Source organism: Lactuca serriola, chromosome 9 (genome assembly GCF_051521515.1).
Source record: "Lactuca serriola cultivar US96UC23 chromosome 9, Lser_US96UC23_V15, whole genome shotgun sequence".
Taxonomy (NCBI): domain Eukaryota; kingdom Viridiplantae; phylum Streptophyta; class Magnoliopsida; order Asterales; family Asteraceae; genus Lactuca; species Lactuca serriola.
Window position 1 is genome coordinate 140607626 of NC_136416.1, and position 72089 is coordinate 140679714.

The window sequence follows — 72089 nt, forward strand, 5'->3', positions numbered from 1 at the left end:
GTCAGATTTATGTGACGTATCTAGAGGGTTTTGCGGTCAACTATGTGTATCTCAAGGTGTACTAGACGTTTTTGCTAATAAACATGTGCATTGCTTGATAATCTTCTTCTTCTTCTTCTTCTTTATTCTTGTTTGTGTTTGTTTTGATCACTTGTTGGGATCATTGGATTGAGACTCTACAATTGGTATCAGAGCCAGTCCCGTGTCAAAACAGATTCGAGTGTCAAAACTGTTTCAAGTATCAATTGCGATTAAAATAATTTATTGGTGTTCTTCATTGTTCAAGCTTGTTTCTGCATCTGATCCTGTTTTGAAAGCTAAGGGAATCAAAATCTGATCAAAAACAATAATTTTTATCAAAATCTGGGAGTTTACAGTTAGGTGTGTTAAAGAGTGTACGACCATAAACGCTTAGCTCAGCCGTAAACCATTCAAAATCAAGAACCGTAAACTGTTTCTAGCCGCATTCAATTGTTTGACCGTGAACCACTCATCAAGTGTTGACCGTAAACACATTTTGAGCGTATTCAGTTCAACCATGAAAGAGTGTACGACCGTAAACTATTTCCAGCCGTAAACTGTTTCTGGCCGTAAACTCTATTATTGTTCTAATTTTTTTGGTACATTCAGTTAATCAAGAAAAATTTTAAAAAAGTGGATTCACAAAACTCTTACCAAGAACTTGATTCCGTTATGGGTCCAACCACACGCATCCCACGTTTGTTATTTGCTGAGGGTTTCCCGGAATGGAAGTATCGTATGGAAAAATATATCAAGATGAAAGATTTCAAGATTTGGAAATGCGTTTTGAAAGGACCTATCAGAATCACCACAACACTCCTGGATAAAGCGATTGTTGACAAGGATGTTGAAGAATATACCGATGAAGAATTTGATAAAGTTGAACAACAAGAGAAAGCACTTGCTACACTTACTATGGCTTTGTCACCAGAGATTGCTTGCTCAGGGTTTCTGTGAATACAATTCTGTGAAGGCGCTATGGAGGCATTGAAGTTTATGAAGGAAATTAAGTAACAACTTTCCCGATTTATTCACTAAAGCACTTCCTACATCCAAATTTGAAAAGATGGTACAAAACATTGTTATGTGGCGCTTTAATGAAATCAAGTGATGTGCTGATCAGGGGGAGTTGGAAACATATTGTACTTTTTTCCTTAGTTATGTTTTTCCCACTGGGTTTTCTTAGCAAAGTTTTTAACGAGGCAATTGTTTCCAATATCTATTATTAATCATGTACTCTTTTTCCTAAATAAAGGGTTTTTCCCATGAGGTTTTACTATTAAGGTTTTAACGAGGCATGTTACAATCGTCATTCAAGGGGGAGTGTTATGAAATATTAGTTTGTGAATGACCATTGGATTCCTCATTTCTACCATAACTCTCTATTATTATTTAGCATTAGTACAACCATTTCAATGTGTTTTCTGAGTGTAATAATGCACCATCATAATGTATATTCATTTTTCATCTTATTTAGGTTGTATAAATAGTTAGTCATATATATTAGAAAATTGATGATTTTATCATAAGTACTGGAATAAAAGTTCTATCCACTTTCTTGTCTTTCTTTACTTTATAATTTATCTTGTTATTTGATCACATTTTATAAAATAAGACAATTTATTAATAAATACAGACTTCATTAAGAGTGATTCATAAGTTTTTTTTTCATACGCAAACTTTGATCTTCAATCATATAGTAATATAATAATTTTTTTTGCCTTTTGAAAATGTAACTAAACTTAAAGACCAAATAAAATTAAAAAAAAAAAATCACGCCAAAAGGCAAAAAAAAAAAAAAAAAAAAAAAACAGTCACATACAAAATATAAAAATATATATATCGAAGGATGATATTAGGGACTTTAGGGATTGAAAGGATAATATATTTTTCAATGTATATATATTCGGTTACGAAGTTTTTTTCCGTCTATATTTACCCTTTTAAATTGTTAAACTGTACACATTTAGTCATTATGACTGACTACTCCAGGTTAGCCTGAAAAAATAACTTAATAGGGTAATATATTTATCATTTTGTACACATTTATTCTTTAATATACTTTTGCACATTTAGTCCTTAATATTTTTTTTGTTGCAAAATAAGTCTTTGTCGTTTTTGTACACATTCAGTACTTAATATTTTTTGTTGCAAAAAAGTCATTGTCGTTTTTGTATACATTCAATACTTATAACCGATTTTTTTAGGTTTTCCTCATGACATATTAGTAGTACAATCATTAATGAGGTGTTTGTGGTTGTTGATTTTTATGTCCATGGTGGCCTCGACTGTTTGGTTGCTTAGGTCTTATGATTTTGGCTTAGGTCTTATGTTATGAACATCATAACTTCTTCATTCGATATTGGATATGAACGATCTTTATATCTATGCATGTATATTTGAGTCTACTACAAATTCATTTAGATTACTCATATTAAAAAGTAATATATTTTTATTTAGGATCTTTATATCTGTACATTTTTTATGAATCTATATATGAATGTTTTTTAATCGTAAATAAAAACATATTATATTTTAACGGGAGTAATCTTAACGAAAGTTGTAGTAGACTAAAAAACGAACACGTGTATATAAATATTGTTAAATTTTGAGATTGTATAAAAAGTTACGACATTAAGAATAAAAGACCTAAGTCAAACCACAAGACCTAAAAAAAACTAATCAGTCTAGGTCACGATGAACATAAGAATCCATAGCCCCAAACACCTCATTAATGATTATCCCACTTAAGATGTTGTGAGAGAAATCTAAAAAACCAGTCATAAGTACTGAATATGTATAAAAAACAAAGACTTATTTTGCAACAAAACATTACAAATGACTAAATGTGCAAAAAAAATATTGAAAACTAAATGTGTAAAAAGTGGAATAATATTATTATATTAAGTCATTTTTTCTGACTAACCTGAAATAGCCGGTCATAAGGACTAAATATATACAATTTAATAAGTAGAAGAGGTAAATGTAACAATTGATAAAAATTGATCAAAGTCGGCGGTCAAACTACTGCAAATAGTTATGTGTTAAGGATCAATTATATGTAAAATTTATGTTTATACTATATATTAAAGATATTATGTTCATGATTACCTTTAAAATACCTCAAACTGCTCAAAACACCTATCGTCGAAAATAGAATTGAAAATTTCCAAAAATTAAATTTATTTGGAACGTTAAAAAATAAATTTTTTGCATTAAGTATATTTGGGAGTAATAAATAAGAAATTTGAATATATTGCGTTCTTTTGATTCCGTGGATATAAAGAGCGTCTGGACGAAGATCGTATGAGGAAGTTATGCCTCTTTAAAGTTATAAAAATCAATATTTATTTGATTTTCCTGAAACGGACTTTACATTGCTTCGTTTGGAATAGCTACGAGTCTTATAAATTATTTCTCAGCATGTTTTTAACAACTTCAGACTACGATCTATTATGTTATTATATTTTTATAATATTTTTAATCTCGACCAAAAATCCGATTCTTAAATTTTATCGAATCCGATCCTATTAATCGTGGAATTTTCAACATTTATTCACGGAGTTTATTATATCGGAATTGAATTTCATCCGCATTTCTGAAATTACAACAATATATACAATAAACAAGCACTTCTCGAAAATTTTCATGAGCGAGTATAATGGCATGAGAATGGAGAAACGAGGTTTCATATAAAAATAATACAATAATAAAAAAAATAAATTAAAATAAATAGCGTTTGATTATTGGCAAAAATATCTTTCAAAAGTCGATCATTGAGTTCAAACGTGCAGCAAAAGTTTTGCTTTAACTTGAAGCAACCCTCTCTAACTTTTCCATCTCTCTATTCTCTCCCTCTCGTTTTTGACCTCCGGCGGTGAAGAGGAAGAAAGAACCAGCGAGATCACTGATTTCCTTGCTCCTCCTTCCGAGTAACACCATTACAAACATACCCTACGACTGTTGCTACCCTTCTAAATCTCCACAGCCCCGATTGGAGACTTGATTGTCAGAAAACTGATCCAAAGGGAGGGGGGTTGTTGCCTCCGTTCCATCCCCTCTCCTCTACATCGTCTTCTTCTCCGATCGAATGGGAACCGGAAAACCCACTCCTTCTTCCTCCTTCATGTGTTGCCATCGGATCAGGAAAGGAATAAACAACAAAAGAGATACTGGAACAACCTCCTTCACCACCACCGACGACTGCCGCCTCTGTTTCCGCCTCCTGGTTACCTTCGCAAATCGCCACCGGAAAAATCCTCGTCATCCTTATTTTCAGTCAGTCGGAGCTACCCAACACCCCTAAACGTCGACTGATGCTATTGTTTCGTTCCTCTACCCTTGCTGCCGCCGGCTATGCAGATTAAACCCATAGAGGCTCGTCGGAGATCGATGTCTCCGCCCCTCCTCGTGATTTGATCAACCACTGCCAGGCCCCCTTGATTTTTGCCTTCGTTCATCCTCAGCTTTCACCCATTCCGTACCCGATCAGTTGAAGAGACGAAGACGCGACCCCTTTCCCCTTATTTGACCTACTTGACAAGACTAGTCCCTCCAGTTTTTTTTTTTTTTTTTTAACATAAATTAAATTTCATTAACGAAAATTGTCATACGAGTGAGATATGAGTGCCGAGTGAGAGTGAGATATGAGTGCCGAGTGAGATATGAGTGAGATGGCAAACCGGCAACAAACTGTACCGCTAAGCCTTTTTGAATGGTAAAGCTAATTCTTTTAAAGATTATATCCGAAAATCTAGGGGATATAACATTACTATGCATGATTCGTTGTATTCTTTTAAAAAGCTCTACCGCATCTGGTGCGAGAAAACCAAACGTATCAAATGCAAATGGTATAAACACGTGTTGATTTTCCATGCACGATCTCTCATGTTTGGTGACTTTGCTTGTGGCTGGTTTTAAAGCAGCATGTCCCGCTGTGAAACTCCCAGCCCTCAGGCCCACGAGAGGGGATACCCCTATAAGATCGACACATGCGTGTTTCCCTCTGACCCATCCAAAAATCAAAATGTCAGCCGGTCTGAGGGTTGACCTTCCTTCTGTCGGATCAGTCAAGAAATTAACAGGTGCTTATTTCTTAGCAGAAACCCCGACACGCTTAAATATGTCAAACAAAACATCCCTAACCATATTGTGCCTGTATTTGAACCCTGGGAGTTCTTTACAGTGAACTGCATGCTCTCCAAAAGAGTCCAAACATGTCTTGCGACACACAGGATATAACTCGTCAGCTGGGAAAATGGGAATCATGAGTCGATATTTGAGAATAGTACGATACTCCATGAGAGACAAGTGTTGGCCAAGCCCATCTATAGGGATAGCCAGAAGAAAATCTTGAGCATGTGGTGCACGTAAGCACTGAAAAAACACTTTCTGCCGAGCCGTCATGTCGAAATACATTTCCATATCTTTGATAATTTTATAAAAAATGGCACTCGACAGTGTATTCTGGGATTTAGGGGGGGCGGTGTCTTTAGTAGTAAAATTGTTAAGGTCAAAATCTGGAAGCTTGTTGCGAAGGGAAGCCAAGGCACAATCATAATCAGAATCCATACGATGTATACCGCTATCCCGTAAGATATGGTCTTGCAATACTCAAGATTGGGTCCGTGAGGCAACAAAAGCATAGGAGGTAGCCTCTACTGCCGAGTATAAACCCAAACCCCCAAACCTAATGGGTAAGGAAGCAATACGCCATTGTATGTCACCAAAGAAAGGACCCCCACAAACCACAAGGTCCTCAATCGCCCCGCGCAATCAATTGTCAAAGAATATTGCCGCCTCTTCCATGTGAACGGGTTGGCACGCCCTCAACCCAAAGAAAAGCTTAGCAAGACCGAAGTAGAAGGAGCTCACTCTGGGGGTCAGACAATTGTGTAAGAAGGCGCATCAAATTCACAGCGTTTTCGGCTCTCTTTATGGCTAGACTGCGAATGAAACTAGCATCTCTACTAACAGCTCCCCCAAGAAGTTTCACCCACAAAGGTGGCCTCCCAATGTCTGCCGGAAATAGCCCCTCCCGTAACTTCCTACCATCACACGAGGGTCAAAAGAGTTCGGTTTTCTTGATATTCAGCTGAAGGCCCAATTTTGGGTCAGTCACCATAATGATGTCCAATGCTTTGGCCATCTCCTCCGAATCTCCGATAAGTGTGTCATCATCCGAATCTCCGATAAATCAGCCCTTTGACATAAATCTTTACAAGTCGGGTCTTGTTTGACTTAGTTATTACAAAAATGGTCCCTAAACTATTTTAAAAGATCAAAATTGTTAGTTTATCACAAAAACAATCATTGTGTTAGATAAATTAGAAAACAACACTTTTTAAATGTAAAATATTTCAAAACAAGTCCCCTGGGCTAAAATATTACTAAAAATAGTCATGGACTTTGTTTTAACTCAAAAAGACATCAAGATGCGGTTTTTCACGTGAAGCTTCACCAAAACTAAGACTAGATCGAGATCACGTGTTGAATATGAGTTTCTACGACCCCTTTTTTACAGTTTTAACATGTGGGGGAGAATACACGAGTGTTGATTTAAGTTTTGATGATTTCTACGTTTTATACTCAAATTAGCATCATACTTTGTTATTGGTCAAATTTTATAAAATAGCAATCTAAAATGTATAAATCATCAATAAATCATATCAATTATAACAGAATGCCATAAATGATGTAAGTACACATTGTTGTGATATATTAATTAATATTAATAAAATCATAAGATTTTAAGTAGATTACTATAAAGATATAAGTTATTTTGACGAATCATGAATTGTAATACTCGTTGTATATATATGCATGAAAATGTGAGAAAACAGGAAAAGACATCACACATATGACCAAATATGCAATTCAACATAATTATGTACAAAAAGAATGTAATTGCCTTAAACGGTTGATAAATGAAGATTTGGCAAATACATAATAATTAATTGAAAATATACCAAAAATCAATTAGTATTATTATACTCTTGATCATCATGTAGAAATGATTTTTAAATAAACGATATATATTATTTTTATAATTAACATAAAAATATAAATCATTTTAGTCGTATTACGAAATTCGTCATATATGATAACATAATTGATTCTCGGATTCTAAGAATTGTTACCTAATAAATTATACATCATATCAATTATGCAACTTATCGCATATTATGGAAATCGTTGGTTTTCGTGTTAGTTGAAAACTGGAAAATGTTATAAAAATAGTTGTTAGGCTGCCCAAATTTCGTCATGACAGACAATAGGATTTGAAAATATATTAAGTATTACGAATCTCAAATACTAAAAGTCTTAAATCAAAATCATTCCTAAGGACGAAAGAATTATAAGTATTCTAATGTCTTATATCGGAGAGTTTAGGATTGTGATTCCTAGGCATATTGTTAGGTTCCATCACTCCTACGGGACGCTCTATGTGAGCTATGTTGTTTCTAAAAGCCTTATGAGCTAGGATCATTTCCTAAGCTATGGGTCTTAGTGTTTGGGGGTTAGATCTCATGTGTGCGTGTGTGAGAAAATTTCTAAAAGGGGTGAAAGAGGGAGTTTTATGATGGGGTGTTTTTCATTATTTTGGATCAAAATACTCTGAGTTATAACTGTTAATACATGAGGGGTCTCATATTGTAAATCTGTACACACGACATAGATTTATAATAAAGAACTTTGGTGTACATCTATATGGTAACGATTTATGCGAGTCGATATTCCTTGTTTGTGGTTGTCAGCTACAACTTTGTTTGATGAGACTAAATAGGCGTAAAATGTTTCTTTCTTTGTTACTACACGACTATTCAAAATGTTAGTAGTGATCCAGATACCTCCAATGTATTGTGCTCTTACGGGACAAGAACGCCTATAGTGTCGGTTAAAGGCTCATCTTAGATCCCATATTTGTTTTGTTACCGTATAAAATTTGCATTAAGTTTATGCGCGGTCTTTGTTCAGTTATACTAGTTGGATGAGACTTTTTCTAGTGGGATAGTTTGTGACTTAAAACGATAAGTGTCAATACCAGAAATTAAACTATATATCACTTAATTAACAACATGACATGATTGGTTAAGGTTTATTAACATACATTTAGTAAGTTATTTATATAAACCCTTTGTTTTCATATGTAAACACAATAGGTAGTTGACGAGGACTACATAAGTTCATGAAATCAACAGTCTATCTGACGAAGACGGTGCAACGAAGATGGCATTCCGGTTATGGTGGGCGAGGATGGTCAATCTAACTATGGTGTTTGTCCCCAGAATCTGGGGTTTTCAAAAATAAAAGAGAAATAGAAATGGAGAAGAGAAAGAATAATAAAAAATGGATATGACGATTACATGGACGATGTTAATGGTTGGGAACCAGATGAAGTCTATCAAATACGTTTTTCGGCAAGAATGATCACCGCCAGGCAGATGAAGGTTATGCCAGTGGCAGAAAAGGTAGTGTTGGACAGTGGTCGGAGAAGACTGTAGAAACCAGAGGTTCTAGTGAGTGGCTTTTCTTTGGTAGGCCATACCTTTTCATCGGAGGGACATGTTTCGGCAGGTGGAAGAGTAGGGCGGAAGGAGGTGGTGACTGTAAAGAAAAGTCGAAGGGGATCTAGGGATGAAGGGTTCGGAGATAAAAGGGTGAGGGGTGGGATCCAACTTTTTATTAATAAATCAAATATCATAACAATTATAAAAATTGAAACAAAAAATATTATAAGGGCATAAATGTTATTTTAAGTGTGCAGGGACCAAAATCACTAAAAAGATCCGAAATTAGACCACTTTTGCATCACAAAACATTTTTGGACCAAAACCATATAATTTTGACAACCACATGGATATTTTTGCAAATTTGTCATATAATATTGGTTAATGTGCGTTTGTTTTGGTAATGTGTGTCCGTTTTTGGCTTTTAATTTTGTATTGAAGGACCATGTTGGTAAACTAGTAATAGATTATCTATTGTTAATAATAGATAATAGTATATTGTAAACATGTCGACTTAGCCTGACGCCTAAGGAATATTAATGGTTGTAATGAACTACCTTTTATAAAGAAGAATATGTCAAAACACATACTAGTACTACCGCTAAACATTAATAATAACAAAAGTTTATGTTAATGTCTCCACAAGGATTGCCAACTTCTTATGTTTGTTGCCACCGAAAATAAAGAAACCTGATATCTAGATCTACCAGGTAGATCAAACAAGTTAACAAACAAAAAATATAAAGACGAACATGTCTTTGTTTATTTAAAAGGTAGACCCATATATCTTTCTTTGTTTATTTTAAAGGCAGACCTTTATATATCTTTTATGGGAAAATCTGACTATGACCCAATGAACTAACACATTCTATTGTAAAAGGTCTCGTATCTTTATTATTATTATTATTATTATTATTATTATTTGCATCTTAATGGTGTATACTTGATTCTTAAGTTTTAAAAGGTCCATATTTTTGAATTTCTTAACCTGTTACCGCTAAGAAGTCCCGTCAACAAGTATAGTATCCATTTCATTAAATGATTTCTCCATCACTGTCCATGGCCACTAAAGCCACCATATACAACCACCCGAAGCTAACAACGATGAAGAAAACATTAATGGTAGTAGAGACATTGCAACTTGGTAATTCCAACTATCCAGAATCAATCAACAGCAAAATCCTAATCAATATGCAGCAAAATCCTGAATCATAAATGATTCTATGTGAAGGACATTAAAGATTTGTAGCGGGATCAATCTACACCTACATGAAAGATTTCAGGTCACCACCACCACCACCATCAGACACCTACCTATCCACCATCAGATACCTACCTCTCCCACCACTGTCCCCTAATCACCGTGAACACATATTGAAAATCTAATAAACCCAGAACACTAAAAAGCCCAATTTTTTTTTTTCAGATCATCTGCAATCAAACATTAATCCAAACCAACACCGTATCTAATAAAAATCAAACCAATAATCCTGTTGTTTGGAAGTGAAGGGGTGAAACAAAAACCATCCTTTCAGTACTTGTCCCATGATCATGACTAGGTTCTTAGCGACCACCATATGTGGCGGATTAACAACCATCGCCACTGTCGTTTGTAGCAGATCAAAAATCATTGCTACTGTCTGTGGCGAATCAACTGTGGACGAGAGCATATATCGGACATTTATTCTAGAATCATGAAAAATTGTTATATAGAATAGTTTCCTATACTAGATAGAATAGTTTCCATGTATTGTCCCGTAATTGGTGGTAGGTTGTTGTTGTATTCTCTATATATTGTAATCCTCCTTGAAAGTTATTATATATGAAAAATCCCAGAATTCCAATTGGAAGTATAGGTGTGTACATGGTATCAGAGCGCCTATAAACCAACCTCTAAAAATCTGAAAGCCAAATGGACGGAAAAGAAACCTCTTCCACCGAAACTCGAATCATTGTTCAGGATGTCCCTTTCCCTACAGGGATTACCCTGGACGACTCGAACTATCAACTGTGGTCACAGTTGATGGAAATGCGTATCTCTGCTCGAAACAAACTAGGGTTCCTCACCGGAACCACTACGCTTCCTAAAACTGGAGAAAAAGAGATCGAAAACTGGCTCATGGAAAACAATAAGGTTAAAAGTTGGCTTATTGATTCCATGAGCCCCTCACTGATTCCTCGATTCATCCGATTAAAGACCGCCAAAGAGATTTGGGAGGCTGTGGCAAGGACCTTCTACGACGGGTCGGATGAGACTCAACTTTTCGAGTTGAATCGGCGGTCCTTTAACACGAAGCAGAACGGTAGGTCTCTCGCCACCTACTACAACGAACTCTTGGGAATTTTCCAAGAGATAGACTCTCGCCTTTCCGTACATGAAGAAAACATGGAGAACATTGTCTCTCTTCACAAAATACTTGGACGCCTCCGGGTCCACATATTTCTTGCTGGCCTTGATTTCAAATTTAACCAAGCTCGAGGGGAAATCTTGAGGAAAGATCCACCCCTCGACCTTGAAGCATGCTACGCATACGTACGAAAAGATCAGAACCAACGTATGACAATGGATGACGCGAAGAACGAGCCGGACAGTATAGTCCATCTTGCATCAAGAAATCAGAACGGAAAAGGGAAAGGATCGAACAAAGGTAATACTTTCGTGTGTACTCATTGTGGTGAAGCAGGTCATTCAAAACAAAAGTGTTACGAGATCATTGGATATCACGAGTGGTGGGATTTTACCAAGAAACCTTGGCGGAAACCAAGCCAGCCCGCGACGTCGAATGTGAAAACAGAAGACTCAACTCCGGTAGCTGCACATACAGAATCATCAAGCATTAACGGTATGTACAATAACCCTAATTCTCAAAATAACGCATGGATTATCGACACCGGAGCCACCGATCATATGACAAATGATCAAACTAAACTTCTGTTTAAAAACCCACCAAAACAAATCGCCGTCAAAACAGCCAATGGCGGTATAGCTCCGGTTACATGCAAGGGTTCGGCAAAACTATCAGACTCATTAAGTCTGGATAAGATTCTGGTGGTTCCGTCATTATCATCCAACCTTTTGTCTGTCAGTCAAATAGTTGATGAATTAAATTGCTATGTGTCGTTTTGGCCTAAAAAATGTTATTTTCAGGACATAGAAACGAACAGGATGCTTGGCTCTGGTACTAGGAGAGGACGTTTGTACTATCTTGAAGAGGAAGAAGAACAAGCACAGGCTCACGCAATTGTTCAAGATCATGAAAAGAAAGGGCTGCCATGGCTTTGGCATCGTAGGCTGGGACACTTGTCATTTGGTTACCTTAAGAAACTTAAACCTGAACTTTTTTTGAATAAGGATATTGAATTTAATTGTGATATTTGTGAATTGGCCAAGAACCACCGTATCTCGTATGCTCCTAGTACTAACAAGTCTTCAATTCCTTTTATGGTTATGCACTCGGATGTTTGGGGGCCAGCAAAGATATCCACACCTAACGGGGCACGATATTTCGTAACATTTATAGATGAGTGCACTCGGATGGTGTGGATCTCACTTCTTAATCATAAAAGGGAAGTATGTAAGGTCTTCCAAGAATTTTACAAACTAGTAAAAACGCAATATAAATGTGATATAAAAGTTTTACAGTCGGATAACGGAGGGGAATACATAAATAACGAAATGCAAATGTTTTGTAAAAATAATTCCATAAGACATCAAACCTCGTGTGCAAATACCCCGGAACAAAATGGCGTGGCGGAAAGGCGAAATCGACAAATCCTGGAAATAGTTCAGGCATCATTGTTCGACATGAAGGTGCCCTGACAGTTTTGGGGTGAAGCTGTTCGTACAGCAGCATATGTCATGAATCGAACTCCCTCACGAGTGATTGATTTTCAAACTCCGCTTCAATATCTACAGAAATTGGTAGAGGTGCCTATGGGGCCAAACTTGGAACCAAAAATATTTGGGTGTACAGCATATGTCTTTCCGAATATCGGTAAACTTGAACCTCGTGCAATCCGATGTATGTTCATTGGATACGCTGAATTCAAAAAAGGATATAGATGTTATGATCCTACAACAAGAAAAATACATGTTACACGAGATGTTAAGTTTCATGAAACAACTCCCTTCAATCACGATGTTTCCCCTCAGGGGGAGATGTTGAGTAATTTTGAGGGTAACATGCGTGAGATGACGGGAGAGCTTCTAGACGATGAATCTGACGAGGCCCATCCAGAAAGCGGGTCTGACGAGGCCCATCCAAAATGCGGGTCTAATGAAGCTCATCACCCACAAACACCGGCGGCCCATCCAGAAAATCAAGAAACTCAACCAGTGATTCAGGATAGTACAAACGAACCCACTCCGACAGTCCACGAACCGGATCCGACACAAGGTACGTCTTCTGGTCCTGAAACTTTTATGCCTAATGACGACAACATAGTGCAGGATAGCAATGAAACGCATGTACACGACCAGGAAACACGATATCCGGTAAGAAGTAATCGGGGGGTCCCAAAGAAACAGTACGTACCAAAACTTACCTCGAAGTCCAAATACCCGATAAACCACTATGTATCAACTCATAAGTTGGGAAAAACACAAAGAACACTCGTTGAGGAATTGGCATCCGTGACCATTCCAAAGACAATTGAGGAAGCTCTTAAAGAACCGAGGTGGCGGAAGGCAATTGATGAGGAAATGCTTGCACTACAGTTGAATGGCACGTGGGACATTGTAACACGACCTGAAAAAAAAACAGTCGGGTGTCGTTGGATTTTCACCGTGAAACTAGATGCAAACGGTAAGATCGATAGATATAAAGTGCGTCTCGTAGCAAAAGGGTATACCCAGAAGTATGGGATTGATTATGGGGACACCTTTGCCCCTGTCGCGAAGATCAATACGATTCGGGTTTTGGTGTCAATAGCAGCTGCACAAGATTGGCCACTTAAGCAATTTGACGTGAAAAATGCGTTCTTGAATGGGCACTTGGAAGAAGAGGTATACATGGACCCTCCACCGGGGATAAGTTGTGGGGATAAAGTGTGCAAGTTGAAAAAGGCGTTGTATGGCCTAAAACAATCACCGAGGGCTTGGTTTGGAAGGTTCTCAAACTTCATGAAGAAGGCATGATATAAACAAAGTGACGCCAATCACACTTTGTTTGTGAAAAACCATGGAAAAAAGGTGACAGCCCTCATTGTATACGTAGACGACATGGTGGTTACCAGTAATGATGAAGATGAAATTAAGAGGTTACAAAAACTATTAGCCACAGAATTTGAACTTAAGGATTTGGGAGATCTTAAGTATTTCCTCGGTATCGAGGTGGCTCGATCTAAAACCGGCATCACCATGTGTCAACGGAAATATGTACTCGATTTATTAGCCGAAACCGGGATGCTAGAATGTCAACCCATTGATACTCCCATTGAAGTTAACCACGGTTTGACCTTGTTGTCCGACCAAGTACCTGCTAATAAGGAGAGATACCAAAAACTTGTAGGAAAATTGATCTACCTTTCGCACACTCGACCCGACATAGCTTACGCGGTAAGCGTGGTAAGCCGATTCATGCACTCGCCGAGTGAGAGTCACATGAAGGTTGTGTTTCGCATTCTTAGATACCTCAAATCAGCCCCTGGTAATGGACTATTTTTTGGAAAAAACGAAGAATTGAAAGTAGAAGGGTATTCAGAAGCTGATTGGGCAGGTGACAAGAATGATGGGAAGTCAACGGCTGGGTACTTCACCTTTGTGTATGGGAATCTTGTCACCTGGAGAAGCAAAAAGCAGAAAGTGGTAGCTCGATCAAGTGCAGAGGCTGAGTTTAGGGGTATGGTGCATGGGGTATGTGAGATGATATGGATCAAACGAGTCCTTAGGGACCTTGGCATAGAACAAAAGACTCCTATGAAACTATATTGTGATAATCAAGCAGCAGTTAAGATTGCAAACAATCCAGTGCAACACGATCGTACTAAACATGTAGAGGTGGACCGTCATTTTATCAAAGATCACTTGGAAAGGAAGACAATCGAACTACCGTATGTCTCTTCAAAGGACCAGTTAGCTGACATGTTAACGAATGCAGTTTGCAGTAAAGTATTTAACCGCTCTCTAGACAAGCTGGGAATGCTCGACATACATTCTCCAGCTTGAGGGGGAGTGTGGACGAGAGCATATATCGGACATTTATTCTAGAATCATGAAAAATTGTTATATAGAATAGTTTCCTATACTAGATAGAATAGTTTCCATGTATTGTCCCGTAATTGGTGGTAGGTTGTTGTTGTATTCTCTATATATTGTAATCCTCCTTGAAAGTTGTTATATATGAAAAATCCCAGAATTCCAATTGGAAGTATAGGTGTGTACATCAACAACCAGCGCCGCTATCGTTTTCGTCTCTGGTGGATCACAACCATCGTCGTCTTCGTTTTGTAGCGAATCAACAACCATGACCGTCGTCTGTGACTAATCAATAAGCACTGGCGCCATCATTTACGTCCTTCAGATCTGGTAAAACTAGGGCTAGAATTGAAGTCTTCCCCGAATCATAAACGATTATGTGTAATAGATGCATAATCAAAGGTATCGATTTGTCAGTGTTTGATAAGTTGGTTGGGGGCAGAAGCATATTACATGTGGTGGCGATTGGATGGTTAAGGAGAGTTCCAGAGATGAAGGTGAATAGAGGAGTCTAGTAAACATAGGTGATGGTTGAATTTTGAAGTGATTTAAAATGTGGATCCTAATGTCCGCAAGAAAAAGGAATCCGCAGTGGAAATAAGTAAGCCACATCATTTGATATTATTTATATATGGAATGGGAAACCGGTAGTAGGAGGTAAGTTACCTAAATTAAAAGGATAAAATCAAGTTTACACCCCTAAGAGGCAAAAAAAAAAAAAAGAGCAGGGACCTTTTAAAACAAAAGATGTTAGTTTGTTGGGTCATAATGATATTTTCCGTATCTTTTATTCCAATAGCTTCTTCAAAAACCAAATGGGGTCAAAGTTACGTTGGAGTAATTCAGAATATGGGAGAGATCCACCAATTTTGGGAAATGTTTAATTATTTTAAGGACTAAATTATTGAAATTGTTTTTATCGATCGATCAAAATTACATGTTTGGTCTGTAATATATATATATATATATATATATATATATATATATCTCATTACCTATATGTTAAAGGCTTCAAATTATGTCCGGGTCAATGAGCTGATTCCTCCGCCAATTAGGAGTCTACGAGTTTTTAACCAAATTGGTGTTTTTGAAAAAATTATTTACCCAATAGGTATACTTTTAAACTTATTTACCAAAATAGGTTATTTATCTTATAAAAATATTCCATGTTCCCTTTCTTTATTTATTTCACATGACGAGAAGAACAAAAAAACATCCATATTCATAGTACACAAATATCTCATTGTAACTTATTTTTTATTTTTTTAATATATATTTTTTTTGTTTTTTTAGTTTTTACTATTAATGTTTATTAATTTTTTCTACAAACATCATTATAAATAACAAAGCTTCTTACACAAACTAATAAAAAGGAAGCTTAAAACACATACTAAAGCAGAATACTTAGAATCTTCAGTTTAGAGATAATAATTCCATTTCAAAGTGTTCAAACATTTTACGATCAAATTGATTAGAACAAAAGATACAGTCAATATGCCATTTAGAAAAGACATTAAAAAAAAATCTATTTCCAAGTTATATCAAACAAAAGATAATTCTAATATGCATTTATCAAATTAAACAAATGCAAATGCAGTGCATGGTGATATTATTTTGACTTTACTACTATCTGTTGACGTATAACATAATTTAACTATTGACATATAACATAATTTAACTTTTGCTGTAATGCCATTTTTTTTATTATTTCAATTATGAACAAATTAATAGAACTCTCAATCAGATTATCAAAAATCTTCAACAACTTTGTGCTTCAATTTGCTGTTTGCTGTGTTTTTCAAGTATTCACAGCTTCAACAGTTTTGTGCTTCTCTCTTGGCATTTCAATATTGGATGCTACAATCATAACGGGGAAATTCAAGCAATCAAAAATAGAACTCAAACTGAAACATTCATCTACTTGTTATAATCATCACCTTTGTTATATTCAAGTTATCAAAAATCAAACATTATTTCATTCAAATCTCAAAAATGAGTAAACAGAAATCGTTTTCAGAAATCTAACATATGTGAGGTGGTATCAACCTTATAACCTTGTTGCAAAAGAAAGAGAACAAACCAGGAAGGAAATACTGCACAGTGAAGAACAAGAACAGGGGCGATAACAGGGGACAAAAAAATTCTGGAAATTTTACTTGTTCACCGAGTATCTTATTCAAACAAACCTAGAAACTTATAAAACTTAACTTGAAAACGTCATACATTATCACCCTATTTATACTAAACTAATTGGAATCCTAATCTAACACAAAAACGTAAAATATGAAGGTTTTTCCCAAACTACCCCTGAGATTTATTTTGTCCCAGTTTTCTGGATTTTATTCCAACAACATAAACAATCTAATCTAAGAAAAATTCTACACCAAAATTCGAAATCAGAATCATCTTCTTGCTATAACCAACACTTATTCCATTCAGAAAACAAAGATGAAAGTATTTAAATCGAAGGATGGAGTTCAATTTCGAAACCGAGATGGAATCGTAAGTTGGAGGATTGACGGAGGTGTAGTCTGGTAGAGCCGTAGGTTGAGTGATGACAGACTGGAGCTATGGCCGGCGACGAACGTGCGGCCGGAGAGAGAGACAAATCAGAGATGATGTTTTGCGTCTTCCATCGACCCTCTAGTAAACATATGTTTTAGGGCACCGTTGTTTTTTTATTTTTACTAAATGACAAAAATCACCTTATCCGGTAAATATTTTCAAAACTATACCCATTGAGTAAAGACAAAACTGCACAAATGGTCCTTGTGGTATGTCGAAAATTGATACTTCGGTCCAAAAAAGTTTGGACTAGCACCAGAGGTCCAAAGTTTTCATTTTATTGCAAGTTTGGTCCACTTTACTCTAAACTTTTTTATAATGACGATTTTACCCTTGTTTTTTGCTTTTTAATATTTTTATTTATTTAAATACTTTTATCATTAAAAGAAAAATAAAAAAGAAAATACTTCTTTTCTCTCTCTCTCTCTCTCTCTCTCACACACACACACACACACACACACTGGAAACCACCAGTGCCACCGACGGAAATCGTTGCTATCATCGGAAATCGCCGCCATCGCTTGATATTCAGAACGCCACGACCACCAAGGTCTGGAAAACGCATTTAGAGAGGCGGTCATCTTCCTCAATAAACCCTAGATCACCGCCCCTATCTTCCTTAGCAAACCATTCTTCGGAGTATAGGCGATCTTCACCATCTTCACGTCACCTTCTCATGAGAGTTCCTTAGCAAACTGTCAGTAAGTTCTGAAACCATTTACAGTGGCGACGATGGCTTCCAGATCTGTAAGTCGACATAAAGATTTCTGCTCCTCTCTAGATCTACCTCCGCCTGCCATGGAAGTTTTCGATTTGAAGAAATTGCCCCTGGTGACGAACATGTTTGAGCCCTTGAATGGCAACAACAGATGGTCCACGCCCTTGATTTTCCGGAAAAAATAGCCGGTCTGAGCCCTTTCGTCGGAGGTGATGGTTCATAGCAGACAATGGTGCCATTTCGGTGTAGATCTGAAGCATTCTGGCGACGCTGTAACTCGAGGGTCGTAGATATGTGTAGGGTTTTCACGAAGAAGGTTAGAGAGATAGATCTGGCTAGGGTTTTCACTAAGCTAGACGGCGGCGAAACCCTAATCTAGTCGGAAAAGAAGGAGGACGATAGCGGTGGGGAACTGGAGCCCTAGAGGTGTTAGTTGTTGTTGGTACAAAGAACAAGGACGACGATGTAACCCCGATCTGTTTCTTTGTGGCTGAAGAGATGGTCGGCGGAGTTTCCGGCGAGAATGACATGGTGGTCGGTCGTGTTCTCCGACGAGAATGGTAGGTGGCAGTGGGTGTCATCAGCTAGTAATGGTGGTGGTGGTGTTTTCTCTATGTTAACTAAAATCAGGTAAAATAGGTGAGAGAGAGAGAGAGAGAGAGAAAGAGAGAGAGAAATAGGTGTAGTGGTGGCTGAAGAGAGGGAGAGAGAAAAGAAGTATTTTCTTTTTTATTTTTCTTTTAATGATAAAAGTATTTAAATAAATAAAAAAAATTAAAAAAGCAAAAAAAAACAAGGGTAAAATCGTCATTTTAAAAAAGTTTAGAGTAAAGTGGACCAAGCTTGCAATAAAATGAAAACTTTGGACCTCTGGTGCTAGTCCAAACTTTTTTGGACAAAAGTAGCAATTTTCGACATACCACAGGGACCATTTGTGCAGTTTTGTCTTGAGTAAATAAGTTTTTTAAAAACACCCATCTTGTCAAAAACTCGAAGTCTACTATTGGAGTCTACTGAGCGGTGTTTTTAACGAAGACAAAATTGCAAAAATGGTCCCTATGGTATGCATTTTTTGGGGTTTCAGTCCAAACCTCGACTTTTTTGGATTGGTGGTCCTTTTGGGCTGGTTTCTATGCGTATTTGGTCCCTCGCGAAACTGAAAAGACTATTATGCCCTTCTGATATATTTTGTTATGCTTTTTCTATTTAATTTAAATGAAAAATAAAATAATTACCTAATTTGGGGCCCACATCTCTCTCTCTCTCTCCAGCACCCACCTTTGACTATTGTTTTTCTCCCCGATCAAACCTGGAAACCACCATTTTCTGATGAAAATGGAAGCTGTAAACGAAAATAAGAACCTAAATCAACAACCCAAATCTTGAACCCATTTCTCCTTCTTCACATCCAAAGCTTTGATGAGATAAACCAGCTCCAAACACCTTTCTTTTAATTCAATTTTGTTGTTGCCATCAAGAAGAAGAACAGGAGGCAGCTGCATCTTCGACTTCGTGTAACACCCAAGAATTTTAAAAATAATTTTTCGCATTTAATAAAGACAACTTCATTTAATATTCGTAACACATCATGTTTGTAATTCATTTCATAACATATATAAATTCCCCAAGATCACATAATATAAAAATCCCGCGTGTGTGCACTGATCAGGCCGACGCCTTCCCGCGATCCTCACTAGTACCTGAAACAAATAACACCAACACTGTAAGCATAAAGCTTAGTGAGTTCCCCAAAATACCATATAACACATATTAGCCACTCGAGGCTATAACTCTGTGGGTCCGTGCACCCATACTCTGTGAACCCTCAGGTTCTAACTCTGTACACAAGCATAGCATAAATCACATAGAAGAATGCAGTGCAACACATAACATACATAGCATACAAATACTCTATCGTATAACTCTGGTTACCTACTCAAGGTAAAGTATAGTGAGAAGACTCACCTCGCGTGTCTCGATATCTCACAACCTGGGAATCCCTCGTGCCCGATTCTCCGAGCTCTAATCCTCCTATAACATCATAATGTCCCTAGTTAACACTTTATATCTCTAATGTTGACTATCCCTAAGAAGTCAACACAGGTCCACTCTGGTCAACGGTCAACGATCAACGGTCAACTTTGACCGGACTCGGCGAGTGCTAGGGCGACTCGGCGAGTCTAGACGTCCTCACCAATTCTCTAAAATTCCCTTTCTACTCGTCGAGTATCTCCCCTGACTCGACGAGTTCCTCCTGGAAGAATCGCGGGGCCACCCCGACTCAACTCGTCGAGTCTGAAGAACAACTCGACAAGTCCCAGTTAATCTTCAAGCTACTCGCCGAGTCTGTTCATTGGACTCGGCGAGTCCATGCCATGCAACCGCTCAAACTGCTTTCTAAGGTCAGAACTGCTCCGACCATTCATAGGTCTGGCCTTCCTAGACTGATTCATCACGTAAGGTCTTCATTTCGGTGCTCATAATACACCCATGACTCATAATTTACATTTTGACCTAAGGCATAAGGATTCCAATCCAAAACCTCCATTGATTTACAAAATGCTCAAGCATGGGACATTCTGGACTTCCAAAGATCCCAATACAGGGTTCCAATCGTTTGGGGGACTAAGGTAACACTCAATCTAGCCACAAAAGGGTTCAATAAACCCTAAATCCATATACACATCAATCATAGAAGGATGCAATTCGAAATATTACCTGTATAATGTGCTCTCTGTGTCCCCAATTCTCAGAACGTGGCTTCCCTTGTTGTTCCCTTAGCCAATCCTCCTCTTCCTTGCAAAACAACACTTCCAAAATTAACAATGGTCTTCTACCTTGCTCCAGATGCTCACAAACGAATTTGGGTTTCTCTCAGAGGACTAGGGTGAACAATGACGGCCATAAAGTCCCTCATATACGTCCCAAACCTGAACGGTTAGGGTTTTCGCTAAACAGCACGGACTCGCCGAGTCCATATCCGGACTCGTCGAGTCCAGTCGCGAACCCGCGGCCAGATCCGCGATCCTACTCGGCGAGTCTGAGCTCCAACTCGCCGAGTCCCCTCTTAAAACACCCAAAAATCATAAATATAACGATACCTGGAATTCTGGGCTGTTACAACTCTCCCCCACTAGGACTAGACTTCGCCCCCGAAGTCTCACTCTGAAAATAGCTCCGGATGCTGCTCCCGCATCTCACGCTCCGGCTCCCAGGTCATTTCCGATCCCTTCCGGTGCTGCCACTGAACTAACACCAGAGGTATCTCCTTATTTCTCAGAACCTTGATCTTCCGATCTCTGATGGCCACTGGTCTCTCGGCATAATTCAGGCTCGCATCCACCTGAATATCCTCTAATGGAACCACTGCCGACTCATCGGCTATACACTTTCTCAATTGCGACACATGAAAAGTGTCGTGGATCTGACTCAGTTCCGCTGGCAACTCCAAACGGTAGGCCACCCGGCCTACCCTCGCAGTCACACGAAAAGGCCCAATATACCGAGGCCCCAACTTGCCCCTCTTCCTGAATCGAATCACTCCTTTCCAAGGAGAGACCTTCAGGAGTACGAAGTCGCCGACTTGAAACTCAAGCTCGGACCGGCGTCTGTCTGCATAACTTTTCTGTCGGCTCTGGGCGGTCAATAACCTCTGTCTAACCTGCTGAATCTGCTCTGTCGTCTGAAGCACGATCTCTATACTGCTCATCACTCTCTGTCCCACTTCTCCCCAACAAATGGGGGTCCGACATCTCCTACCATACAACAGCTCAAAGGGTGGCATACCGATGCTCGAATGATGGTTGTTGTTGTAGGAAAACTCCGCCAAGGGTAAATACGCATCCCAACTACCCCCAAAATCCAACACACACGCCCAAAGCATGTCCTCGAGCGTCTGAATCGTCCGCTCACTCTGACTGTGACAACCCGAAATTTTCCATTCAAATCAAACCATTTCAATCCAATAGAAGTAGAGCAGTTACAGTGAGAATTCAAACTTTTGGAGTAAGTTTGGCAGTTTTAGGGTTTTACACCTAAGGAGTTATTAGGAGAGTGGGTGCATTAGGATTTTGTGCAACACTGTAATTCCATTACTCTAGGTCATTAGAATCCACTCCGAGAATAGAAATATTTTCTGCCAAAAATCTCTGGACTATAAATAGAATTCTGAACCAAATTGGTTCATTATTTGATTTCCATTTAGAGAAAAGCCAAATACTCTCTCACGGATCTTTGGGTTTTCATCCCAGATTGTGAGTCTACTTCCCTAAATGTGTTTTAATACTTGTTATATGCTTTATAACATTGTTTACATGTCCAAAACACTAGATCCGGGAGTTTACCGCCCAAGAACGTTCTTGGGGAGTAAACTCCAAAATCAAGCCTAAAGGCCACATAGTCCCATTTCCGTGTTAGGCAACTAACTAAGGACCTAGTGTATGATCATTGGAGGCTAGAAACAAATCAAAATCACTTAGTTTGAGGAGTTTACGGCCAAGGAACCACCTCTTGGGCCGTAAACTCCAAGTAAAGGGCACAAATGAGTGCCTTGTGATCCCTAGCCTTAGAACAAACACCTAGAAGCTTTACACTCATGATTTATGCCATCAAAACCCTTAGAAATCATTTCTATAAGGGAGTTTACGGCCAAGAAACTCCTTGGGCCGTAAACTCCAAGTTTTAGGTTCCAAAATGCCTTTAAACTCTTCCTAAGGCTTAGTATTCATTTTTGGCATGTACCTTAATGTGTTTAAGACCTAGAAAACACATAAAAAGCATAAGTGTTTGAGAGTTTACGGCCAAGAGTATTTCTTGGGCCGTAAACTCCTTAAATGGGGTCAAAGGGCACCCTAAACACTTCCATAGGCCAAGAAACTTTTAGGGCAAGTACCTAGATGAGATATGGACTAGTTAAAATTCTTAGGACCTCATGTGTGAGGGAGTTTACGGCCCAAAGAGTTCTATGGCCGTAAACTCCATCAAATGGTCCCATTTAGTGCCTTAAACCTTCCCTAACCAAATGGTTGAAGCCTAGACTTGTTCCTAGAATTGTTAGACACTTGAAAGGACAATAAGAACCCTCCCAAGGGAGTTTACGGCCGTAAACTCCAAGGGAAAAGGGTCTTTGGGCCGTAAACTCCCCAAAGGAGTCAATGTGGTGCCCAAACACTTGTATAGGCCTTGAAACAATTCCCACTAGAGTTGTAGTAATTCAAAGTACCATTCCAAGCCTTGTTTGAGAGTTTACGGCCAGGAGCTTACTCCCCTGGGCCGTAAACTCTAATGAATATGGTCTTTTGACCTTAAACTTCCATTAGGGGCATTGCACTCCTTTGTTGCAACCCATTAGCCTCCTAGCACTTGACCAAAAGCGTTGTCCTCGCGCTTAAATGTTATTACTTGTATAATTAGTGATTTAATCTCTAATTATTTATATACATATGTCTTCATATGTAATTAGGATCATTGTGTGTGTCTAAGTCTCCACTTGACACCAAGCACTTGTCCGATCCTTCCATACGATAACAGCCGTTCACTTCCAGTCACATACTGCAGGTGAGTTCATACCCCTTAACTAATGTTTTAAACTGTTTTAAATGTTTTATGGGGGGGGGGATACAAGTAGAATCATGCTACTTTTTATGACAATCACATGTGATTAGTAAGTAGGATTATATTACTTATTACATCAATCACATGTGATTAATATACAACATTCAAAAGATTTGGCTACTCATTAGCCGTTTTACCAAATAGTTTCCTTCAAATGATTTTTATAAACATTTTGTATGTTTTAAACTACTTCTTACACTGTACTTCTTACTCGGTTTATCATACTTCAAACTTATTTACAACTGTGTTTCAAACAAAGGTTTCTTTATACTCAAAACTGTTTTATTATACTTATGCCTTCAAATTGTTTTATAAATTGACAACAAGTCGATCTTCTCTTAAAATAATATTTCTGTTTCAAATGTTTTACAAAACTTACTTATGCTTTTATCTTATTATAAATTGCATGCCTCTATATGTATAGTTATATAAGAAATGTTTAAAAGACTTAGGAAGACTATCCACCCTATTTCCTTTTCGCGCCTTGAGATGTGGTCTGGTGGGACATTAGGTATTCGTCCGAGGGTCGTTTAAAGATTTGTTATATATCATGTGTACATATATAGTCATAAAAGGTCTTTCCAGTTTATCCTATGCCCTTGAGTAGCAAGGGTATACATCCACGTCCATACGTACCACTTAGATTACTAGAAAGCTACCATAGGGGTAGTTCAGGAAGATACTAGAACCATTACTAGAACGCGATATCATACAATGAGTCAGTTCATTCATGAGTCAATACTTTCTAGAACATTGCTATACATTACATGTACAATTATACTAGGACGAGAACATATACATCCATACTAGAACGTTTACATTACTATACTTGCTAGATAGGGAGAACACACATTCTAGCTAGCACACGTAGAACCTTACCGTACTCTACTATAATATTTACATTATTATACTTATAGGAGTACTTGTGCATAGATATATCAGTAGGAGTCCTATTACATTTTATATGTATCGACTCTGTTATCAAATCCGTGTTCTTATCTTTACCTTGTGATAAAATCACATAATCGACGAGATAGAATGGATTATTATCCTAGTACCAAAGGATACGTATTGAGGGATTGACCATTCCTAGAATCTCTGTTAGCTACAGAGGTAAAAGTACATCCACGGATGTCAAACGGTTGGTACCATTACAGGTACACAATTAAGGGATTGACTATTCCTATACCCAGCTGTTAGCAACAGAGGTAAGAGTACATCTACGGATGGCTTAAAGTTATCAATGATAGTTACCCTAGTACCAAAGGGTAATATTCAGTTTAGTTATATTATTACCTTTATTTTGTGACTCATTCACATGGCCAAGGAGGTGAATTATATTTAGGTATCCTAGTACTAAAGGATACAATTTCTTATAATGATAATAATAGTAACACAGTTGGGTCTTGGTAGAAGACTACATTCAGAACAGTTGGGTCTTGGTAGAAGACTACATTCAGAACAGTTGGGTCTTGGTAGAAGACTACATTCAGAACAGTTGGGTCTTGGTAGAAGACTACATTCAGAACAGTTGGGTCTTGGTAGAAGACTACATTCAGGACAGTTAGGTCTTGGTAGAAGACTACATTCAGAACAGTTAGGTCTTGGTAGAAGACTACACACAGAACAGTTGGGTCTTGGTAGAAGACTACATTCAGAACAGTTGGGTCTTGGTAGAAGACTACATTCAGAACAGTTGGGTCTTGGTAGAAGACTACATTCAGGACAGTTAGGTCTTGGTAGAAGACTACATTCAGAACAATTAGGTCTTGGTAGAAGACTACACACATAACAATTAAGTCTTGGTAAAAGACTCCTTTTTGTTACTAATAGGAATCATAGGGATTTCTAGGGATTTTCAAACATTTACAGTTGAGCTACAAACATTTTCATACTTATACTAGCTTTCTTTCAAAGTAATGTCATGTCTTAGAAATTATAAGTTTTCACAAATTAAGACACATTAATACTTATGATCTCACCAGCTTTATAGCTGATACTCGCTTTCAAAATTACTTGTATCCTTAGGTCATCATAGACAGGTACCGATGCAAGGAGAAAGGAAGATGAAGCTTATTCAAGACTTATCTTTCATTTTGATTTATGCTCTAGTGTTTATCAAAATTTGACAAAATACAATTGTATAATAATTATTTTATTAATGCAATGGATGATGTTGTTGCTTGTTTACTACTTTACATTGTTGTTGATATTAAACATGACGTCCTCCGCCCCAGAACGTTTCCGCCGTTCTTGGTTTTGGGGTGTGACACTGACCGTCTGTCTGGGGATGATATGCGGTACTAAAATGCAATCTAGTACCCAACTCTTCATGAAATTTCTTCCAGAACCTAGAAGTGAAACGCACATCACGATCTGAAACGATCGAGATCGGCACCCCATGCCGAGATACTACTTCTCTCACATACACCTCCGCCAATTTCTCTGCTGAAGAACTCTCACTAATGGCAAGGAAGTAAGCGCTCTTCGTCAGTCTGTCTACAATCACCCAAATTGCATCAACTCCTCTGGCAGTCCTTGGCAATTTGGTGATGAAATCCATAGTGATCTGTTCCCACTTCCACTCGGGAACCTCCAATGGCTGCAACTTGCCATGTGGTCTCTGGTGCTCGGCCTTAACCCTACGGCAGGTTAAGCACCTCTCGACAAACCACGCGACGTCCCTCTTCATGCAGGGCCACCAATATTCTCTCCTCAAATCCAAATACATCTTTGTAGCCCCGGGATGGATCGAGAATTTCGATCGATGTGCCTCCTCCATCAAAGTAGTGCGCGTACCGCCCACAAACGGTACCCAAATCCGACCCTGAAAGGTCATCAACCCTCGATCATCAGTAACGAACTCTGAAACCAAACCAACGACCCGTTCCCTCTTCTGCATCTCCGATTGCATAGCCTCAGACTGTGCCCCACGAATGGCATCCAGTACTGGAGCTATCACGGTCAACCTCAAACATACATTTCGTAGTGGAGTGCTCTCCCCCTTACGGCTCAACGCATCTGCTACCACATTAGCTTTGCCCGGGTGGTACAGGATCTCGCAATCATAATCCTTGACCACATCCAACCACCTCCTCTGACGCATGTTTAGGTTGGGCTGGTCCATCAAGTACTTCAAACTTTTATGGTCAGTGTATATCGTGCAACGAACTCCATACAAGTAATGACGCCAAATCTTGAGGGCGAACACTACTGCCCCCAGCTCTAGATCATGCGTGGGATATCTCGTCTCGTGAGGCTTCAGCTGCCTCGATGCATATGCTATTACATGCCCTCTTTGCATCAGAACTGCACCCAACCCTGAAATAGATGCATCACAATAAACTACAAAATCCTCCATCCCCTCCGGGAGAGCTAACACCGGGGCTTCGCACAATCTCTGGCGAAGTGTCTCAAAAGAGGTCTGCTGCTCGGGTCCCCATGAGAATGCAACCCCCTTTCGGGTCAATCTAGTGAGTGGCACTGCAATTCTGGAGAAGTCCTTAATAAATCTCCGATAGTACCCTGCCAATCCAAGGAAACTCCTGATCTCAGAAGGTGACTTCGGTACCTCCCAACTCATCACCGCCTCAACCTTGGCTGGATCGACCAATATCCCTTCCTGATTAACAACATGCCCTAGGAATTGAACCTCCCGCAACCAGAAGTCACACTTGGAGAACTTTGCATAAAGCTTCTCCGATCTCAACACCCCAAGGACCTCCCTCAAATGTTCCTCATGCTGCTCTCTAGATCTCGAATACACCAAAATATCATCGATAAATACAATCACTGACCGATCCAACATTGGCCTACATACCCTGTTCATGAGATCCATGAATACAGCCGGGGCGTTGGTGAGCCCAAAAGGCATCACCACAAACTCATAATGCCCATATCGCGTCCTGAATGCTGTCTTCTGTACGTCCTCACCCCGCACTTTCACTTGATGATATCCCGACCTCAAGTCGATCTTGGAAAACCAAGATGCTCCCTGCAACTGATCGAACAAATCATCGATCCTCGGTAACGGGTAACGGTTCTTGACCGTCAACTTGTTCAACTCCCGGTAATCAATGCACATCCGGTGTGAACCATCCTTCTTCTTCACGAACATAATAGGTGCTCCCCACGGCGAGCTGCTCGGCCGAATGAATCCCTTTCCCAGCAACTCCTGAAGCTGCGAGGATAACTCTTGCATCTCTGGAGGTGCAAGACGATAAGGCACCTTAGCGACAGGCGCGGCCCCCGGAATCAAATCAATACCAAACTCCACTTGCCTCACAGGAGGTACTCCCGACAGCTCCTCGGGAAAGACATCTGGAAACTCACGCACCACCGGTACCTCCTCAACTGAACTCGGTCTCTCGGAAGTCGCTCGCGTATCCATCACATACGCCACAAAACCCTTACAGCCCTGCTGTAGACACTGCCTCGCTCTGGCGGCCGAACAAAAGGCTGATCCCGAACACGTACCCTCGCCGTACACCGAAAGAACTCCCCCATAGGGTCTCGTATAGTCACCAGTTGACGCTCGCAGTCGATGACTGCGCCGAATCGGCTCAGCCAGTCCATGCCCACAATGACACAGACATCACCCATCGCGATAGGAATTAGGTCAATCGGAAACTCAACCCCAAAAATCTCTAACACACATTCCCGGAAAACCCCCGTGGCACAAATCACTCTATCATCAGCTATGGAAACTCTCAGAGGCCGACTCAATGCCTCACGACTAGCACTGATATGCTGACTAAAGGCCAGAGATACAAAAGACCGACTCGCACCCGAGTCAAATAACACTAAAGCAGGCACAGAATTCACAAGGAAGGTACCTACGCATAACCTAATATAAGCATAATATTTCAACATCAATATAAATACATGAAAGGAAACGTACCAGCCACCACATCGGGCGCAGCGCGGACTTCCTCCGCAGTCAGCTGGAAGGCTCTCCCTCGAGCTCTCGGTGCCTCGATCTTCATAGGCTGACTCTCTGTAGCTCTGATGGCGGCAGGAGCAGATCCCTGAGGTGCTCCGCGCAGCTGCGGACACTCAGCCTTCCGGTGTCCAGTCTGGTCGCAGTGAAAGCACACTGCAAATCCCGTAGTGCGGCCCTTCTGGCTCCCTGGTCTGGGATCAGCAGGCTTGGCCCGCTTGGCGGCCGGCTGCGACTGTGCCGGTCGCCGATCCCTCCCCTGAGACTCCGCCTCTTCCCTGTCCTGAGTCTCAAGCTCGATCTCCCTCTTCCGGGCATTTGCCTGAAGCTCGGCAAATGTCCGGTACGAGGAGTTTGCAGCGAACTCCCGAATATCCCGCCTCAAGACACTCAAGTAGCGGCTCATACGTGCCTGCTCAGTGGGCACGTGCTCAGGGCAGAACATCGCCCTCTCGTGGAACATCCTCGTGATTGCTGTAACAGACTCAGTACCCTGCTTGAGGGTCAGAAACTCCTGTGCTAAACGCTCCCTCTCCACCTGAGGAACGTACTCATCTCGAAACATGGTGGTGAACCTCTCCCAGGTCACCACAGCAAGCTCGACAGGCGTATAATGCGCCGTTGCAAACTTCCACCAGTCCTTCGCTCCCAAGCGAAGCTGGTTCAGCGCGAATCGGACCTTCAAATGCTCAGGAGACGAGCAAGTGAAGAAGCACCCCTCAATATTAGATATCCACCTCATCGCTGCCACCGGACCCGGGGTCCCATCGAACTCTGGTGGTTTTGTGTTGCTGAATTCCCGGAATAGTGACGCGTCCCCACCCTGCGGCCTTGCAGCAGTCACCGCTGCGGTAGCCGCTGCAGTAGCAGCCTCAGTAAGAGCGGCATAACACTCGTCGAACGTCTCGATCAGTGTGGTCTTTATGGACCCAAACATCTCCGGAATCTCTGCCCTGATGGCTGCAGCTACCTCCTCCTGGATGATCCGGCGGATATCCTCCTCACTGGTACCACTGCTCTCGGACGTGAAACGTGTCCTCACCATGATCTACCGCTGAAATACGACATACAATAAATTTAGAATCCCCACGAACACACTCACACTCGTCAACTCTTTCCTCCTTGATTCTTGGCATTCCAAAGATTCTTACTTGAGCTGTACCCCGCTCCGGTGCTTCCAGTAGTACGGGCCCAATACTACTATCCACACCGCACCAGAATACACTCCAAGTCCTCCTTTTCGGATTCCAGGTCTCAAGTACTCTATCATGCGTAAATCACTCTCTAATAGATCTCTCATAAGTCCCTCGCTGCTACCTACTCACTCTCAATTGTCTCATAGCAGCTCACCTCTCCCTAGGCTAAGGCAACACAATCAGGCCAATCTAGTTCTAATAGCAATGCCTAGCCTACTCTAGCATGCAGATACATCATATCAATATTAACATCACATAATGTAATGGTATTTTGGGAAATCACCGTTCGGGCGCGGGCTGATCGTACACACATCTCTTGCTCTGCGTCTTTTCAAAAATCTTTTAATCTTTTGAAATTTATATCTTAAATCCTCAGTTTGAGTTCAAATACGCCCGAAGGTGTACTCGAATTCCTCAAACCAAGGCTCTGATACCAAATTGTAACACCAAGAATTTTAAAAATAATTTTTCGCATTTAATAAAGACAACTTCATTTAATATTCATAACATATATAAATTCCCCAAGATCACATAATATAAAAATCCCGCGTGTGTGCACTGATCAGGTCGGCGCCTTCCCGCGATCCTCACTAGTACCTGAAACAAATAACACCAACACTGTAAGCATAAAGCTTAGTGAGTTCCCCAACATACCATATAACACATATTAGCCACTCGAGGCTATAACTCTGTGGGTCCGTGCACCCATACTCTGTGAACCCTCAGGTTCTAACTCTGTACACAAGCATAGCATAAATCACATAGAAGAATGCAGTGCAACACATAACATACATAGCATACAAATACTCTATCGTATAACTCTGGTTACCTACTCAAGGTAAAGTATAGTGAGAAGACTCACCTCGCGTGTCTCGATATCTCACAACCTGGGAATCCCTCGTGCCCGATTCTCCGAGCTCTAATCCTCCTATAACATCATAATGTCCCTAGTTAACACTTTATATCTCTAATGTTGACTATCCCTAAGAAGTCAACACAGGTCCACTCTGGTCAACGGTCAACGGTCAACTTTGACCGGACTCGGCGAGTGCTAGGGCGACTCGGCGAGTCTAGACGTCCTCACCAATTCTCTAAAATTCCCTTTCTACTCGTCGAGTATCTCCCCTGACTCGACGAGTTCCTCCTGGAAGAATCGCGGGGCCACCCCGACTCAACTCGTCGAGTCTGAAGAACAACTCGACGAGTCCCAGTTAATCTTCAAGTTACTCGCCGAGTCTGTTCATTGGACTCGGCGAGTCCATGCCATGCAACCGCTCAAACTGCTTTCTAAGGTCAGAACTGCTCCGACCATTCATAGGTCTGGCCTTCCTAGACTGATTCATCACGTAAGGTCTTCATTTCGGTGCTCATAATACACCCATGACTCATAATTTACATTTTGACCTAAGGCATAAGGATTCCAATCCAAAACCTCCATTGATTTACAAAATGCTCAAGCATGGGACATTCTGGACTTCCAAAGATCCCAATACAGGGTTCCAATCGTTTGGGGGACTAAGGTAACACTCAATCTAGCCACAAAAGGGTTCAATAAACCCTAAATCCATATACACATCAATCATAGAAGGATGCAATTCGAAATATTACCTGTATAATGTGCTCTCTGTGTCCCCAATTCTCAGAACGTGGCTTCCCTTGTTGTTCCCTTAGCCAATCCTCCTCTTCCTTGCAAAACAACACTTCCAAAATTAACAATGGTCTTCTACCTTGCTCCAGATGCTCACAAACGAATTTGGGTTTCTCTCAGAGGACTAGGGTGAACAATGACGGCCATAAAGTCCCTCATATACGTCCCAAACCTGAACGGTTAGGGTTTTCGCTAAACAGCACGGACTCGCCGAGTCCATATCCGGACTCGTCGAGTCCAGTCGCGAACCCGCGGCCAGATCCGCGATCCTACTCGGCGAGTCTGAGCTCCAACTCGCCGAGTCCCCTCTTAAAACACCCAAAAATCATAAATATAACGATACCTGAAATTCCGGGCTGTTACACTTCGCCTGTCTTCTCCTTCGTTTCCTGTTATGAAATGTCAGGGGTGATGGTCAATTCCGACGAGAGTTCGAGGCAACAACCCCTTGTTGCTCCACCGTTTTACTTGTCGATCTTAGTCACTGAACTCCCCCTGAAGACTGTTGCAATCGTTGCTGCCTTTCCCCCCTTTCATCCTCCATTTCTTCTTCATTCCCTGGCCTGAACCCACCACCGAAGTGGGTGTTTCCTCAGAGCAAACATCGGAGGCAGCAACCCCTTTTTGATTCCTTCTGAGACAGAAGAAGCGCAGGAGCTGAAGGCGGTGACAGGCTCGAAGATGGTTGAAGCATCGAAGGTGATGGCAATATGGCTGCTCTGTTGCTCCTCTCGGCTGCTTTCCCCTTTTGTTGACGGCTGTGGAGGTGGGTAGCACACGAAGTGAACGTAGGGTGTTTGGGCTATTTGATCGACGGGAAAGAAAATGAAGGAGGAAGGGAGTTGCAGAGGTGGGGGCAGCCACCAGTTCTTCTTCCCTTGCTGGTGGTATCCAAGAACGAGAGAGAGAGAGACCCATTTTTATATTTAATAATAATAATAATTTTAAAAAGAGAAAGAAAAATGAAAAATAAATTCATTAAGGGTATAATAGTCTTTTTAGTTTGGACAGGGACCAAAATTGCATGTAAACCAGCCCAAAAGGACCACCAATCCAAAAAAGTCGAGTTTTGGACTAAAACCCAAAAAAATGAATACACAGCAACTTTTTTCAATTTTGTCTTTAACGAATATGGTGGTGAGCACCTTGGCTGCCTGCTTCATGGAGGTGCTTGCCTGTTTCACCAAAATGCTTGCTTGCTTATTATCATAACTAGTCTTATCCAATTGGAAGTCGGTCACCGCCTTACAAACTCCTGGGACGTAAGCTTCTCGCCACCGAGATGCTTCATTGACGTCTTCTGCCACTCCAGCTTTCCTTGATGAGACGTGTTTGTATCTCCTATTCATCTATCTCTTCACGTAATTGCTTCCCTCCTACCTGGCTTTACACGCCGCTATTGGTTTTACCAAATATAAATTTTAATTTCGACCAATAAGTTGATTAATTTGAAGCCCTAGGTTTTATTTCACCATCGATTTATGAATCCCTAAATCGATTTGTGAAGTGTTTAATCAAAGTTATCCATCTGCATGTATATTGAATCCCTAGAATCTAGATCGAGCTGTGCAATCTCCAACTACAAGTCACCAACTATTTTAAGCCAATAAGAAACCAATCTCTTTCCCATGTTTATTCTTTCCAATCCTTCGTCTCCTGTTTGTCGTATTGCTCTTCTTTGCTTCGTCAATCATACAACTCGCCACCTGCTGCTTTGTTTGAAGTGCCCATATCTCCAGCTCTCCGCCTCCTGCTTATATGACTGATGATTCATTGCTTATTAACTGACATCCTCTTTTATGAAAAATCCCTAATTTAATTGCCTGCTTAGTCACAATCCTTCTTCTCTTTTACAGCCACCTCTTGCTTAGTTTTGTGGGTTCAACTTGCCGCCTCCTGCTTCTTTTATCTCTATCCTAATTTTGGTAACAACTGCCTCCCACTGCCGGTATACCATAGCTCCCCTCTCGTTCACATGGTTAAAGACGTTTACAAGATAGGATGATAAAGAGTAATTCCTTTTTCCGCCTCCGCTTCCCATGTTTAGGTTCTTTCTCTCCCTTCTTTGTTGCGGTTTATTTAGAAGCGTGTGTGAGTTATTTCGATTTTTTAAATCTTTCTTAGCCCTAAACCCACCATTGCCACCCCTATTTCGTATCACTTTCACCCTAAAATCGACGAACATCTATCAGTGCTTGCCACTGCTCCCTCTCTATCTCTCATCATTTGCATTTGGGTGCCAGATTTTCAACGACTTCTAACTTGATGGTGTTAGAATCCAATTTGCCATTTATTGTTTCTGGTGGGAAAAAGTTTCTTTGGTGATAGTATTTCTACTCAAATTCTTAATATCTTAATTTTCAGCAATTAATTTTCTACTCAAATTCTTAATTTTCAGCTATTAATCAACTATTTGTTACATCTTGCTCATCATTTTCAGGAAGGTTGGATGATGAACAGCCTGCAAAACATAAAAATAGGGAATGATTTGGAAACACTTTGCTTGAGACAACAAGTCTAGGAGCTATTAACCCATTCAAAAAAAGGTATTTAGATTTGCTTGTAGTTCTATTGATTTTAATATATCAATTTTGTAAAAATTTATTTTGATTCGAGTATGTCATGTAATTCTAATAATTTGATGACAGGGAAATGACACACAACATGACAACAGAGCTCGGAGGTATACATTAGTTTGAAGGTATGTTCTGTGGACAAATTCTGTTAAGTCCCTTACTTGATAGTTGTTATAGATAAATTATTTTTGTTGCTAATTGGTTCATTTTCTTCCGATGATTGTAAGGATAACAAATAGTGGGATTATTTTTGTACTTTGAATTGATTTTTATCTTAAATCTCCTTAGATAATTCAAAGGCTTATAAGAGCTCAAAATTATAATTTTATCCATGTATCAAGTAAGATTTTGGAGAGGATTCTTTTCCATTATTAACTAAAATTACATGAAGTTAAAGTTGGGTCCTCTTCTTTGTACATATAATTTGGATGTTGTCAAAGTAACAATTTTGATACCCTTTTTTGCATTTGAATGCAAGCAATACCAGTATACATCCATTGGTTTGGATTCTATAATACACAAAATTAGTTGTTGCTTTTGCATTTGTTGGCTTTTTCCATAAAAAATAATAAATGCTATTAATAACAATATGCTTTCATTGACCTGTTTATTATAGAAGCATATAGTTTCATTTCTTCCTATTACAGGGTGCGGTTTTGGTTTTGTTTGTAGGGCAAAATTTCAGAAATAACAACTTACTTTCATTCGTTTTGTGTGTATTATACCATTTTGCTTCGAATTATTTCTATCAGAAGTCGATGGAAGGAGGCTATCTCTTAACACCTATTATAGCTCAAACAGAAGCATATGATGTGATTACTTGTTAATGTTACCATAAGAGCGAGAAGTCCTATTTATTTTCATCCTTTAATCAGCCTAAAGGACGGTGGTGTTCCTTTTGACATGTAATTTCATTTTGCAACCTCTTAAGTGGGAGCTGAGATAAAATGATGTGATGAGTCCACCTTGTGGCCGCTTCAGACCAGATAATCCAAACCTGCATATTCTTGCAGATGGCATCTTTATAGAGGTAAGCTTACTTGGAAACGAAATTCCACAAGGAAGATACATATATGTTTCTATTTCTTGGATTTAGCTCTTATGGGTTAAATGCAAAAACTTAACCAATTATAGCATACTACTTTGAATTTTTTTTTTTTGGAAAACATATCACTTTTAGTTTTTTATAAAACAAACCTATTAGAGCTTTGTACTTTGAGTTTTTTTTTAATTAATAAAACTAGCCAATTATAGCATTTGACTTCGAGTTCTTTTGAAAGATAACCAACTATAAAATTGCACTTTTAATTTCTTTGTCAAAAACTAACAAATTATAGCATTGTAATTTGATTTTTTTTTTTTTTTTTGAAAAACTAACCAACTATAACATTGCACATTAACTTTTTTAAATCAACCAATTATTGCATATCACTTTGAGTTTTTTTAAACAAACCAAATATAGCAATATACTTTGTGTTTTTTTTAATAACTAACCGATTATAGCATTACACGTTTATTTTTTCTTAAAACCAACCAAATATAGCATAGAACTTTGGGATTTTTTTTTGGAAAACTAACCACTCGGATCATTGCTCTTTCAGTTTTTTTTTTTCTTTTTCTTTTTTTTTAACCAACCAATTATAGTAATAAACTTTTGAGGTTTTTTTTTTTTTTTTTTTTTTTTTTTTTTTTTTTAATTTACTCATAATAGCAACTTACATTACTTTACTGATTATAGCAAAATATAACAAATCAAGTGTATTGCATATGTTGGTAGCAAAATGTAAGTATGTTGCCATTGTGGGCTATATACTGTAATATCTGTACACTCAATTGTTTTAAGTGAGTATTCGTTTCATGTAATCTATGAAGTTCAACTGAGATCTGTTTATGTTGTATTACCCTTGATGTTTTTTAATCCTAGATTTTGATGCCATTTATCGATTTCTACCGCATGGGTTGAGTTTCTACTGGCTACCAACCTGCTAATTATATAAAAGAAAATCCTAAACTTGAAACCTAATTTCTAGCCATGGCTCTGAATGAGCGGCTTTTGGTTTGTGGATGTTGTTTGTTTGCTAATTTTATTTCATGATATGATTATTCAGGTTGTGCTTGCCATTAATGGTGTTGTTCCCAATTTCTAGGTGTAGTGAGTCAGACTCTGAAGTAGACATTGATTCTGATTTTGTTGCTGAAACTATTTTGGAAGGAAGAGATATTTGGGGCTATTGGTGATGATTTTCAGTACTTTAAAGGTTGAAATTTTAGTCCAGCTTCAGCTGTGGAGACGGTCTGTGTGTTCCCCAACCCCAAGAACCCTTCAAAATGTAAGTTCACTTGGCTTATTTACTCATTACACACAATCATTAATCTTGTGGTTTTATCTTTTTGTTTCTTCATTCGGAGTAGCAGGGGAAGAGACTATGGCTATTAATTGGGATGAAAAACAAGGGTAATATTTTGTTATTTTATGTGTTTTGGCTGCCTTTTGACTTTTTACATATAAATTTCACATTTGTTCTTTCTCTATCAAATCAATGTCAATTAGTTTCCTAACAATCTGATTATGCTGGTGAACAGGGGAACAAAGTGTGAAAGTTCTTTCCATTCATGCCAGCATTCATCTTCCTTATCTTCATATGTCGATGCATAATCTCTCAGCTGTGGTAATCACTATTCATGAGATGTCTTTTTTAGATAGAGGATCAATCTTAATAGTCATTAATAAAGCTGCTAAATTCTTTTTACTTTACTTATTAATAATTTGATGGCATATATTTATCTTTCTATTTTTTGTTAAGTCTTTCAACAATGCATACACTTCTGCTTCAGTTCAACTTCAACCTATTATCCCTTACGCATTTACAGTCAACAAATACTTACGGGTACATTTATCATTTCTAAACATGTTACACACTTATTTCCTGAATTTTTTTTTTATCTTTTTATTTTGGCTTGAGGATTATGTGAATCTTGCCTTATGCAGGCTAGGACTTTGGCAGTTATCCAGAAAAAGACGAAACTGCCCTTCACTTCTTTTACTCTTTTCTTTTGGTAGTTTGACAACAAAATAGTCCCACCATAATATACCCCTTTTTAGTACCTTATTGACCATACACTTCACATAAAGTACAATCATTTTTTTTTTCATGTAATCAAAGTTAATCCTAACAACTCTAATTTAATCGAAATTACAAATTAGTTTTTAACTATATGCCATCTTGAAATATATATTTTTACTGCAAATCTTCAAAAATTATCCAATTCTCGATATGTACTTTTTATTGTTCCTTATTTTAACTTTTTTACAAGATCTTAGACTTTTTACATTGTACTATTTAACTTACCATTTTCGCTTAACCGTGATCGAACTTTGCTTCGGAATCGATTCTCTAGGGCCGTGATTATCACGGTCCTCATCAATTTCCTAGTATATATATGCATTCGGACTGTTCCTTAGGTTTTGAATTTGTTTTCATACCTTGCAAACATGAAAAGATTTTTACCCTTAACCATTCCATTTTCTATTTTATTTCATATTTGTTTAATATTAACCTAATAATATAAAAAGATTTTATTTCCTTAGGTTTTGATTTTGTTTTCATACCTTGCAAACATGAAAAGATTTTTACCCTTAACCATTTCCATTTTCTATTTTATTTCATATTTGTTTAATATTAACCTAATAATATAAAAAGATTTTATTTCCTTAGGTTTTGATTTTGTTTTCATACCTTGCAAACATGAAAAGATTTTTACCCTTGAACATTTCCATTTTCTATTTTATTTCATATTTGTTTAATATTAACCTAATAAAGAATATTATTAAAAATAAAAAATATAGGCCCCTTCATGATCTCTTTCATTAATCTGCTGAACACTCTCCTATGCCTCACAATACTCTCTATCTTGTCTTCTCTCTTCTCATCGGAGACCACTTCTGCAATTGGACCGATGATGAAGCCCACAACAACAACACAAGTAGTAGGTGAGTTTGGTGACACCTACAACACCCTCTAATATTCAAGAGCAAGCCTTCAATTTCTTGCTGTAACAAAGCTTAGATATGGGTTTTTCTTCAGAAACCATCCAAATTCTGACTACCCTCCATCTAGATTCGACTTCTCTCTAGTCAGAAACCTATGATACCCTTCATTGAAACTGATGACGCCCTCCATCTATGGTTACATATGTTAAACATGAATCAGAACCACCACCATCATCCAGAAATCGGTGTATTTTCGAATAGGATTTCGTCGATGTCCGGTGGCTGCCTGGCTGGTGGTGTCGGATGGGTGTATGGTAATGGGAGTGAGAGTGGGTCTCTGTGTCTATAATTCTAATTAAACATTTTTTTAATTATAAATAATAACCCAATAAAAATTTTGAAAAATAAAATATAAAAGGTAATATAGTCTTTTTATGTCTGTGAGGGACGAAAAACGTGAGAAAATAAAACAATATGAACGTCCGAGTGCAAAATAAAAGTTATGAACCAAATGCATAATTTTAACCAAACCACATAGACGATTTCAACAACTTGTTCGATGTTAACTTTTAGTATAAACTAAGATTTTACTCGTGGTAGGTTAGGCCGTAATAATAATAATAATAAATCAAGGTTTTCTACGCTAAAGGAGACTCACAAGAAAAATAATTTAAGTCTCGCTATGGTAGGAATGTGAGCTTCTAGATCTGGATTTTTGTTTTTTTATTTTTATTTTTGTTTTTATTTATTTATTTTGTAAATTTAAGCTTTTAATATGGATGGATTGTTGACGGTGTTCGTCTATGGTAGAAGTACGTGATATTGGTGTTAGATTTGATTTCATATTTCTTACTAGGGTTTGGTGGTGGCTTTTAGGTTTCGATAGATTATTTTATAGTTAATTGTAGGTTAGTAGTGTCCGGTGGTGGTTGACAGTGGCCGGTGGTGTCGGATGGGTGTCTCATAATGGAAGTGAGAGTGAGTCTATATGTCTATAATTCAATTAAATATTTTTTTATTATAAATAATAACCCAATAAAAATTTTGAAAAAGAAAATATAAAGGGTAATATAGTCTTTTTATGTTTGTGAGTGACAAAAAACGCGAGAAAATGACACAATAGAAACGATCCGAGTGTAAAATAAAAGTTAGGGACCAAATTCATAATTTTAACCAAAGCAAATGGACGATTTCAACAACTTGTTCTATGTTAACTTTTAGTATAAACTAAGATTTTATTTGCCGTGCGTTAGGCGGTAATAATAATAATAATAATAATAATAATAATAATAATAATAATATAAAATAAAAAACCTGGGGCTTTCTACGCTAAAGGAGGTTGACAAGAAAATTAATTTAAATCTTGCGATTGTGGGAATTTGAGCTTTTAGATCTGGATTTTTGTTTTTTTTTTTGTTTTTTTTTGGTAAATTTAAGTTTCAATATGGGTGGATTGTTGACGGTGGTCGTCTATGGCAAAAGTAGGAGGTAGTGGTGTTCATGGACGGATCTTTTATACGGTTAGGAGGGCTGTGCACCCCCCCCCCCCCCCCCCCCCCCTCCATTTTTTTGGTAGAAGTAGCCCTTATACTTTAATTTTATACATAGTAGGTCTAAAAATATAAAATTTTGACTATGACCCCTTTGTTCAGCAATTTATATACAAATTATATTTTCGCCCCCCCTAAAAAAAATCGAAGCTCCGCCACTGGTGGTGTTAGATTTGATATCATATTTCTTACGTGGGTATGGTTAGGGGTGAACACAGTGTTGTTCGGTGCGGTTTTTGGACCAAACCAAACCGTAAACCGCAAGTTGCGGTTTTTTATAGGGAAAAAATTGATACGTGCGGTTTTGCATGCGGTTTTTCGGTTATTTTGGTGCGGTTCAGTTTTTAACCGAAAAATAATTTTGTCTGGTTATACGGTTAAAATTGTATGGTTTTTCTGTTTTGTTATTTGGCTTTTGAAAATTAATAAAACTTACTCAAAACAAGTTCCTTATCAAACTTAATGAGCAATTTAAAATGAACCGGTCATAAAATAAACTAAACTTTTTTTTTTTTGCCAAGAAGCCGATCTAGCTCAGCACCAAAAAATCAAGCATCAAGAAATGAAGTAAACTCTAAGGTCCCGTTTGATAGTTGCTGATAGAGAAAGTGCTAACTGGGAAAACTCTGTCTTGGTAAGAAATTATGACCGGGTAAGAAACCATATTGTTTGATTGTACATCTGACTGAATGTGCTGAATCATGGAAAATGACCATTTTACCCTATTTCTCTGTACCGAAGATTTATAAAAACATACAAATTCTCATACAAAATGTTAATTACACAAAAATCCTTTAAAAATCCAAATCCTCAATTACACTAAAGTCCAAACACTAGCAAACCTGTACAAAAAACCACTTATCTTAAATATAATGAATGCAAAAACAATAACTAAAATACTTTTCATCTACATTTTATACCATAAATTCACACTTCAAATACAAACCCCCACATCAATATACCCTGGAATCACCAATTCTGGAGATGTCTTTAATTTCATTGGGGAGAACAACCTTGATCAAAATCATCAGAAAATGAATCTACACATTCTTCCATAGCTATAATCACTTCAAAATTGCATCCCTTTTAACTCTTCCTTTCTCACTATCAATCATCCTTTTATTATCTTTTTCACCTGATTTCATCTCCTTCCAACAAACAATCCATTTCCGCCTTCAGTCCCTATTTGATGCCATTGAAATCCTAATTTCATCTCAATTCTTCTCCACTTTCTACCTCAAACTCTCCTAAACTATAACCTTAGCAATACTACACCTCCCTTTATCAGCAAAAATCAACAAAAATATGAACTTATCAACAAAAATCAAAAAAATCAGGCCTGAATAAATTCATGTGTTCATGTATGTGTGATCAGATATGTATTGTGTTCATGTATGAATAAATTCAATGATAAAATCAACAAATGAACATTCAACAGTAAAAATCACTTGAAAAATCGAAACTTTCAACAGCTAACTCAGCAAAGGAGCGTAACAACACCAAAAACTGAAACTTAAAAATCAAAACTTGTAGAGAAAGAGTGGATCCAAGATGGCAAAAATAAGAACTTTTAGAGATAAAATCGAAACATGAAAACAGAAACGTACCAAATGAGATGGGGGAAGGAGCTTCAATCGGTGGGTTGAAGAAAAAGAATGGAGTCGACTTTGCTTGGTTGGTGCTAGAGAAGAAAGCAGCCGCTGAAAGAGGATAAGAAGGGGAGTCGCTGGAAGATACGTTAAGCAAGGGTACCGGTGGAAATCTTTCTATTTTTTCTAAGTCAGATGATTTTCAACTTCTTTCCCAATCAGCTTTTTCTTTCCGAGTCAGACGCACAAAAAATATTTATCAAATAAATATAGCTGACCGAGTCAGCCAAAAAGGTCTGAGCCAACTCGGTCAGACGAGTATCAAACTGGGCCTAAGTTCCCACAAAAACAAGGTGCTGCGAACAATATGAAATTTTAATCAAAATAAGAGGTTGAAGAAAATTGCATCTATAACAAAAAATAAATATGGAAGTAAACAGTGAGATTGAAGCTATACATATCTAAAGTTGAATATATATATATATATATATATATATATATATATATATATATATATATATATATATATAATGTAATAATGATAATTAAATAAATGAATTACAAAGATATTAAAGAAAAAAGTGGTTAACTAAGAATCTGAGGGTAATATGTATACAGTTGTTCAAATTCTTCAATTTTATTTATTACCGTCATCCAATTTTGATTATATATTTCTAAAATTTTAATCTTTTCAAACATAATTCATATATATATATATATATATATATATATATATATATATATATATATATATATATATATATATATATATATATATAGGTTCATGTGAGACGACCTAATTTTGTGAGACCGTGAGACGCAATCCTAGCCACTCACTTATTAGATAAAACAAAAACATTTTTAAAATGCAAAATAATTGAAAATTTTTGAAATTTTTTTTCCAATATTATTTTCGAAATATATATTTTCCAAAAAATAAATAAAAAAAATAACAAAATAAATAAAAAATAAATACAAAAAAAATATTTTTTTAATCTTTTCAAACATAATTCATGATTTTTCAGTGTATATATATATATATATATATATATATATATATATATATAGGGTTAGGTTATTTTGTTTTTACTAACTACTGTGTGCCAGAATGCATAGATCTGGACCATCGGATGGAATATAATCAAAAGTCATGATCTGAGGGTCTATGATAGTAGAATATGATAACATGTACCATATAATCACACAAATTTCAACATAAGGGCATTTTAGTCAATTAACCTATATTAAAAAAGGAAATTTTCAGATTTTTAGGGATGATTAAGTTATTTATTTTTTTAAAATCTGAATATTTTAAATTAATTCAATTTAAAAATCCGATTTTATTCTGTCAGAATGATAGAATGTCAACCATAAATTAGTAAATATATTTTTCGATTTTATTCTGTCAGAATGACAGAATGTCAACCCTAAACTAGTAAATACATTTTGAAAGACTACACAAAATCGATTCTTGAACTAATAATATATCAAAAAATTACATTGTATGATTGTGATTCATTGAATAATAACAAACATTCTGAAAGAATAACAAGTATAATTCTTAAAAAATAACAACATTCTTAAAAAATGAGTGTGATTATTTCTTAATTCATTCTTCAACCCTTTCCCATCAGGTCTTCAAGCCATTCTTGAAGCCATTTCTACCAGAAATTCATTGCCAAGTAATTTGTAGTGATACACTTGTAAAACCTGCACATTAAACATACAAATATTTAACTACAATTCTATCAGAATACAACAAATAATATTCTTACAAAATAAACAATTCTACATGAATATTCTTTAAGAATTTGTATTATCAAGAATATACCCAACAAACAAAATAAGGAACTAGCATCAACCTATTCTGACAGAATAAGGAACTAACATTCTTCGGGTTCCCTGTGTTTCTTCTCGATACGCTCAATGTATTTAAATGCAAATTCTAACATAATAAGGAACAAGCATCAACCTATTGTTATGAAAATGACATCCAACCCCATCTAAATTGAGTTATGTAGTTCTGAAAAGAATAAGGAACAAAGTGAAGTAAAAATATTAAAGATTTGTAACTATTTTTTCATTGAGGCATTTTATCGAACACATGGAGGCCATGCCAGAATGTTGTTTCAAGAAATTACCTGTGATCAGATTAAGCATATCATGCAGGTTAGCGACTGTGTTACAAAAACAGAAACAAAAACAAAATTGTTTATGCAACTTGATTAGATTATGATTTGAAGAATAAAGGAAAACTGAAATCAACGATTGAATCAATTAATCGGACCTTTCGACCAGCACGACCACTTCTCCACAACAGTGTTTTGGAGGTTTTGCAATTAATGCAGAATTTCTCTTCACAACTTACCGATTCCTGAGAAATCAAAACAGAAAGAGAAATAAAACATTAAAGAACTTATCTTCGAGCTTTGAAAATATTAATTAACGATTGACGATCGAGTGTGTATATGTACCATTTCTGTTGTGTTGATTATTGTTTTGTTTTTGGAAATCAGAATCCAAAATCAGATACCTGAACTTGAAATCAGAATCAGAGAGCTTGAAGGACGACTGAGAATTGAAGATGGAAGGGGAAAGAACCCTAACCGAGGACAAGGGTATGTGGATTACCGGACCAGAGAAATATTGATTCCTTGAATATAATACACGATGCAAGAGAGACTAGGTCAAAAAAAATATTGATTTTATTTCCTTAATTGCAGGATTTCTATTGAATGATTCCTTAACTAAAAAGTACAAATGTCCAGAATACCCTTAAATGATTTATTTAATTGTTTATTATTTCTTGAATTCTCATTGGTGCATTTAGGCACACAATACTTGCTAAAAACATTTGAACCTAACTCTCTCTCTCTCTCTCTCTATATATATATATATATATATATATATATATATAGGTTCATGTGAGACGACCTAATTTTGTAAGACCGTGAGACGCAATCCTAGCCACTCACTTATTAGATAAAACAAAAACATTTTTAAAATGCAAAATAATTGAAAATTTTTGAAATTTTTTTTCCAATATTATTTTCGAAATATATATTTTCCAAAAAATAACAAAATAAATAAAAAATAAATACAAAAAAAATATTTTTTTTAACATACTTTAGTAGAATATTTACATATGTGGCAAATGTAGTAGAATATTCTAAACATTCTAAAAATCATATTAGAATATGTAAAGTATAATATTCTATTAGTATATTTCACGTATTTAAAAAAAACGATAATTTATTTTTTTATAGTTAAATAAAGTTCCGAAAATAATAATTAAAAAAAGAAATTTTGAATTTTTCCTTTTATTTTGTATTTTAAAATTATTTTTAGATTTGGTTTTACGGTCTCACAAAATTAGCATGGTCTCAAATGAATATATATATATATATATATATATATATATATGTGTGTGTGTGTGTGTGTGTGTGTGTGTGCGCATGTGTGTGGTACGGTTCGGTTTCTTACGGTTTTTGCAAAACTAAAAACCGCACCTTCAGTTTTTGTTTCAGTTGCAGTTAATGAGGTTTTTTCTGTCTGCGGTTCGGTTTTTGATCATCCCTAGTTTTTAGCCTATGAAAGAAGGGAGAAAATTACTTATTTTAAGCATTTATCCCATAGGTCTTAGCACTTTAAGACCCATGTTTTATCAAATCAACTAGGTATTCTTTCTAAGAGCATGATGTTTGAATAAATTAATCAAAAACAAGTCTTCTTTATGGTCTCCTTGAATATTTTATAAAAATAAGAAACTACTTTTTTTATAAAAACTCTTCTAACTTTTATAACTTATAACACATATAAATTAATATAAGACAACAACCCTTTTTGGTCAAAAAAGATGTACATCACATAATAAATCATACCTTATGATATATATTATGACATGTATTGATATTTAACATTTAAAATTAATATTTCCATGAAATAAATAATTTCAAATTAATTACACGAATTATATTTATTTATCAAGGATCAAATTCTTATAAATAATATTTTTTTCATCAAGTTGCTGTAAATACGACCCTTTAGTTACTTTCATCTTACACATAAATATAAAGTATTTAAATGATTAAATTCTATGTGTGATTATTATTACTGTTTAAGATATATGTTTTAGATTAAATAATATGACATCATTCTACTTGATTTAGTCTTGTCTGTATTTTATCATACTTTTAATATATTGGGCAGAAAAAGGTTGTTAAAGATGAAACAATAAGGTGAGGTCGTAATCATTAAGGTACTATTATACCAAGGGTGACTAGTCATCTAACAGAATATAGATGATGACAACTGACTATTCTAGACATTCTTGTGGAACATTGGTAGGTTCACAACATGTAGGTGTTAATGAACTATGCGTTCATTCGGTGTACTCTATCCACCAATGGTTGCCTTATTGACATATATTGATATGGAATCCCCAAAGCAGTATCATCTACTTGGTACTTACAGTGATCCTTTAGGATAGGTCCATTGAGATCATCATTTTAGGATCAGGGAATGAAAATAAAAGGAATAGGTAATCGGGTAATGGTTTGATGTGAAATGTATAATTATAGAATTCAATTATTGTAGGTTCAAAACCATATGTGCTCACGAGGCTCCCAAGCTTGACCTATTCGGTTTATTTCTATTACAGATAGCGGTATGAATGCACAAGAATAATGAGTTTTAAATATGCTGAGAGATTTAAGGAGTTTTTAGGACGTGTTTGCCTCTTCAGTAATGGAGTTTCTTGTTGTTTCTATCATGACAAATATTGCTTATGTAGCCTTTTTCCTTTTGCAGGTGATTGTCTGTTTGGCTCCCCTTTAGCATGCACATTCGCCCAATAAAAGTTGTGTATTGTTGGTTGTGATGGGGTTACCGATGGAGGTGTAGTGTTTGTGTTGTCGGTTGTAAATGGAGTGAATGTTAGGATTAAGCTAATTGGGTTAAATGGTGAGTCTAATAGGGGACGTGAGATTTTTTGTTTTTCTTGCATGTTTAATACATACGGTGTCAATGTTGCTACATAGCCTCTTAGATGCATGATAGTAGATTGGTAGTGTCCTCTTCTAATGCACAAATATGAAGGGACACTGGAAAAAGGTAGACAAATGTTAGGTTAAAAAGCGATACCGATGGATGGACACTAGTATTGCTCTCATTTCCCTAAGTTGGATGTCAATTAGGAGTACTTTTAAATTGCTTAGGGTGAAATTTTTTTAGCCTTACTAATTTACATCGAGGTTCTTATATACAGACAAGAGAGTCTAAGTACTTGCTTTTTTAACCGTTTTATGAAGTTCTCCATAGGTTGAAAGGGTAGTATCCTTCAATATAATAATATTATATTTTTTTGTATTTCGTAAGATTTTGTGTAAGGATATGTACGGATGATTTTTTTGCTATAATATATTGCTTTCTTCGTTTTTCACAGTCGGTTTGCATTCAATAAGGAGAACCGCTTAGTAAGGTATGAGCGTATCGTGTTAAGCCGACATGCTTTAATATTGTCGTATCGTTTTTAGGCGTGTTCGGCAAAACTAGCGTGTAGCGGTTAGTAGGTGCCTAGTAGCGGATAGCAGGTAGCATTTGATTTTGGAGTGTTTTGTTGAAAACTACTCCATGTAGCTTTTCCGGTCACCGAACAATGTTTTTTCTTTTTTACTAGCGTTTTATTAAAAGCTAGAAGCCAGAACCTTCCAAACGTTGCGTGCTGAACACGCCATTTATATATGGGTTTACTTTGTTGAGCTTGACTGCTTTGATATTATAACAAATTCGTAAAATAAGTGTTCAGTTTGAAAAAAAAAATGCAAAATCAAATTTTTATAAAATTTTTGTAGAATTTATCATTTCTAAATTAATGTATTTTAAGGTTGGTATTTTAGATTTCATATTTTTTTAATTAGGGTAATTTGTCATTTTTAACTAATGTTAGTTAACACGTGGTAAATATTTATTTATAAAAGTATAAAAAGATAAGAACAAAAATAGACTAATAATAATATGGTATTATGGTAATTGATTAAACTTTACATTTTAAAATGTTTTATAGAATATAAATTTCAATTTAATAAAATTGTAGAAAACAAAAAATGAAAAAAAAAAAGAAAAAAAAAATACTTCGCAATCTATCAGAGAATTGAAATATCAAAAGATGGAAACAAACACACAATATTTCCCAAACAAAAATGGGAATTAGTCTCGAGTGTATGTTCCTACTAATCTGTGTCAAATAAAAAAATAAGATTAAAAAAAGTTTTATGGATTTTTATTGTATCTTTATTTTATTTTATAAATAAAAAGAAACTTATTTTTACTTCCATACCTGTCTGGAGACTTCTAGATACAGTCTTCTTACTTGCAGTCTCTCGAAAAACACAGATCCTTCTCTTCCTGGTGGAAGACTCCAGAGATCCTTTTCCCATCGCCTATATAAACCCAACATTCCTGATTCAACACAGAACTCGACAATCAAATAAAGGTTGTAGCATATCAAACATACTTCAATTCACTATCTGTTATTCGATTCAATCAACAAAGCCTACTTCTAGAAAGTTAAAACCACAAAAAATGCCGATGTCGAAAATGCATACGACCACATTATTTGCTTTGACAGCATTAATGGCTTTGATTACGATAAGCTTACCTACAAAAACGGAGGCTCTAATCCCCTACAACAGACCTCTTTGGGACATGATGATCCCCGCCGAAGACCCATTCAAGATTCTGGAACATAACGCACTTCATCTTCCGAAAAACCTTGAAACGATCAACCTGGCACGAGCCGACTGGAAGGAGACATCCGGACATCACGAGATATCCTTGGATGTACCTGGGTTGAAGAAGGAGGACATAAAGATCGAGGTTGAAGAGAGCAGAGTCTTGAAGGTGAGCGGAGAGAGGAAGGCTGAGGAGGAAGTCGACGGTGATAAGTGGCATAGGGCGGAAAGGACGAGTGGTAAGTTCTGGAGGCAGTTCCGGTTGCCGGGGAATGTAGACATGGAGAAGATAATGGCACATCTTGAAGACGGTGTGTTGAAGATCAAGGTGCCGAAGTTGGCTCACGAGAAGAAACAATCTAGGGTTATTGATATCATGGGCCAGGAGAGCTCTGGTGGGGACATTAAGGCAACAAAGACTGCTGCGTGAATTTTATCATACATTCAAGATTCTGGTTTGGCTTTCATGTTGTATTGAAGGACGACGTTGGTAAACTGGTAACAGATAATGCATTGTTAATACAGTAATAAACTAGCAAGATCATGCATTGTTAATAATAAACTAGCAGGGGTATCCCGGGCTTCGCCCGGGTCGGTGTGTTCTGAAATGTGTCAATGTTTCACATGATTCACTCCTTCAAATTCTTTTTATTATAGAATGGTATTTGGGAAAACATACAAAGATAAATAACAAATAGATTTGGGAAAACACTTTAGCAATGATAACAAAGTATCTCCATCACCTGTCAAATTAAAAAATTGATGAATTGTTTGTTCATTTTAAACATAAAAGTGTATTACAATAAATTAAAAAAAAAAAAAAAAATCAGCTGGGGAAATATCTCTCTTGTGGTACAGAGACTGATACATAATTTTGAATCCACAGAGCTTTTCTAAAACATGAAACAAAGAGAATGAAATTAATTTTATCCTTCCATAGATAGCAAATCTTGTATGTAGAGAAATCTAACAGTCAACAATGGTAAATACAGCCAATATTTTTCATTTATTTTTTTTTTCATTTTTAACCAGTCATAAACGAAAAATAGACCAAATTTTGACATACTTCAAATCTCTTGAGCATAGTAAACAAAAATGCATAACTAGACGAGCTAATAACCCATTGAAAAATGACATGAAAAATGTGAATGTAATGACATATTAACGAGGGAATGGAACGATTAAATAGAGGTCATACAATAATCTAAAAAAAACTTTTACCTACCTTTAACACTGTATTTTTTAAAAAACGTGATTTAAAAAAAATGCTATTATAAACTTTACCTTTTTATTTCCATTATTATCTACTAAACTGTTAATAAGGTAATATGCAATAATTTACGAAAAATATAAAAAATGAGGTTGAAAAAAGTAAAAGAACAATTATATTTAGAAGCTTCAACATACAACAGATATACATGTAAAGTTGTGTTATATGCATCTCAATGTTAAAAGAAGAAAAAAAATAATAATAAAATATATGTAATCATTAATTCTTTAGTTTTTTTGGAAACAACAAATATCATAAAAAAGGCCATACCTTAGCAAGATGCTAGGGAGGGCAAAGAGTACAAGAAGAAATTACAAACACAAAAAAGGATTGATGCACCATTCAATCCACTGAAAATTACAATGTTCCCTCCTATATTTGATCTATGAAAACACTGTGGATTTCACCAAGTCTGCCACCTTAACCGGAGATATTCTAGATTTTTTGAAGAACCAATCACACCTTGCTTTCCAAATAAGCCATGCCGTCCCGTAACAAATACTAATTAAGCTTTTTCTCTTCTTTGCACACGTCCCCCATTGCGTTGAAAATTTCAATAATTCCTCCACAGATCCAAATTGAACATTTGAGATGTCACACCAACGGAACACCCATTCCCAAACCTGCACAACCATTGGGCATCGTAGAATCACATGGGATGCATCCTCTTCTTCATTTTCGCAATAGGTGCATAGGGGGGATTCTAGTTGAATACCTCGTTTGAGTAGAGCGCATGCGGTTGGTATTCTGTCTAGGTTTGCCCTCCACATAAAGCAAGTCACCTTCAATGTGATCTCATGAATCCATCTTAAGGGAGTCTCCACCAATGGCATGTTCCAGCAATCAATTTTTAATCTAAGAGCATCGACATAGAAAACACCATCACTAGATAGTGTGCACATCCACTTATCTCTTCCATTCATAAGTTGAAAATCACGGACTGTGGTAGTGAGCATGTTAATCTCACTAATCTGATCCACAGTTCTTGGTATTGATTTCCATTCCCAGTTAACGACACCATGCTGAAGACGGTCACTGATTTTACAGTGCTTGTGACATTCTAGTTTGTATGCCTCTGGGAAGGAATTCTTCAGTGGCCAAAACATGGTATCATCTCCGGATCCAATTTTTTTCATTATTACATTATCAATGTCAATTCCAAACTTTTTCAATTCCTCTTGCACTCTGGCCACTCGGTTCCATACTCCAGGTAGTGTCTTCTAGCAGATAAGTTGTGCAGGTTTGTTATGAAGATTATGAATTCCTTTAATAACCTTGCTCCATAGACCTGAATTATCCACTTTGAGCCTCCATATCCACTTCGTAATTAGTGACAGGTTGAGAGCCCTGAGTGAGCCCATTCCTAAGCCGCCAATCTCCTTAGGAGCAGTCACTGATTGCCATGACACCCAATTGATCTTTTTATGCTCGTTCGTACCTCCCCAAAGGAATCTTCGTCTTATGCTTTCCAATTTCTTGATAACACCTGTAGGAGCAACAAACAACGAAAAATAAAAGGTAGGAAGGATGCCAAGAACAACCTTCGCTAATGTTAGACGACCCCCGAGGGATAAGGTCTTAGACTTCCATAGATTCAATCGAGATTAGAATCTATCTTTCACCGGCATCCAATGTCTTTTCTATTTCATGTTTTCCCCTATAGGTACACCAAGGTAAGTGAATGGAAGATCAGACTGTTTACATCCTAGCGGTTCCACCAAGCTTGTTACTTCCTGCCGATCCACACTAATTCCAAATATTCTTGACTTATTGAAGTTTACTTTTAGTCCCGAAGATACATGGAAGCACCGGAGTATTCTTGTAAGGTTTTTTATATTATCATCGCTCCATTCTCCTACGAATAGGGCATCATCTGCATATAGCAGATGTGAGATGCATAGATCACTATTAGGGATTCGCATCCCTCTGAAGATACCTTTCGCACAAGCCTCTTCCATTACAATATGCAACCCTTCTATCGCTATTAGAAAGAGGAGTGGAGATAGAGGATCCCCTTGCCTTATTCCACGGCCCATTCCAAATTCCTTAGTCGGGGACCCGTTAAGTAAGGCCGACAGTGTTGGGATTTTTAAACAGCTTTGTATCCATCCCCTCCATTTTCCACGGCCCATTCCAAATTCCCAATTGACCGAGTCGAAGGCTTTATTAAAGTCTACCTTAAACAGTAGCATCTTTTCTTTCGATTTTTTTTGCCCATGAGCACATTTCATTGATTATTAATAGTCCTTCCAGAATATTCCGACCTTCAAGGAAGGCCAATTGTACATCTCCAATACACCCACCAATGACGCTTTTTAGCCTACTAGATAGCAGTTTTGCAATGATCTTGTACATGCTACCAATGAGGCTTATCGGTTGGTAATCCCCAACTGTGAGCGGGTCCTTCATCTTCAGGACAAGGGTAATAAATGAGGCATTACATCCCCTGTTGATGTCTCCGTATCTTTCAAAGTGCTTGACCACATTCACTATGTCGTGCTTCATTATCTCCCAATCTCGTTTTATAAGTTTGAATGAGAAGCCGTCAGGGCCTGGGATTTTTTCATTCCCACATGCCCATATTGCCTCTTTTATTTCTTCAATTGTGAACGGGGCTTCAATACTTGAGCTTGCCAGCAGGTCTAAGGTAGAGAAACGGGAGCTAAAGAACTTTGGTTTGGATGGCCACCTTTCTCGAAATTTCTCGTGATAAACACAGAAAGTCTCCGATTTTATTGTTTCTGGGTCTGTAATTCATTGGTTATCGATAAGCAAACCTGCAATCCTATTCTTTTTCTTTTTGTTATTGACAAAACCATGGAAGAAGGATGAATTCTCATCTCTATCAATTACCCACTTAATCTTTTCCCTTTGTTTGATGTCATAGACCATGAACCTCTCCATTTTCGCTATTTTTTGGAAGCCTTCCCTCCTTTCACTTATCTCACCTTCCGAAAGCATTCGTTCTTTTGCTATTAGTTCAATCTCATGAACTCTTCTTTTTGTTTCCTGCAATTCTTTCACTTCCTTAGGATGATCTGTAGCTCGCCATTTCTTTATCCCATTTTTTAGATACTTCAATTTCACCATCATATACATATTTGGAGCACCGAACATAGGTCTTTTTTACAACCTCATTGAAACCTTCTCGATTGAGCCAAGAATTAAATAACCGGAATGGGGGTTTCCGAAAATCCGGAAAGGATGTCTGGAGGATTATCGGGCTATGATTTGATAGTTCTCTTGGAAGGGCAGTGACTGAGGTAGACGGAAAAACATTGGTAAAAGTTGCTATATACCAGGAACCTGTTGAGTTTACTAAGCTTCATGTCAGTATGGCAAAAAAAGTATATCTGCTCCCCCCCCCCCCCCATTCTAATGTCTTGAAGGCCTGCTTCAGAGATGAATCTGTTGAAATAGAATGCTGAGGAGTGAAAGAATTGAGAGTTAATTCGTTCATCAAGTCTTTTAAATGTGTTAAAATCCCCAAATAAGACCCATGTTCCTTGTCTCTCCTTCTTCGACTGTAGCAATTCTTCCCATAATTTTTTGTTTTCAACTAGGTCGTGAGGACCATATACGTTGACAACTATCGTATCCCCTGGGATCCATTCCCAATCACCGATTGTTATCAGGAAATGGTTTGATTTGATTATTTCCTTTACCTCAAAAATGTTCACGTCCCATATGCTCAACAGTCCACCTGATCTGCCAGATGATTTAATTGAAGAGAAACCAAAATCGTCTGAATCCCAGCACCCATGTACATCGATAGCATCAGTGTTTGTCAATTGAGTTTCTTGGAGTCCCAGGAATGATATTTTATTACGCACCTTAAGTCGCTTCACCTAACTGAATTTGTGTGTCTCACCGATTCCCCTCACATTCAGACCGACACAATTCATTGAGGTATAAAGCTCTCACCTTCTTCTCTAATGGCTTCATGAAGGATAGGATCATCGGGGCTAATGTCAAATCCCAATTCCTTTCCTATTTCAGCTGTTTTAACTAGTTCCGACGTCTGGAGGTTTTGGGGACTCCCTTCTGTATTCATGTTTTGGTGCAGAGGAGGGGTATTAATGTCAGTTTGGTTTTCTTCAAATGGTGCAGGAGGGGATTCTGGCAGAGGAATTGTATGAGGTAGGGGGCATCATCATCCAATTCCATCATCGGGGTGATACTGGGGGTTAAGTTATCACATTCCAAAGCCCGTCTCCTCTTCCCATTGGATCTACCGACCTTAAACATTTAGGCTTCGCAGTTTTATGCAATTAGAGATGGACACCATCAACTATCTTGATATAATAAAAGAAGATACTTATAGGTGGTAGCTTCAAAGTATTTTTTTAGCAGGCTTAGTCGACTCCCCATCACCATACATGATGCCATATGAAATCTGCATTTGTTTTTTTCCACAGCACTACAAAAAAAACCGAGATTACCCCCTCTGTTATAAAACCTTTTACAAGTAAACACATCCAACCTCAACATTCAACCTTTGAAAAAAAATCGTGAGGTGTTCGAGTTTGTGACCAGAAAATGGAAAAATGAGACATACCTTGTAAGTAATTTACTAACTTTAGTAACAAAGAGCAAATCATTTTTATTATACATCACATGATCATTCTATTTTCCTTGAATTTACAGTCCTCTTGAGAAAAAAAAACAACGTGTTGTTAAAGGGCATTGTAACTTAGCTGTCATATATTATTATTATTGGTAAGAAAATGTAAGTACAATTCTATTTTCTAAAGGGATTAGAATCACATGAATGAAGTTAATGTAGAATTACCTGAATTTTTTTGGCATCCTTGCAGTAAAACTGAAGCCGACATCATTTACACCTATTTTCAAAACTTCAATCATCTTAGCATACAACTCTTTTCCCTCTTTTACCCCTCCAGTTTTACTTTCCCATGAAGCTCTTTATAAATGCCTAAAATAAATAATATGTAATTACCAAGAAAGTTTACCAAATTCAACTGCCAGTGAATATGTAATATATTTCACATAATTGATTGATTTACATTTTTAAATACAAATTAGAAATTAACATTTATTTGTATAAAGCTAAACAATTTAAATCCCCAAAAAATAGACTTAGTAGAAAATAAATCTTAATTGAATTAAAAATCATACATATCTACAAGAATATCGAAGTCAGATCTTGAAAACCCCTGCATCAATACATTAAAAAGCATCAACCAATAAAAAAAGTGTAAAAATCTCATGAACCTTTGCTAGATTTGTGTTAATTTCTAGCACAACAGCTAAAGAAACACATGGGCAAGATAACACTAAACTAATCACTAAAAATTAGAAACATTAAATGTTTTTACCTGCTTGGTAAGTAAATAAATTAAGCTTTATGCATATATGAGTTCCAATAAAAAGAAATTAAGGCAAGAATTCAAACTACATGAATATAATGGTAGGAGATAAACAGAAGACCTAATTTTTGAAACAACCCATTATACCCCTGCATTCTAGATACAATTTTTAACTGACTTAAACCCATGACAACCACTTTCAAGAAGCAAACTATAAAAAATAAATGATACTATATGTAAAACACCGCCACAATTTTACTGTTTAAAGCATCTTTTTTTGTGAAGGGTACCCCCAAAGGAACTTTCTATACTTCATACAATGTCCAATTATTGAAATAGTAAATGTAAACTTATCGAGATTACCATTTTCTCCTCCATTTCTTTATAAATCACATTACCATCATCCAAAGCTCTCACTTTACAAAACCCATCAATCACAGGTTGTAAGTGAATTCTTTAGAGGCAACAAACCCCAAGTATAGTTGAAAGAAACGGAACACAAAATGCTTATAAAAGGAAGCAAGTAAGTCGAGAGAAAATTTAAAATTAAGAAATATCAGGTAACTACATGGAATCTGAAATGTTGGAATCGTTAAGTGAATAACGGAAATACCAAGAATACGTGGAATGAAAACCAGATAGGCATCAATCTTTTCCTTAACATTGGCCCAATTTTGTCATTTCCATTAGTTGAACCATCTGTGAGAGGCTAAAAAAATTAACACCACATTTTCCTTATTCTTATACTTCGAAAAAAGAAAATTATTATAGACTGGTGATTGGTTATCTGATTCTTATACTTCACATGGGCTCATGGTTTTAAGCCAATAGACTGGTGATTGGCTATTTGATTCTTGTAGAGTTACATGTCAATTAAAAAAAAATCTAAACTTGGATAAAAAGATTTAGACAAAAAAATTTAGAGACCTGGTTCAAGCATTCTATCGAGCAGTCGGAATGCATAATGAAAGTTTCCTAAAAATCACCCCAGTTACATGAATAGTTGTCTCCTAATTCAATATCAAAAGAAATTGACAGAACACAGGAAAAAAAGATGGTGTTCTATGTCAAAAAAATAAACTCAAATGCTAATATACCTGATTGGGTAACAGGTCACAGAAGTCGCCATGTCGTTTCTTTTGCTTCTTCTGGTTGTCCTGATACAGACAATACACAGGTAAGATACGCAATCCTTGAAGTAGTTTATCCCACAGTGGTAATCCATCTGAAAATCAACCCCTTGTCGCTTGAGGAACTCAATCGAGTAAAACTGTGTTGGATCAAAAACCACAGTGTAATGAGAAACGAACTCGAATAGCAACAAAATAATATTGACTGAGTGATAGAGAAGATGGTGAGGAAGCGAAGGAGGGAAGTGGGCTACTTATGTATAAAACATCAGCTGATGGAGGTTGAATGGAATACGGAAAGCAGAACAATGGAAGAATGAGATGCAGCGAAGTTGTAGAAGGAGAGGGAAGCAACCGATGGTGACCTTCTATGATGAAACAATGAAATCGATCAGAAGAGATAAATGAGTAGTATATGAGGCGGTGGAGAGAATCAAAATAAATTAGTGGGTGACGAAGGGTGTGTTTGGCTTAGCTCAAAAATCTTTTCCAAAAAGTTACAAAAAGTTAGGATTTCCTGACTTTTTCGAAAAGATGATTTTTCTTGTATTAAAATTCCAAAAGTTCTTAGTTTGCCAAACATCTTTTTGTTTTTTTTCTTTTACAAAAAGGACTTTTAGCTATGAAAAGCTAAGCCAAACACCCCCGAAATCGGTGAAGGGAACGTGGAAGAAAAAGAATTGGAGTAGGCCAGAACATAACAGGTAGCGGTGATAGATTTTGAAAAAAAAAATCAAAAAGTTAAAAAGTTCAATGAATAGGAATAGAGTAAGAACCAAATTGCAATTTCAATAAACAATGTGACCAATTTAGATATTCAACAAATATGTGGACCTATTCCCTTAGGACCTGTTCCTAAGGGTGGACAATTATATATATATATATATATATATATATATATATATATATATATATATATATATATATATATATAATGTATTGTTAACACCTTTGGATCACTGGCTATCAACTTTAGCCTGACGTTTGAGGAATATTAATTAATAACTGTAGTGACACACATTAGTACTACCACTAAACATGGATCATGACAACAGAAGTTTATGCTAATTTCTCCACAAGGATTACCAAGTTATGATAGTTTGTTGCCACCGAAAATACAGAAACCTCATATCTATATATCAATCATAAAAAATATATAACATGGGCATAGATCTTAATAAAGGTTTTGAGTACACATCTTTTTCTTATTCTTTAATTCGACCAGGAAGCTGAACCGAATATAAGACAGTGATTCCATTACGGGCTTGCAAACAAACTCTTTACAAGGAACATGTATTACTATAAATAGCAGTTTTGGGCGAAGCAACAAAAGAATTCAGTTGGGAGAAAAAACATGTACAATAATAATTCAATATTCTAGTATAAATCAAGTTGCATTTTTCGGATTGATAACTCCCAAGATCACCCTAGTGAAAGTTGACAGTAGAGTGTATAAATCAGTTTGAAATGTTTCACAGGCTTTATAAGTAGACCTTTTTGAGGCCATCGATACTTTTTAGCTATTGGAAAAGGAATGATTATAAGACATAGTAGAGTGTATACTATCAAGTAAAACCAAAATATAAACAACAATGGCGCTTGCCTTTTGAAAGTCTGCACAAACTTTAAGCTCACTCACTCGGTAGTACTCAATACTAACAAAAAATGTAAGCAACCAGAAAAATGATATGTTGAAGTGGAATGAATATTTAATATATATATATATATATATATATATATATATATATATAAGTAGAATCCCTTCAACATGAATATGTAAACGATGAAATAAAATCTCTATGAACATTGATTCACTTAGAGTCCACTTTTCTTCACAACTAGAAACAAGTTTACAAGCCTTATTGGGTTGAACAATGTGGATGCACCAAAATGTGAGGATCCTTCTTGCATAATATCTTTTTGAATCGATGGTCCATTTCTATGTTAAACATCACTTCTACAAGTTGATATAGATAGTTCTTTATAAACCTGAGCTCGACACTTTACTAGTAACTTGTACGTGATCCGGACTTGTGACAGTAATAACATCGAAAAGTTATATTACATAAATTTTATGTGCTACTCTAATGTACCTATAAACATACTCCATTAGTTCTACAAAGATATATATTGTATTAGAGACCGTAGAACACTTTCTACGTACCACATTAATTCACAAGACCACATTAATTAATCACAGATTCCACAAAACTGAAAACACAAGGATTTTTGTGAGATGGGACTAGAAATTTAGGTATATCCGTGTAATCACTCGCTCACCCTTTACCACAAAATTTGAGTTAAATAATTCAAGAACGCCCTGCATGCAAGAAAGAAAAAAAGAAAAAGAAATTGTTCTAACCGAAAGAGATTGCTAAAAAATACGACTTTTTGTTTGTCGCTTATAATAGGGACTAGGGAACCCTTATATCTTTCTAACATTGGTATTATATAGTAAAGTCTCTAACTGCAATAGTGACCGTATTATGTAAATGATACCATTTTCTTTAAAATCATTTCTCAACCTCGGGAGTAACTATATGGATCACTTTATCCACTGCAATTGGTACACGCTCAACATACTGCAATGAAGTTCATTTAAATTTAAATAGAAAAAAACTTTTGAAACAATAAAGTGATTAAACAAAAGGGGCAGTTAAAAGAGAAAATGATTCTAAAACCTTCTTTTTTGCTTTCGTCATCTTCATTGTCCGTACTCTTCTCTACTTTAGTAGATAACACAATTTACGTAAATCAAAAGACTAATGAGTTACATACTTACATGGGTTTTGACTTGGTAAAATATTTCAAACACATTTTCAGGCTCTGTTTATAACACGCCTTCCTTACTATCACTACTTCAAGATGGGAGGTACCATCCTAGTAGTGTTTTCCCAACTGTCTTCGGACCTATATGCTGAAAGCAATGAATGCAATCATTTCAATACATCAAAGGTCATCAGGAGAAACCAAACCTTATCAAATAACACACTAGTGACTAAAATCGATTCTAAATCAAATATCATAAATCATCAACCATGAAAACTCATCATGAGCTTTCAAAACCAAACCAAATCTTAATTAAAATATCCAAATTTCCTTTATCACTAAAATCTCTAGAACTCACCAAGAGTAACCACTTAAATCAAAGCAAATAAAAACAAATAAGTAGCAATACCATTCGTTTCTTTAAAAATTTATTTGATATTGTTTAACACTTGGCAAGCTATTGTTTAGATTATTGGTGTTCCCTTTTAAAAAGAACTGTAAAATGTTGGGAACTTATCCAATCATGTTCAACACCTTTTCCTTTCAAAGACTTGCTGATTCACATAAAACACATCGCATAAACATTATATTCATCATTGTACCGAGAAAATTCGCATTTACTCTCCTAGTTAGTTAGTGATTACTAACTATTAATTTGGTTCACGTCCCACGATACTCTCCAACCTACCACACGTACGAACCTATTCAGAAAATATAGAAAGTTCCTTTGAATTTATATGGACTTATTATAACATCCGCAATGTCGGTGCTTTATTCAACCATTAACCGAATCATGTAACTCTTTCTTACCCGATTCATCGAGTATCATAATACAACTACTAAATGGATTAACCTTGTAAATCGTTCGTTCGATTGATATCCTTTAGTTACTCCATAAATTAGAGTTTATAAGCCTCGTTGACCGGATTAAGAATCCTGCCGAGGAATTCAACAATAAAAGGTGTCGTTGAGTTTATAATAGCACCATATTATAAATCGACAATTCAATTTAGGTATTGACCCTCATTTTATACTCATGGTATCGTAAATAAAGAATCAAATAACTAAATAGTGAAATAATCATTTGTAGAAGTACTTCTATATGTAAACTGACGTTAATATGTACTTCTATAATTGCACGTCACTACGCATTCGCTTACAAATTTCGCTACAAAAGTGTTTAATGAATGACGAATGAGTGGTATTTATAGGTTGACTGGTCGGTGGATATGATGGGTTTTGAGCATTCTAACACTCCTATGATACATGCAACCCTAGAAACCTTGGATTTATGTTTTCTCTAATATTCATGCAAATTTGATTTTTCCAAGGTTCTCATCCTAACTAGCATGGCATGGGATACTTGTAATCTAAAAATTAGTAGAAGGACATACCTTTCTTGTATCTTGGATTCTATAAGACCTTGTGAGCCTAGCACCCCAAATGTGATGCCTCAAATGTTTCACACAACACCACAACTCTTGGAATAGCTTGAAAAAAGAACATTTTCACTCAAAATCGACTAGCCCTCTTTGTTCTTGTCTTAGTGCACCATTTTGCTTACCATGAGTTTCTTTTTATAGTGTGTTAAATGTATGGTTACACAATGTAAACTCTAATGTGCATGGGTTTTCATTTCCCCCATGATCCATGGGTTTTAACCTCCATGGTGCATCCATGGTGCACCCAATGGGTCCTAGCCCAATCTAGTGAATCACGGACCATAAGCCCACTATATAAGAATGAATGATTTACAAATCAATTCCCATATATTTAATTAGCCTCTTTTTTATCACAAAATTAATTCCAAATTAATTCTTGATCAATACTAATTAAATAATATGACTAATATATTAGAACTTATAATATATTAACAAACCATAAGTGTCCCTTTTCTCATTTTGTCTATCCAATTGTTATGATGTCATGCAACCCAAATGGACCATGCCAAATCGGGTCAAGTACATACTAAATATAGCTATGGACTTAGACACCTCATCCAACAATCTCCTACTTGGATAAGTCTAATAACTATAGTTACAGGTATGATTTCAAGAATCGACCAGCAATTGTAGCTCTTTCAAGGTCTTGCAGAACTAAGATGATGATGCACCATTTAAGATAAGTGGTCATATAATCCTCTTTTCTATATATCAGTCGGACAAATACATGGAACAATGTCGTACTTATTCTCCAGCAGTTTGTTTCCCGATTTCCGATTTGTTTGACATAGAACTAAACTAAACACATCAATTTGGTTCTGACCAGGACCGCTACATCGGTCAAAACAAAATGATCGAGGGGCCCATATAATTGCACGTAATCCTCCAAGGACTAGAAGGAACAAATAAACTTCGACTCATATGTTTGTACTAACTACTTGTTGAATCATACACAAAAGCATGTTTTATAACATCGAGTTACCGATGCGTTTTAGTACAATCAATACACAACCAAATCATAGTCAACAACTCATATCTCTAGGTTTGAAGTCTTATATGATATTACCGTCTCACGATCACTCAAGATAAATTCCATGAAGTGATACAAGTGAGCGTGGGTTGAATCCAATACTCAAAATTTATGAGCACTCATGAATGTTGTAGCAACTTTTCCTATGTCTAACACCTTAGACATCTACAAGACGAATTCATGATAGTCTTGATTCAAATCTACTTCCAACATATGACTGACAGTGGAGAGTTTGAATAAAGTAATTATTCTAGAAGTTAAAACATGCAAAATTGAAACAATAGTAACCAATTGAAACAGGATAGCAACACTTTACTTATAAATAAACAACAACTTTTATCTAATCATCAAATGTCAATTACATTTTACAAGTTTCAGAAATAGCTATCTAATCGGTAAAACTAATATCATCCTTCAGCCCGATGCACCTCGGATGCTGCAAATGCTTAACCCTACACAGTCCCTTCGTGAGGTGATCTGCTGGGTTCTCATCCGATGATACCCTCTTTACCATGAGGAGTCCTTCTATCCGATGTCTAATGAAATGGTATTTGTTGTCGATGTGCCTGGATCTGCCGTGATCCCTTGGTTCCTTAGCTAAGTCAACTGCATGCTCATTATCACATAAAATCTCCATAGGCTCCTTAATAGCTGGTACAACTCCAAGGTCTCCAATGAAGTTCTATAGCCATATTGCCTCCTTTTCCACCTTGCTTGATGCTATGTACTCTAATCCGTAAGTTTAATCAGCTACAGTTTCCTTCTTGGAACTTTTCCACGTAATCGCTCCTTCGTTTAAGGTAAAGACCCAACCCGAATGAGAGTAGAAATTGTCCCTATTAGTCTGGAAGCTACCATCACTATACCCCACAACTCTCAAGTCATCACTCCCACTAAGGGTAAGGACCCAGTCCCTAGTCCTCCGTAGGTACTTGAGAATATTCTTCACCGCTGTCCACTGAGCCTTGCTCGGATTCCCTTGATATTTGTTGACCATGCTCAAAGAAAAGGCCACATCAGGGCGAGTTCAAGTCATAGCATACATGATTGAGCCTACAGTGGAAGCATATGGTACTCGACTTATCTTAACTATCTCAGCCTATGTACTCGGGATCTGAGTCATACTCATTTTGTCGTTACTCTGGATTGGTAAGTCACCTTTCTTGGAAACCTACATGCTGTACCTTTACAGCACCTTGTCCAAGTAGGTATTTTGACTAAGTCCAATTAGTTTCTTACTCCCGTCTCTCAATATCCTTATCCCTAGGACATATACAGCTTCTCCATGGTCCTTCATAGCGAAACACTTCCCAAGCTAGGATTTAACCTCCTACAAGGTTGCGATGTCATTTCCTATGAGTAGTATGTCATCCACATACAATACCAAAAAGCTAACTACACTCCCAGTAGCCTTAACATATACACATGACTCATCTTCGCTCCTTGAAAAACCAAACTCTTTGACTTTCTTATCGAAACAAAGATTCCATCTGCGAGATGCTTGTTTCATTCCATAGATGGATTTCTTAAGCTTACACACTCTATTAGGGTGCTTTGAATCGACAAAACCCTATGGTTGACTCATGTAAACATACTCAACCAACTTTCCATTTAGAAAAACAGTTTTGACATCCATTTTCCATATTTCATAATCATGAAATACAACTATGGCTAGCATAATCCTAATAGACTTAATTTTCACTACTGGTTAGAAGGTCTCATCATAGTGAACTCCCAGAGTTTGAGTATATCCCTTCGCAACCGGTCGCGCTTTATAAGTGTATACATTCCCATCCATGTCAGTCTTCTTCTTGAAGATCAATTTGCACCCAATTGTCTTACGACCCGGTACGTTGTCAACCAAGTTCCAAACTTGATTGTCATACATGGACTGAATCTCGCTGTCACTGGCCTCCTTCCATTTGCCGTGGCTTCCTTAAAGTTCTTAGGTTCATCCAAATTTACTAGTGTACTATCACTGATAAATGCATCACTTTCCGCAGTAATATAGAAACCATAGTAATGCTTAGGTGGATTCCTAACTCTTGTGGAACGCCACAGAGGTACGAACTCATCAACAGGAGTTTCCTCCTCAGGTTGATTTGAAACAACCCAAAAATACTACCCAAAAATTTCAATTTTTATTATAACAAAAAACCATGAAACTGAGTATCGCATAATAAAACCATACGTTGCGTGTTTCGAAAACCATAATAAAATACTGTGAGAAGAACTGTATCACAACTGTATCCAAACATATCAAGAAACTGAATCAACTCCTAGGACAAAAACTGAAGTTGTGGTGTGTGCGATGCCATCATCCCGAGCTCTTCCCTTTGCTTGCGGAAGTACCTGAAACCAAGACTGAAACTGTAAGCACGAAGCTGAGTGAGCTCCCCAAAACTACCACATACCATACAATACATATAAAGCACATACTGGGCCTTGCCCACTGACTGGGACCCCGTCCCCTGCATCGGACCAAAGTCCGGACTAACTATCTGGGACCCCGTCCCCTGCATTGGACCGAAGTCCAAAAACTGACTGGGACCCCGTCCCCTACATCGGACCGAAGTCCGCAAACTGACTGGGACCCCGTCCCCTGCATCGGACCGAAGTCCGGACTAACTGAACACAGCATAGCATAACATATCAACTAGCATAAACACATAAATCCTGTCTGAGCCACGAAGGCGTCAAACATACTAACTACTGCATTGGACCGAAGTCCAGAAACTACTATTGACTGAACGGGCCGACGTTGTGGCCTTAGACCCGTTCCTACTGGAAGGAAACTCACCTCGTGAACTGGCTGCTGTGTGTATGGCTCTGGAAGCTAACTACTGCAGCTCCGGTATCTCCCCGGCTACAAATCCATAAACACACTCAATCAGATGCTAATAACTGCATTGGGTAAATGACTCTTTTACCCCTGGTCAAAGTCAACTCTCCCGGTCAAAGTCAACCTACAGTTGACCTGACTCGCCGAGTTGGGCCGCCAACTCGCCGAGTCCCTAGTCTCACTTCTCAACCCTACTTGTGGCTACTCGTCGAGCATGGCATCGGCTCGACGAGTACCCTCTTGATTCAAAAGCTCAGGCAATCTGCATCCGACTCGTCGAGTCATATGAACAACTCGACGAGTTGTTCTTCGATCTAAGAAGATTGTCTTGGACTCGCCGAGTTGTATGAACAACTCGTCGAGTCCCTCCATTACTGAGTCTAACCTCCGACTCACTGAGTCCATCCTACTGCTCACTGGCTTCTACTCGGAATCACTCAAAGGGTAAAGATCGGGGACTCGCGACCTGACTCGCCGATTCCGAAGAACGACTCGCCAAGTCACCAGCATGCAGATCCTAAAAACTCGATTCTGATCAAAACCACCGCATACAATTTATAGATCTGAGTTTCTAAGGCTGATTTACCACGTAAAGTTTCCAACTTTACGTGTACATACGCATGAAAAGGGATATAAAGGCTAAAAGGCACTTAGAAGAGTAGATCTAGGGCTATCATGCAAAATGGCTCTATAAAGGTGATAGATCTACGATTTGGAACTGAAGCATGGCTAGATCCGAAGGCTAATCAATCTAATGTGATCTCTTTACTAAGAACAAGCTAAGAAATGGCTAAAAGAGGCTAAATATGCTTGTGAAAGAGAAATAAATCATAGAAACAGAAGGGAATCGGCTGATACCTCAATAAACTCTGAAATGGGTGCAAGACCTTGGATCTTCTTCTTCTCCTTTGGATCTAGCCTCCTTCTTCTCTACAAAACTTCAAGATTCACACAAGAAATGCTCAATTACTCAAGGGAATGATTAGGGTTTGCTAAATGATGCTCTGAGGGTGAAGGGAACGAGTTTGGGGCTCATAAGGTGGTTTAAATAGGGTGCAAACCCAGGGATTTAGGGTTTCTACCTGGCAGGCAGACTCGTCGAGTCCCGAATATGGACTCGCCGAGTTGCCGACTAACACGTGCTCGAAATCTCGTCCCTACTCGACGAGTCAGGCCATAGACTCGCCGAGTCCCTCTCGAAAACTTCTAAATAAATGCCACGGAAGCAACATACCAGGAATGGGGCGTTACAATTCTCACCCACTTGTCTCAGACTTCGCCCTCGAAGTCTGCTACGGATGAATCTACAAATAACTCGGGGTAGTGCTCTCTCATTTCTTCCTCAGCCTCCCACGTCCACTCAGACCCCTTCCGGTGCTGCCACTGCACCTTCACTAACTGAATTACCTTGTTTCTCAAGGTCTTTGTCTTCCGGTCCAGAATCGCGACCGACCTCTCAATATAATTCAGGCTGTTATCAACCTGAATATCTTCTAAGGGAACCACTGCTGACTCATCCACCAAACACTTCCTCAACTGAGACACATGGAAAGTGTTGTGTATCTGGCTAAGCTCTACTGGAAGATCCAACCGATAAGCAACCCGACCCACTCGGGCCAAAACCCTGAAAGGACCAATGAATCTAGGGCCCAGCTTGCCCCTCTTCCGAAACCTGATGACACCCTTCCAGGGTGAGACCTTCAGAAGGACCATATCGCCCACCCGGAACTCCAAGTCTGAACGCCTCCTGTCGGCGTAGCTCTTCTGCCGACTCTGCGCAGTCTGCAGTCTACTACGGACCTGCTGAATCAACTCGGTCGTCTTGAGCACCACCTCTGTGCTCCTAATGACCCGCTGACCGACCTCGCCCCAACAAATCGGGGTCCTACACTTCCTCCCATAAAGCATCTCAAAGGGAGGTCGATCAATGCTCGCATGATAACTGTTGTTATACGAAAATTCCGCTAATGGAAGATACGTATCCTAACTGCCACCGAAGTCTAGAACACATGCCCTGAGCATGTCCTCGAGAGTCTGAATCGTTCTCTCGCTCTACCCGTCCGTCTGAGGGTGGAAAGCGGTGCTGAAATGGAGACGAGTACCCATCTCGTCGTGAAACCGCTTCTAGAATCTGGATGTAAAACGGACGTCTCGGTCTGACACCACCGATACAGGCACTCCATGACGTGCCACTACCTCACGCACATAGATATCGGCTAACTTTTCTGCCGATATGCTCTACTGGATCGGGATAAAATGAGCACTCTTCGTCAACCGATCCACTACTACCCATATCGAATCTACCCCTCGTGCGGTCCTGGGAAGCTTGGTGATAAAATCCATGGTAATGTCCTCCCATTTCCACACGGGAATGTCTAACGTCTGCATCTTCCCGTGAGGCCTCTGGTGCTCCGCCTTGACCTTCCTGTAGGTCAGGCATCTCTCAACATACCAAGCGACATCCCGCTTCATGCAGGGCCACCAATAATCGGGTCGAAGATCTCTATACATCTTCGTCGCCCCTGGGTGGATAGAAATTCGTGACTTATGAGCCTCGTCCATCAACACCTGCCGTACCCTACCCCAGTACGGTACCCACACTCTCCCATGAAGTGTCAGCAATCCCCGACTGTCATAATCAAACGAAGCTACTCGGCCCACTATCCTCTCACACTTTTGCCTCTCCTCCTTGAGGCCCTCAACCTGAGCCTCCCTAATCTGTTCCAACAACAGAGTAATCACTGTCATCCTCAAACACAAATCTCTGATAGGGGCTGCCGACACCTTGCGGCTTAGGGCGTCGGCCACCATGTTGGCCTTCCCTGGATGGTAAAGGATCTCACAATCATAATCTTTCAGCACATCCAACCACCTCCTCTGCCTCATGTTCAGACTCGGCTGATCCATATGGTACCTCAAACTCTTGTGATCTGTGTAGATAGTACAACGGACCCCATAAAGATAATGTCTCCAAATCTTGAGGGCAAACACAACCGCCCCTAGCTCTAAATCATGGGTAGGATAGTTAGCCTCATGAGGCTTCAACTGCCTCGAGGCGTAAGCTATCACATGGCCTCGCTGCATCAACACTGCTCCCATACCTGTGATTGAGGCATCATAGTAGACTACAGAGTCCTCTACCCCCTCTGGCAAGGTAAGGATCGGAGCCTCGCACAATCTCTGCCTGAGGGTCTCGAACGCTGCCTGCTGCTCAGGCCCCCAACGAAATACCACCGACTTCTTGGTCAGTCGGGTGAGCGGCACTGCTATCTTGGAGAAATCCTGAATGAACCTCTGGTAATACCCTGCCAACCCTAGGAAGCTTTGAATCTCGGATGGAGACTTCGGGACCTCCCACTGCATCACAGCCTCTATCTTGGACGGATCCACCAAAATACCCTTCTGGTTGACGAGGTGACCAAGGAACTGCACCTCGCGCAACCAGAACTCACACTTGGAGAACTTTGCGAAAAGTCTCTCCCTCCTCAAAACTTCCAGCACCTCCCTCAGGTGCTCCTCGTGCTGCTCCTGCGTCTTGGAATACACCAAGATATCATCTATGAATACTATCACTGCCCGATCCAACATCGGTCTACACACGCGATCCATGAGATCCATGAACGCGGCTGGAGCATTGGTGAGCCCAAATGGCATCACCACAAACTCATAATGACCATACCTGGTCCTGAAAGCAGTCTTCTGCACATCCTCATCCCTAACCCGCATCTGATGATATCCGGAGCGTAGATCGATCTTGGAGAACCAAGACGCTCCCTGAAGCTGGTCAAACAAATCATCTATCCTCAGAAGTGGGTAACGGTTCTTCACCGTTACCTTATTCAACTCCCGGTAATCTATACACATACGGTGCGACCCATCCTTCTTCCTCACAAACAGGATCGGCGCTCCCCAAGGCGAACTACTCGGCCGAATGAAACCCTTGTCTAGCAGCTCCTGCAGCTGCGTAGACAACTCCTGCATCTCAGGGGGAGCTAGATGGTACAGTGCCTTGGCTATCGGAGCCGCACCAGGAATCAAGTCGATCCAAAACTCAACCTGTCTCTCAGGAGGTATTCCCGATAAATCCTCGGGAAATACATCCGGGAAGTCTCGCACAACCGGAACATCATCAACTGTCGTCTTGCCCTTCTCCCGGGCATCCAAGACATAAGCTACATAACCAACGCAACCCTGCTGAAAATAGCGTCTCGCTCTCGCGACAGAACAAAAGGTTGGTCCGCGCTGTGGCCTCTCGCCCTGAATCACTAACTCTCCCCCACTGGGAGTGCGAACCCTCACTAGCTGCAGCTCACAATCAATCACCGCCCCATTGGGACTCAGCCAATCCATGCCTACTATAACCTTATTCCCTCGTAGGGGAATAGGAACCAGGTCCACCGAAAACTGCTCGTCAAACAACTAAAGAGAACACCCTCTATGCACTCTGGCGACCCTCGCGGTCCTGTCATCTGCTATCTCAACCTCTAGTGGACAATCCAGCTCCCCTGGAGCTTTACTAAATCTCTTGCTAGGCGCTAGCGATACAAACGATCGGGTAGCCCCCGAATCAAATAATACCATAGCAGAAATGCCATTCACAGAGAACAACCCTATATAAAAACATATAATCATAAGCAATAATCAATCAATAATAATAAAGAGATGAAGGGAAAATACATACCCGTCACCACATCAGGAGTCGCTCGCGCCTCCTCTACTGTCATCTGAAAAACCCTACTCTTCGCCACTGGCGCCTCGGCTCGGCCCTGCCGGCCATCTGTAATCCTCAAAGTAGCAGGGGCAGGTGCAGCCACCTTCCCTACTGCGGCTAAACTCGGGCACTAGGACTTTTTATGTCCCCTCTGATTGCACTGAAAGCAAATCAGATCTGATGCTGCGATGGCAGTAGCAGGGGTCGTACAATCCCTGCTCAAATGCCCAGTCCGACCGCACTTGAAGCAGCCGGAACTCCCTGCCTTGCACACCCCATCATGCATCCTCCCACACTTGCCACATCGACCGTGGCTCGACTGAATCCTGCATCTGTGATCTGAAACCTTGGGCTTTTTTCCCGAACCTCCCGAACCCGAAACCGCCTCCGGTTTCCTCTTCTTCTCCATCTCGAGATCAATCTCCCTCTCTCGAGCCCTAGCAATCATGTCATCCAACGTTTTACAGCTGGACCGGCTCACAAACTGGCGGATATCGCTCCGCAACATCTCATGATAACGGGCCTTCTTCATCTCCTGATCGGCTGCATACTGAGGAACAAGAAGAGCCCTCTCCCTGAACTTGGCGGTGATCTCCGCCACGGTCTCTGTAGTCTGGGTGAGGTCCTGAAACTCTCTGGCTAACTGCTGCACCTCGATAATCGATGCAAACTCCGCCCTGAACCTGGTAGAGAAATTAGCCCAGGTCATGGCATCTAACGCTGCATCATCTCCAATGGTATGTCCGACCTCTTCCCACCAATCCCGTGCCCTGTCCTTCAGAAGACAGGACACCAATCTAACCTTGTCCCCCTCGGGACACCTGCTCGTGCGGAACGCGTTGGCCACATCCGCCAACCATCTAGTACTCGCTATGGGGTCCCGCGCCCCGTGATAATCTGGAGCTCCACATGCCCTGAACTCCCTGAACGTAAGTGTGCGCGACCCCATCATGGCCGCCACCTCGGCACGGAAGGTACCCAACCTTTCATCCATCAGCTCTAGGATACCCTCCTTGATCGAACCGAAGATCACAGGAGTCTGCTCCAGTATGATACGAGTAATCTCTGAAGAAAGAAACTCTCTGGTCTGCTCATCCATGCGCTCGTCCCCCGAGCCTGATCCTGATCTCTCCCCGGCACCTCCACTGCCGGCTGCTGGCCTCGAACGCAAAACCACCATTCTGAAACACATCATAGCAACATCAGAAAACTGAAATATCTCAGGGGATCTTTGATACTACTACTAGCTTCCTGGTCTTGTCTCGGCCTTCCTTGATTCGAGTACGGATCCTCTGCTTTCAGTAGTACGGGCCCATACTACCTTCCACATCTATCCGTAGTTTCCTCAAGAACTTCCTTGACTCCACCAAGTAACTTCTATTACTACTGATCTCTACTACTCTCATCCTAGGCTTGCCCTAGGGAAATCTCTGACTCCACTCAAACCAGTCCTCAGCTACTGAAGGCCTCCTTGTAATGCTAATTAGCCATCACCTGAATACCATCACATGTGATGAGGCTCGAATAATCCTTTGAGTAAAAGGCTCATCCCTACAACGGTTGGACTCAAACAAGAGCTGCGCAATAGGGCCAAATCCAACACTCTGAGATTATTCAACCCTGATCACATGTGACGTGACGTATTCACCTAACGGTTAACTCTCATCACCAAGAGTTCTACAAAGCACGAAGCAAGCAGCATTCGGACACCGGAAACTACTCAAGCAAATCTACTCTCATAACGAGGAACTGTACTAGCATACAATGCTAAGCTCGTGCTACCAGGCATAACCTAAACAGGCTATCCTACTGCTGTCTACTCAATACTAGCATGCAATTCTCATAAAGCTGAAACAAATATAGCAGGCACATAAGGCATCCTCCTAGATCCTTAGTCCTATACTAGCATGCTGTTCTACTGAAACTGGAACAATTAATCATAATAAAACTTGTATGGGTAATTTGGGAGTACTTACTTGAGCTCGGCTGATCGCATGCACCACACCCTTATCTTGTTTAAAAATTCTTTTCTTTCTAAGTGCTTTTCAAAATCCTTTTATTTAAAAAAAAAACTTTTTACCACTTCCTTAGTTTGAGTTCAGACACACTCGGGAGTGCGCCCGAATCCCTCAAACCAAGGCTCTGATACCAACTTGAAACAAACCAAAAATACGACCCAAAAATTTCAATTTTTATTATAACAAAAAACCATGAAACTGAATATCGCATAATAAAACCATACGTTGCGTGATTCGAAAACCATAATAAAATACTGTGAGAAGAACTGTATCACAACTGTATCCAAACATATCAAGAAACTGAATCAACTCCCAGGACAAAAACTGAAGCTGTGGTGTGTGCGATGCCATCATCCCGAGCTCTTCCCTTTGCTTGCGGAAGTACCTGAAACCAAAACTGAAACTGTAAGCACGAAGCTTAGTGAGCTCCCCCAAACTACCACATACCATACAATACATATAAAGCACATACTGGGCTTTGCCCACTGACTGGGACCCCGTCCCCTGCATCGGACCGAAGTCCGGACTAACTATCTGGGACCCCGTCCCCTGCATCGGACCAAAGTCCGGACTAACTATCTGGGACCCCGTCCCCTGCATCGGACCGAAGTCCAAAAACTGACTGGGACCCCGTCCCCTACATCGGACCGAAGTCCGCAAACTGACTGGGACCCCGTCCCCTGCATCGGACCGAAGTCCGGACTAACTGAACACAGCATAGCATAACATATCAACTAGCATAAACACATAAATCCTGTCTGAGCCACGAAGGCGTCAAACATACTAACTACTGCATTGGACCGAAGTCCAGAAACTACTATTGACTGAACGGGCCGACGTTGAGGCCTTAGACCCGTTCCTACTGGAAGGAAACTCACCTCGTGAACTGGCTGCTGTGTGTATGGCTCTGGAAGCTAACTACTGCAGCTCCGGTATCTCCCCGGCTACAAATCCATAAACACACTCAATCAGATGCTAATCACTGCATTGGGTAAATGACTCTTTTACCCCTGGTCAAAGTCAACTCTCCCGGTCAAAGTCAACCTACAGTTGACCTGACTCGCCGAGTTGGGCCGCCAACTCGCCGAGTCCCTAGTCTCACTTCTCAACCCTACTTGTGGCTACTCGTCGAGCATGGCATCGGCTCGACGAGTACCCTCTTGATTCAAAAGCTCAGGCAATCTGCATCCGACTCGTCGAGTCATATGAACAACTCGACGAGTTGTTCTTCGATCTAAGAAGATTGTCTTGGACTCGCCGAGTTGTATGAACAACTCGTCGAGTCCCTCCATTACTGAGTCTAACCTCCGACTCACTGAGTCCATCCTACTGCTCACTGGCTTCTACTCGGAATCACTCAAAGGGTAAAGATCGGGGACTCGCGACCTGACTCGCCGATTCCGAAGAACGACTCGCCAAGTCACCAGCATGCAGATCCTAAAAACTCGATTCTGATCAAAACCACCGCATACAATTTATAGATCTGAGTTTCTAAGGCTGATTTACCACGTAAAGTTTCCAACTTTACGTGTACATACGCATGAAAAGGGATATAAAGGCTAAAAAGGCACTTAGAAGAGTAGATCTAGGGCTATCATGCAAAATGGCTCTATAAAGGTGATAGATCTACGATTTGGAACTGAAGCATGGCTAGATCCGAAGGCTAATCAATCTAATGTGATCTCTTTACTAAGAACAAGCTAA

General features: G+C 38.5%; 2 protein-coding genes and 2 long non-coding RNA genes across 18 annotated transcripts; 2 read left to right on the top strand and 2 right to left on the bottom strand.

Moving 5' to 3' along the window:
• The first annotated feature begins 32537 nt into the window (after positions 1–32537).
• Positions 32538–43923, top strand: LOC145076845 (translocon-associated protein subunit alpha-like). 14 transcript variants are annotated; one of them, XR_013692826.1, is made up of 9 exons: positions 32538–33708; positions 33847–33952; positions 34055–34107; positions 34735–35012; positions 36130–36312; positions 36395–36437; positions 36566–36651; positions 40048–40175; positions 43629–43923. XR_013692826.1 is itself a non-coding variant. In XM_079022644.1 (9 exons), exons 5-9 carry the CDS (start codon positions 36220–36222, stop codon positions 37041–37043), a joined length of 378 nt encoding a protein of 125 aa, XP_078878770.1. In that variant the 5' UTR covers positions 32538–33727; positions 33847–33952; positions 34055–34107; positions 34735–35012; positions 36130–36219; the 3' UTR covers positions 37044–37197. The 14 variants fall into 14 exon arrangements, 12 of the variants coding, with proteins under 12 accessions (XP_078878770.1, XP_078878771.1, XP_078878773.1 ...); XR_013692825.1 differs by having other exon boundaries at positions 40048–40157; XM_079022644.1 differs by lacking the exons at positions 40048–40175; positions 43629–43923 and adding exons at positions 36787–36870; positions 36972–37197 and having other exon boundaries at positions 32538–33727.
• LOC145076848 (uncharacterized) lies at positions 42677–43634 on the bottom strand. The gene is made up of 3 exons (XR_013692829.1): positions 43400–43634; positions 42975–43289; positions 42677–42822 (listed from the first exon to the last, which is right to left on the bottom strand). It is a non-coding gene; the product is annotated as an uncharacterized LOC145076848 (long non-coding RNA).
• A 3527-nt stretch (positions 43924–47450) lies between the features above and the next one.
• Positions 47451–48451, top strand: LOC145076844 (18.1 kDa class I heat shock protein-like). The gene has a single exon (XM_079022642.1). It carries the CDS (start codon positions 47695–47697, stop codon positions 48271–48273), a length of 579 nt encoding a protein of 192 aa, XP_078878768.1. The 5' UTR covers positions 47451–47694; the 3' UTR covers positions 48274–48451.
• Positions 48452–49309: 858 nt separating this feature from the next.
• On the bottom strand, positions 49310–56003 carry LOC145076847 (uncharacterized). Of its 2 annotated transcripts, XR_013692828.1 has the most exons (3): positions 55828–55998; positions 55541–55713; positions 49310–54049 (listed from the first exon to the last, which is right to left on the bottom strand). It is a non-coding gene; the product is annotated as an uncharacterized LOC145076847 (long non-coding RNA). The 2 variants fall into 2 exon arrangements; XR_013692827.1 differs by having other exon boundaries at positions 55541–56003.
• Positions 56004–72089: the final 16086 nt, after the last annotated feature.

Excerpts from the sequence above, each read along its gene's own strand:
- LOC145076845 (XM_079022644.1), top strand. The coding sequence starts at position 36,220 with ATGATTTTCAGTACTTTAAAGGTTGAAATTTTAGTCCAGCTTCAGCTG. Across the intron at positions 36,313-36,394 it reads CCCCAAGAACCCTTCAAAAT|CAGGGGAAGAGACTATGGCT; the intron begins GTAAGTTCACTT and ends CATTCGGAGTAG. Across the intron at positions 36,652-36,786 it reads TGCATAATCTCTCAGCTGTG|TCTTTCAACAATGCATACAC; the intron begins GTAATCACTATT and ends TTTTTTGTTAAG.
- LOC145076844 (XM_079022642.1), top strand. The coding sequence starts at position 47,695 with ATGCCGATGTCGAAAATGCATACGACCACATTATTTGCTTTGACAGCA.